Source organism: Mixophyes fleayi, chromosome 10 (assembly GCF_038048845.1).
Source record: "Mixophyes fleayi isolate aMixFle1 chromosome 10, aMixFle1.hap1, whole genome shotgun sequence".
Classification (NCBI taxonomy): Eukaryota; Metazoa; Chordata; class Amphibia; order Anura; family Limnodynastidae; genus Mixophyes; species Mixophyes fleayi.
In genome coordinates this window covers 56825259-56897347 of record NC_134411.1, presented here as the reverse complement: position 1 = coordinate 56897347, position 72089 = coordinate 56825259, and the positions used below count along the sequence as shown (strand labels likewise).

At 40.6% G+C, this 72089-nt stretch overlaps 1 protein-coding gene across 2 annotated transcripts; it reads right to left on the bottom strand.

Annotated features, from left to right (window-relative positions):
• Positions 1–25344: 25344 nt before the first annotated feature.
• On the bottom strand, positions 25345–64659 carry CTCF (CCCTC-binding factor). Of its 2 annotated transcripts, none has more exons than XM_075188808.1 (11): positions 64485–64659; positions 49055–49823; positions 44642–44812; positions 44014–44147; positions 43523–43643; positions 41383–41532; positions 39686–39846; positions 35774–35956; positions 35106–35253; positions 27074–27268; positions 25345–26877 (listed from the first exon to the last, which is right to left on the bottom strand). In XM_075188808.1, exons 2-11 carry the CDS (start codon positions 49812–49814, stop codon positions 26693–26695), a joined length of 2208 nt encoding a protein of 735 aa, XP_075044909.1. In that variant the 5' UTR covers positions 49815–49823; positions 64485–64659; the 3' UTR covers positions 25345–26692. The 2 variants fall into 2 exon arrangements, with proteins under 2 accessions (XP_075044909.1, XP_075044910.1); XM_075188809.1 differs by having other exon boundaries at positions 64600–64620.
• Between the last annotated feature and the right edge of the window lie 7430 nt (positions 64660–72089).

The following is a 72089-nucleotide window of genomic DNA, read 5'->3' as shown; positions in this document are numbered from 1 at the left end:
TGCTAAAATCAAATAATTTGGCTATTTTTTCTGTTCCTACATTATTATTAACCTCAATAACACTAATTTCAAGTCATTCCAGTCAATTATTGTCAAGTGACAAAAACACTGCTACCCCTGTTTCTGTGTGAGCAATGGCACTGAACAATGGCACTGGAGAATGGAGAGTGACTAGAGCACTGCTACCCCTGTCTCTGTGTGAGCAATTTCTTTAGATGCGGATTAAAATACTCTACAAATTATGTCTGCAGAATCTGTTTCCCTACTGCCGACTTTAAAGGGTAGATCTCTGTTGAACATTAATGGCTTTTGTCGCGCCTGAGGATCTGTCTGTACCCAGACCGGATTGTGTGTCTGGCTAGTGTCTTAGACTAGTGACTACGTACACAAAGCTGGATGGCCTGATTATGTTCCTTTGCATGTAAACGAATGGACAGGAACAGGTGGTGATAGACAGCGGAGGGGTAAGTGACAGTACCCTCCATTTTGAGGGTGGGCCCTGGACACCTCTTGGGCTTCAAAGGGAATTTTGCATGCAAGATAGGGACCAAGCGTGGAGCACATACATCAGTGGCTTTAATCCAGGGTCGTTATACTGGGCCCTAACAACTCCAATCGATAAGATACACAAGGTGACCATGACAAATCCGTGAATCAAGTATACCTTCAACTTCATACTCAACTCCTCTTTGAGTTTGAGTGCAGAATGAAACCAATTCAAGACCAAATGTTTCAACAAGGATATGTGGAAGGAATTTGTGATACATATACATGGAGGAAGTTTGAGTTTGTAAGCTACTGGATTGATGACTCGCTCTATGGGAAATTGTCCAATGTATCGAGGGGCAAACTTCATTGAAGGTAATTTAAACCTCTGGTTGTGAGTTAAAGTCAGACTCGATCTCCTGGTTTGAGACTGGGTATTGCTCGACATTTGCGATCAGCAAATGTTTTGTAATTGTAGGAAGCCTTTAGCAGGGAAAAACGCACCATATTTTTCCATATTTTAGCAAACTAAAGTATTATCAGCAGCAGGTACAATGGAATAAGGAAGAGGCTAGAACTCAGGTATTCTAGGATGAAGACCACAAACCATAAAAAAGGGTGTAGACCCAGAGGAGGAGTGATACGGATTATTCTGGGAGAATTCTGCCAAGAGTAAAAGTTTTTTCCAATTGTCTTGTGAAGATGAAACAAATATACAAATAAAAGTTTCTAAGTCCTGATTCACCCTTTCAGTTTGGCCATTTGTTTCGGGGTGATGGGCAGATGAAAATTTGAGCTTCACTTGGAGAGCTGAACACTAAGACTGCCAGAACTTGGCCACGAACTGGACCAGATGATTGGGGATTATTTCAGAAGGCAAGCCATGGAGTCTGAAAATCTCCTGAATAAACAATTGAGACAGTTTTGGAGTTGAGGGTAGTCCAGTGAGAGGCATAAAATGAACCATCTTGGAGAACCTGTCAACTGCAACCCAAATGGTGTTGGACCCATTAGAAACTTGTAGATCAGTAATGAAGTCCATAGACAGATGAGTTCAGGGTTGATGCGGAATAGACAATGGTTGAAGTTAGCTGGCAGGTGTCTGATGCAATATTTTATGCTGGGCACACATGGAACAGGAAGCAATGAATTCTTGGATGTCCTTCTTGAGAGTAGGCTACCAATAGGATCTTTGGACAAATTTGAGAGTCTTTTGAACTCCAGAATGTCTGGAGAATCAGGAGGCATGAGCCCATTGAAGCAATTTCTTGCGAACTGCTGGAGCTACAAAATATTTTTCCCAGAGGCGGGGTGGGAACAATATTGGTGGTAGAAAAGGACACATGATGGGACTTTTTTTGGTGAGGCAAAGATCCTCATTTTGAACCATGGAACGAGAAAGGGCATCGGCCTTACAATTCTGGAATCCTGGCCGGTAGGATAACCTTGAAGTCAAACCTGGAAAAGAACAAGGCCCATCTAGCTTGTCTTTGATTGAGACACTGGGCTGACTTTAGATACAGAATGTTTTTATGATCTGTGAAGACAGAGATGGGATATTTGGCACTTTCCGACAAATGTCTCTATTCCTCCAAAGCCAACTTAATGGATAATAATTCTTGAACTCCTATAACGTAGTTTTACTCTGCCAGCAGAAATTTGCGAGAAAAATAGCCATAGGGATGAAGATATCCATCCTTGAAATGATGGGATAAAATAGCACCTACACCTACTGCAGAGACATCGACTTCCAGGATAAAAGACCAGGATAAATCAGGTTGGCAAAGAACTGGAACATAAATGAAAAGTTGTTTGATGCAATGAAATGCTGCTTTATCTTTTTCAGACCAATTGGAGGGATCAGACCCCTTATTGGTAAGGGCTGTGATGGGTGCCACATGAGTGGAGAAATTTCTAATAAATTTCCTGTAGTAGTTCGCAAAGCCCAGAAAGTGTTGGACCGCCTTGAGAGTGCATGGAAGAGGCCAGTTGAGAATCGTCTTGAGCTTCTCTGGGTCCATCTGTAAGTCAGTACCAGAAATAATGTAACCTAAAAAAGAGATGGATGGTACTTCAAAGGTGTATTTCGCTAATTTACAGAAGAGCCGGTTGGTACGTAGTCATGAAAGAACCTCTTTGACATGGGCACGATGTGATTCCAGATTATTGGAGAAGATAAGAATGTCGTCCAAGTAGACAACTGGTTTGTAGAGGAGGTCACAGAAAATTTAATTGGCAAAATTAAATTCTGGAATACCTCTGGGGCATTACTCAATCCGAATGGCATGACAAGGTACTCGTAGTGCCTGTCACAAGTGTTAAAAGCGGTCTTCCATTCATCCCCTTCATGAATTCAAATGAAATTGTAAGCCCCTTTCAAATTTAGTTTGGTAAAGGTGGTGGCACCTATGACACGATCAAACTGTTTTGTGATAAGGGGCAAAGAATAACGATTTTTAATGGTAATATTGTTCAAATCTCTATAGTCAATGCAGGGGCAGAGACCGCAATCTTTTTTGTTCACAAAAAAGGAACCTGCTCCGGCAGGTGATGAAGATGGACGGATAAACCCCTTCCCAAGGTTTTTCTGGATATATTCAGACATTGACTTAGACTCAGGGAGAGAGAGCGTGTTGGTACGCCCCCAAAGAGGTGTTTTCCTTGGTATCAAATCTATAGGACAATCCCACTCCCTGTGTGGTGATAAGGAGTCAGCACCAGATTTACTGAATACATTGGAGAAGTCCCTGTAAGGTAAGGGTGGAAGCTCTTGACCAGAGGAGACTTTGGCCCAAAGTGGTATAACACACTAGAGGCAGGAGTCCTTACAAGATACACCCCAGGATGTAATCTGAGATGTAGTCCAATCAATCTGGTGGTTATTTAACCGGAGCCAAGGTAAACCTAGAACTAAGGAATGTGAAGCTTTGGGAATGATAAGTAGCTTAAGCAATTCTGAGTGTAGAACCCCAACTCTAACCTTGAGAGTCTGGTGGGTGATAATACTATCAGAGATGCGACTTCCATTGACTGCCGTGATGTAGAAAGGTCGCTGTGGGTAGTCGCAAAATCTTGACCCACTGTGGCAGTAATGCAGTTTCCAGCGGAACCAGAATTAAGATGGGCTGAGAGGTTCTTGTTTCGCTGAGCAAGTTCAAGAGTGATTGTTAGTACACAATCGGATTTTTGTGGAGAAAAATGGACTACTCCTAACCTGGGTTCTCCATCTCCGGTTACGAGCGGGAGTTTCCCAGACACTTGGGGCAGGAATCAAGTAAGTGTCCCGGAGCTGCACAATAAAGGTACAAGTTCGCCAGTCGGCATCTCTGGCGTTCCTCTTGGGTTAAGCGAGAACGGTTCACCTGCATGGGCTCATCACTTGGCGGAGAGGGCTGCCGGGGCTTAAAAAGCTTAAAACTTTCACCCCTTCCTTTCTCCAGGGCACATTCACGAAAGCGTAAATCAACTTTAGTACACAGGGAAAATAGTTCAGTAAGTGTGGAAGGCAGATCATGAGTAGATAGCTCATCCTTAATTTTATCTGACAAGCCACTCCAGAAGGCTGCATTCAGGGCCTCATCATTCCACTTCAACTCAGAAGCCAATATTTTGTCCTGAACCAGGTATTGACCCACTGGACAAGAGCTTGCCGAAGACATAGAATATCTAAGGATACTGAAGTGGTTCTGCCTGGCTCGTCAAAGATCTGACGGAAGGCTGTTATGAATCCAGAACATGAGGAAAGCAAGGGATCTGCTCTTTTCCACAATGGAGATGCCCAGGCTAATGTTTGTCCCAATAGGATGGAGATAATGTACGCAACTTATGCTCTCTCTGTAGGTAAATTGCTGGGCTGCATCTTAAAATGGATAACACATTGGTTCAGAAATTCTCTGCACAGTTTTGGATCGCCATCAAACTTGGCAGGAGTTGGCAGATGAAGATGAGAAGGTGTGGCAGGTACTTGAACAGGTGAAGCTTGTGCAGGAACAGAATAGTCACTTGAACTGAGAGTAGTTTGAATGCTATCCAGACGAGAGGACAATACTTGAAGGAACTTCATGATTTGTTACTGTGCAGTTTCCTGACTCACAAGCCGATTCACCAGGCTTTGCATTGTCCACTCTTTGGTGCAGATCACCAGCGGAATTCATTATGCCAGTGTAAACTGTCACGCCTGAGGATCTGTCTGTACCCAGACAGGGTGCTGTCTCTGGAGTTAGGCTGATGACTACGTACACAAAGCTGGGTGACCTGATAATGTTCCTTTGCATGTAAATGAAAGGACTGGTACAACGGTGATAGACTAGCAGAGGAGACTAGGCAGGAACTGGATTTCTGAACCAGACTGAAACCGGAATGCTGGAACCGGACTGGAGCCGGAATGCAGACTGCACTGTCTTAGCTGAAACAATAGAAAAGACTACAGACTGCTGGGGACCAGGTTGGTGTTTGAAAATACAATGTTGCACTGGCAACAGGTAAGGGCTCCAGGAAAGCCTTTTATACTAGTTGTTGTTTGCTGATTGGAGACTGCGTTCAGCTGGACTGAAGCAGCACTCTGAGTTGCTGAGATGGATCAGGTGACTAGATACAAGATGGCAGCTCCCAGGGACTGGTTTTGAAGGTAAACCTGGAGTGTAGACTGCTATCATTTGATTGGCTGAGAGGAATCATGTGACCGAATCCAAGATGGCAGCGCCCATACACTGATTCTGAAGGGATCTCTAGAGTGGAGACAGACTGGACAGCATCTTGCAGAGAGATCTGAAACCAGCATAGCCTGAGGGCCGCAGTTACAGCTTAGAAAGACAGCGGAGAGGTAAGTGACAGGATCTGAGAGCCTGTTGTGTGACAGTAAGCCTATAGTCGGATTTCCCAAAGTGGCCATAATAGGACTGGTATTTTATTGTAAGTACTGTTGCAAATACCTGCAGCTATTACTCCTGTACATGTTGGTTTTGTGCCTGTTGTTGTTTCATTAATAAAAGCTACCATTGGTTAAGTTGGATACCTGCCTGGGTGTGGATCTTTACCCACATACAGGGGATCTCGGTAGCTGTTCTGCCTCAGGAGACACCATTTCTTCCCAAGATCTAATTAAAAAGACACATTTTCTATTGTAAATGTATTTGGTTGGAACAAGTCTTAATGATGGCACCTCCCCTCTAAATGATACAAGATATGAAGAATTTTAAAAAGTCAATGAATAAAGGGGAGATTAGTTTCATTCATATTACATGAAACTGGTGCTGTTGTTATTCAGAAGTAGGATCCTGAAATTTGGATTTGTGCCATAGAATGAATTTCCTCTAAATCCTCTAATAAATAGAGGAAGAGTTTTGTTTTCTAGCTTGAAGTTCTTCAATCACCTTGTCAGGAACTCAGTTGCGCCTCAACTGCTATTGCTCATCTCTACACCATTAAAAAGGAGAACATTGGGGGGCATGGCCTGATGGCCATTATGGTCAGAGGTGCTTTTTCAGATGTTGGCACTACATAAAGGTCTACCCCCTTCCCAAAACATCCACAGGGCTAAAGGATTGACCTCCTACTGACCTGAATGGTCAAAGGACATCTTTATTGTACTTGTCAGCCATAGCGATTCCATAACTGTGTTCTTCTAGTAGTGGCCTCCCACACAGCTCACCTGGGCAGTGATAAGGTGGTCACCCAATCCTCATGATCACCCAGCTATTCACCTCAGGTTGAGTCGCCCTGCTGGGTGACTCACTCTTTGGAGGCAGCCTAATTGCCAGACAGACAATTGTGCAGCAGCCATGGACCCACTATCAGCTGCAGATCTCACTGGAGAGCTGTCCTGAACCACTGCAGACATAAGCCTAAGGAAGCAGTAAGTCCTGGAGCTACCTGACCACCAGAGTTTCTTAGACCTCTGCAAGCTTGCATCCTTCGTCCATATCTGTTATTATCGCTCAGCCTGGACAGAGTCACCTTCACCCTAGTATCTTTCAATCTAGAACTGTCCCATATAATAAACCTTCCTTTCTACCATCAAGGGAGACTGTATTACAGCATAACCTAAGTTACTGGTCCTGTTCATTATAATACCCCACTGTTTCTCACTATCATTTACACTGTACTATTTTCTGCAGAAGCCTCTAAATAGTACAGATTTCTATTGATAATCCTGTGATAAATATTACCATATTCTCTTTTCTTTGGCTTTGCTGCCACCTGCTGCCCATCTACATTTGTATTTACTACTTCTCCTGATCTCACTTTACATACTGTATATTCATATTCTCATCTATTTGGAGAAACCCTTTAAGTGCTTTACTTTGAAACTGCAGTCTGATCTATTCTACTGATCTCTTAGGATTCCCCTCCATCCTGTATTCTTGAACTCAGCAAGTGGTTTACACACCAAGCAATAACCCTGCATGGTCTAATCAACAAAGGAATGATGGCAGGGGAAGGAGAATAAACTAATCCAATGTCATAAAAAGTTTTCCTTGATAACTCATATAGCGGGCATTTCCTTTATGCTTTACTCACTCAACAAGCTCTGGACTAAGACACAAACTCTCAAGCGATGCTCTCTTTATTATTTCAAAATGCCAGAAATTACATGCCAAAGGCCTTTGTCTGTATTTCTCTAAGCAGGCAATCCCTGCTTCCAAGCCTGATAAAGTAGATTCCCTGCAAACTTCTGTTGGTTATACCTTTTGATGTTAATAAAGATGTTCAGCTGTGTTAATATGGAAGTTAAGCCACAATGATTTTGTAACTTAAACAGGTTGCTGTTTATTTAAAGATGATAACAACAGATAAATAAATGCAGCTACTCACAGTTGCTTGTAGTACAGCTGGTAATCAACAGTGTATGTAGTACGTATTCTTATACACTCTTAATATGTAGATATGCAAGCAGGTAATGCACTTGGTGGTACTTTTTTATATATATACATATATATATATAGAAATATATATATATATATATGTTTATATATATATATATATTTATATATATATATATATATATATATATATATATATATAGATATGTGTGTGTATATATATATATATATCTATATATAGAGAGAGAGAGAGATATCATACTTGACAACAAAGATGATGCAATATTTGCATAATTAAGCCATGCCCCCACCTATCTATTGCGGGGGCAAGATTCAGGAGGTAACTATGAGTTAAAGAAAAGCAGCTAATTAATATCTAGAGACTGAAAAGTCTTTTACATTTTTGTCTCCATTACTGAAGTCATGCTGTCTTACCTGTCAGTGTCTTGGTCTCCATGAAAATGGCCACCTCCATAGGCATCAATACATGGTGATAGGACACAATTTCTGAATCGTGTCATCATGCCACAGATGGCAAAGCCAACCACGTCTTGTACTGGCTCAGCATCAGGGAGAATGCCAAACCCCTCAGGGAGTGAGGGAGATCACCTCTATTTCAGGGAGTCTCCCTGACATTCAGAGAGAGTTGGTAAGTATGATATATGTATATATATATATACAGAGCGCAGCTAACAGCACTGCGTCCGTTATTTTTACTGGTCTGACAGCAAGTGCCCCCACTTCCTGTTTTCTCACTGGACCACAGGAGGTTGTGCTGCGGCTGCCATAGCAACACTGCAGGGGAGACCGAGCGGAAGCGCACCTATATACTAACCCCCCCCTCCCCCCTAGCAATGTCTCCTGTCACAAAGGAAAAAAAATTACCTTATCAAAAATCACATTTTTTAGTCAAGTTTATTTTTCCTGTAGCAAGAAATCAAGGGTTAGTAAACAATACACATCATCATTCCTTGGAATTATTTTGACTTTAGTCCAATGTCTTTTCTCAAGATTGATTGCATGATTCACATCATATGTGATGTCTGGTTGAGTCTCAGTACTTGCAAACATTAAGCTTCCAACAGCATTTCTGTAAAGGATTTTACTAATTTCCTCTATCTCTTCATTGCTTGTTGGTGACATTGCCCTTGTAATTTTTAAGCTTTTATCCACAAGTGTATTAGCTGTTTTTGCGTCAAACATCCCATACTTGGTAAGGATATTTTCTATGTATGCCTGTTGATCAATTGTAACAGTGCCATCATTCAAATTTTGCACGATCCTCATGCATAACAGCTTGTTTACAGGACCTAGATCTTTTAATTTGAATTTCTGTTTCAACAGGTGTTTTGTACTAGCGATACGTTTCTCTTGGCCTGCTAGCAGTAGATCATCTACGTACACAACTACAAAGAACATCTTTTCCTCTATGGTTTTGTGATACAAGCAATGATCAGTCTCTGACCTATTAAAGTCCATGTCTAACAGTACAGCATCAAGTTTAATGTACCAACATTGACCACTTTGTTTAAGACCATAAAGTGACTTCTTTAGGAGCAGACTTTACCTTCTTGGTAGACATCCTCATTGTAGTGTTCAGGTGGCTCCATGCAATTCTCCTCTAACAGTTCTCCATTCAAGAATGCAGAGCCAAAGTCAAGCTGATACAACAACAAATCATGGATAGTGGAGATGGCAATCACTAAGCTCAGAGTGCTGAATCTGGCAACAGGAGAGAAGACATCTACATAATTGATCCCAGACTTTTGTGTGTAGCCCTTGGCAACAAGGCAGGCTTTATAGCATGCGATGGTACCATCCGCATTCACTTTCTCACAAAAGACCCACTTGTTCCTGATCATTTTGTGGTTACTCAGCCTGTCAACTACAGTCCATGTATGATTGTATCTGTATAAATAGCCACTTTCCACTGTTTCCAGTTGTTGCTTGATTTTGCCTCTTCAATGTTTTCACAAAAGGCTAGATTAGCGAACTCCTCGCTATATCTCCTAGGGAGAATACCTTTGTTACTCCTCATAGAACTTCTGTTTTCAGGTTTGGTATCCGCAATTACATTTGCTGTCTCAGACACGCTTTCTGTTGCCTGAACATCCAGTGTCACAAACTTTTCTTGTAATTGCTGTTCCACTATTCCACTAGGTGGTGTGTTTTCGTGAAACACCACATCTCTGGATTTAATAAAACAATTGTTGCTCTTATCTTCCTACTCTACCTCCTATCCTCTTGATCCTATTGCCTCGCAAATTGGTAGATCCCTGTCTCCTGTGCTCATCTCACCTCTAACTAAAATCTGTAATCTCTCGCTCTCTACTGGCATCTTTCCATCACTATACAAGCATGCAGTGATTACTCTTATTCTAAAAAAACTAAATTCTGACCCAAACTCTCTCTCAAATTACCGTCCCATCTCTCAGCTCCCTTGCCCCTCCAAGCTTCTAGAGAGACTTGCCTACACTCGCCTCACACGCTTTCTTTCCGCAACCTGTTGGATCCTCTTCAGTCTGACTTTCGTTCTCAACACTCCACAGAGACTGCGTTGATTAAGGTTGTCAATGATCTGATCACTGCTAAAACTAAACGCCATTACTCTCTCCTAATTCTGCTGTATCTGTCGGCTGCATTTGACACTGTTGACCACTCTCTTCTCATTCAAACGCTGCAATCCCTAGGTCTTCAAGACACTGTTCTATCCTGGTTATCATCCTACCTCTCTAATCGCTCTTTCACTGTTAATTTCTCTGGAGCCTCCTCTGCTCCACTTCCTCTATCAGTTGGAGTACTACAAGGCTCTGTGCTAGGTCCTCTGCTGTTCTCTATCTATACTGCTTCTCTTGGAAATCTAATAAGTTCCTTTGGCTTTCATTATCATCTCTATGCAGATGATACCCAAATCTATATATCCTCTCCTGATATCTCGACATCTGTGTTGTCCCATGTAACTGACTGTCTTTCTGCCATATCATCTTGGATGTCCTCTCGCCAACTCAAACTTAATCTTTCTAAAACAGAGTTAATAATATTCCCACCCACCAACAAGAGCATACCTGACATTTCTATCTATGTTGATAACATGACCATAAATCCCACCTCACAAGCTCGCTGCCTAGGTGTAATCCTTGACTCACACCTGTCCTTTGTTCCCCACATTGACTCTATATCTAAATCATGCTACATACATCTAAAGAACATTTACAGAATTCGCACATATCTCACGCAAGACACTGCAAAAACCTTAATTCATGCACTTATCATCTCCCTGACTATTGCAATTCCCTCCGTACTGGTCTTCCCAAAAACAGACTCAAACCCCTACAATCTATTTTGCACGCTGCGGCAAGACTGATTTTCCTTGCAAATCGTTATTCCTCTGTTGAATCACTCTGTATGTCTCTACACTGGCTGCCTGTTTTCTACCGAATCCAATATAAAATACTTTTACTAACCTACAAGGCCATCAACAAAGCTGCACCAACATACATCTCCTCTCTCCTCTCAAAATATCTCCCAACTCGGCAACTCCGTTCTACACAAGATCTGCATCTCTCATCCACCCTCATTACATCCTCCCATTCCCGGTTAAAGGACTTTTTTCGGGCTGCACCCACTCTATGGAATTCTCTATCTCGCACAATAAGACTCTCCTCTGGGGGTAAATGTATTAATGTCCGGATTCTTCAACTCCGGCGAGATCGGCGTCTTCAGTGATTAAATTTAAAGCGGCGCTGCATTGTAAAGGGAAGCCCTTTACAATGCAGCGCCGCTTTAAATTTAATCACTGAAGACGCCGATCTCGCCGGAGTTGAAGAATCCGGACATTAATACATTTACCCCCTGGTCTACAAACTTTCAAGCGTTCTCTGAAAACCTACCTCTTCAGACAAGCTTATAATATTCCTCAACCACCCTCTTAACCTCACTACCTTAGCCTATTACCGCCTGTTACACAATTTCACACAAGACAACTACCCCCTGACCAACATTGTTGTGTGACAGGATCATTTAGTCTATGAGTCACTTTTACCTTTGCAGCCTGGCTGGGCCAAAATGCAAAATGTAGACTTAACCTCATGTGTCAATCTCGCATTGTCCCATAGATTGTAAGCTTGCGAGCAGGGCCTTCTCACCTCTTTGTCTGTTTTACCCAATTTGTTTATTAATTTATTATGTTTGTCCCCAATTGTAAAGCGCTACGGAATATGTTGGCACTACATAAATAAATGATGATAATGATGATGATGTCCCAAAGTCTGTATCCTTTACTCTGTTGGCAGTACACGAGCATGATACACTCCACTGACTTGGAATCTAACATCGCTTTTCTTTAGGAATATGTGCATACGCCTTACAGCCGAATACACGCCTCCAGTGGCGTTTTACCTTTCACAGCCACTGTGGGCACTCAGTTTTTAAGGTAGACTTCAGTGGACACAGCTTTCACCCAAAACCTTTTATCCAGACCTGCGTCATTCAACATAGTAAATGCTCGTTCAACAATTGTTCTGTTAGCTCATTCTGTTCTGGTGTGTAGACAATTGTTAGTTGGTGCTGTATGCCATATTTTCTTAAGAATTCTGCTAAAGTCCCGTTGTCAAATTCTCCGACTATTGTCGGATCAAAAAGCTTTTAGTTTCAGAGCCGTTTCAGTCTCTACAAGGCTCTTGTATTCCACAATTTTTCCTACAACTTCACTCTTAGCTCTTATGAAGTAGAGATGTGTCATCCTAGTTGTGTCATCAATGAGTTTCAGAAAATATCTGAAGCCACTGACTGATTTCACCTCCATCGGACCACACACATCAGTATGCACTAGAGCTAGGGGAGCTTCAGCTCTGGTTGTTGAATTCGGAAAAGGGCAACGAGTTTGCTTACCTTTTATGCAGCTCTCGCATGTCGGTCTCTCAGAATTGTTCACAGTGATGCCTGTCACCATCCCATCAGCAAGCTTCTGGATGTTGTCATATCCCAGATGACCCAATCTCCTATGCCTCAGCTCCATTGATTAACTGTTATCTGAAGCCGCCATCACATGATATTCTACGGCCTCTAGGACATAAAGCTGTTTACACCTGGTTGCTGTTGCAACTACAGTACCTTTCTGGCTTTGATCCACACATTTGCCCTCTGGGAATTTGACCTCATAACCTTTTTCTCAAGGATGCTTATGGCGATAAGCTTGGTTTCCAACTCTGGTACATACAATATGTTTTGGATATTTGTGATGATGGTTTCACCTTTTATATTCCGGCGGAATAGTGTGATAGTCCTGACTTTTGTTGCAGTAAGAACCTTTCCACCGATTCTTTTTACTGCAACTGGATTACATGGTTTCCCCAAACTGAACCAACTGAACCAACTGAACCAACTGAATCTTGATTGTAGCTAAAATTTCTCATTTCCCCCGAGTATATAGCAGTAGTCTATTTAATGACAATCTGCTACATTCAATGCTGACTCATTAGGTTTTTCACGCTCTTTCTGTTGCGTACCACTTCTAACTTTTAGCCTACATTCAGATGCCTTGTGCCCCATCTTATGACATGAAGCATTCAAATTTAGGTTACTTGGACTTTGTATTTTTTGTGAGTAGAGCGGTACTCTCAGCATTTGCCTCAACAGGAATTCTCTGTTTGAATTGCACCAGCTTAGCTCTCATGATTTCTGTTGTTAACTTGGTATCATTAGACTCCGAAACTAATACTAGGAAATCATACTCTGGTGTGAGATTCTACAGCATCGTCATTGCGACTTCCTCATCATCCACCTGTGCTCCCACAGATGCCGTTTGCTGGGATATCGACAGCATTTTGTCTATGTACTCGACCATATTCTCACAATTACTCAATTTAGTTCCATACAGTGTATGCTTGTAGTACAGCAGGTAATCAACAGTTTATGCAGTATGTATTCTTATACACTCTTTATATGTAGATATGCAGGCAGGTTGGTAATGCACTTGGTGGTTCTCTAGCTTATTGTGGGCATACAGACTCCTCCCTTATGTATATATAAGTAGTGGGGAGCCCCCGGTCACCTTCTATATATATATATATATATATATATATATATATAATATATATACACACACAAGTTAACCCGTGCATGATACTCATGCATTCTAGTCAAATCAAGATACTTAAGGTCTTAAAAAGGTTCTTGTCATGCATTTGGGCCTAGCCCAAGCCTCCTCAGGGGAAGATCGTTACTTCCCGACGCAAGCGCCCTTTTTAATGTGTGTTCATGAGGTAAAATTACCTCACGAAAATGAGTTTGACCCCTCAACTTGTAAATTTAGCCTTTACTACCCCTCCCACGGGGGGAAGGGGGGATGATGGAAGTTAACTGACTTGACTATTCTATTTTTTTTGTCAAATAAGGTCAGTATACCAAATTTCAGGTCAATTGGATGAGCCCTTTCTGAGAAAATAGTTTTTTACACACACACACACACACACACACACACACACACACACTAACGCACGCCTCTACACATGTGTGTTCATGAGGTAAAATTACCTCACAAAAATGAGTTTGAGCCCTACCAAATTTCAGCCCTTTTTGAATTTTTTTCCCCACACACACTAAGAATTTAGTAGGTCAGTGTATAACTCTGCCCAGCAGGTGGCGCTGCAACTTGGGTTTTTTTTTCCACACACAGACGCCACTAAGCATTTATATATAGATATATATATATATATGTAGGAGGTCGTGCTGCGGTTGCCATAGCAATGCAGCAGAGGAGATGGAGCGAAAGCACTCTTATATACTAACAACTTCCACGTACTCAGACTCAGATGATGACAACTCAGCCCTTAATACTGGACTTTCTGACTCTTATAGAAGAAATGAACAATCTAAAATCGATTATAAAAGTCCAAATTGCTCTTCATCCCCTTCACAATGATTTACATTTTATTGGAGACTATTCTGACCAAATTGAGAGAAGGCTAGAAGAAGTAGTAACCTCTCAAACTTAGACAGTTGACTCAAGTTCTTAGAAACAATATACACTACTGCTGGGGCTTCTCCTTCCACCTATTTCTGTGGCACCATGACTGCCATCTCTTGGCAAGGTCTCTCCAAGACCGACATCCTGCTCAGTAGGATTGGCCTAGCCTCAGGAAACCCACCTGAGCCTTCACAGCCTTCAAATAATAACCCTCCTACACTCAAAGACCACAAAGCTTCAAGAAGAGAATGCATTAACCCCCATGGATCGATCTCTTAATGGCTATTATATTTTGGCTTTGACTTTTCTGAAATAATCTCCAATGTAACATCTTTTCCTTATTCCACATAGAAGTCACAATTCCTGAAGCACAGGCTGTTATGGGCATGGTGAGGAGACTCTCTCAACATAACCTACTTAATTGTTCTCCCTTCTTCATCACCCTTGTTTATTTCAGATGAGTCCCTGCTGACCTCAACTAAAAGTGATTTTTGACCTACTGGATACACGCTGTTTTGTTCGGTTTCACTGCAACTATTATTGCACTCTGTTCTACATTATTATTTTGTACTGTTTAACATGTGAGTGGTTACAACTCCCCAGAAATCCCAGTTCAGAACCTCCACCTAGACCACTATACTGTTTATTTCCACCCCCTGTCCTCACTCATCACAAGCTTTAAGCTCATAGACCAGTGGAACCCGAACTTTCTCTGCAGCCCTAAGCCAAAATAATTTCCAAGTAGACCCCTGCTTTGCTTACTACCGGCCCTTGCCATGGCACCTCAGGGAGCTGAGGCATACAGTTTAGAAACCACTGTCATAGACTATGAACACTACAAACTAAATCCTTGTGTCTCCTCCTTCACCCTCCCCGACTAGCATACTTTAAGAGCTGATTCATAAAATGTGCTCCCCCCAAAAGCATACTAAATTTCATAAGTCCCCCAAATCTTGAAAGGTGACCTGTTTTTTCTTCAAGAAACCCATTTCACCAAACATGTCCATCCCGAGGCGTGGGTCTGCGATCCTTTTCAGCTTCCACCTCATCTTGGACCTACTTGATGCCCATCTTAATTAGCAAACGAACCAATCTTCCCTGCCTCCTTGAGAAAATATGCGCTCCAAATAATGACAAACACAAATTCTTTAAAAAGTTGGGCTCTCTACTATCCTAGGTCAGACAGGGCGATTTCATAGTGGAAGGTGATTTTAATACCATCCTAGTCACTAATTTTAACATAACAGCCCGCCTAATGGTCCTGCCCACTTTTAGGAACACTTTGAATTCTAAGGCCTTACAGGTTTTTTTTAAAAACTCCATAACCTTTATGATTCATGAAGAGTCTCTAAAACCCTTGCCTTACCACTTTGTCTACTCTCCTGTCCATAACTCCTACTCCAGAATTGACATGATTCTGCTTATTGGCCACTAAACTATGTGCTAAAATTCCAGTCTGCAATATCCTGGCTATCAGAGACCCCAATTAAGTTTTACCTAAATACCCTCAAAAAATATGATCTGAATTTCAAAAGTATTAACTAAAATTCTATAACCTTCTCCTGTCCTCATGTAGTTTAGCTCAGCACAGGCAGGCAATTACGATATATGACTTCCTGGAACAGGGGTGGCCAACCAGTCAGAGCCGAAGAGCCAAAAAATACCCATAGATACGGCAAAGAGCCAACGTTACCTTTTATATATGTGTGCATTACATATACACAGTATAAACGTGTGCATACATAATGCACACACATATATTGAAAATATAACATAATTTACAATATCTCGCTAAGTGAAAAATAAGATATTCAACATTGCCAAAATGTACATAATAATAATAATAATAATAATAATAATAATAATAATAATCAACTCAGCTCTTACCTTGCTGCTGTGTCCAGCAGAGGAGGCTTCAAAGGGTACTTACAGTCTCTCCACAGTAGCTCACACTGCTTCTGTATTGATAATCGCTGTGGAGGGAACTGTTGAAGTGGGGATAAAAAAATGACATAAATAGCCAACATGCTCCTTAGACCTCTTCACATTCCCACCAGACCTCACCACGTGCCCCATACATGCCTCTCAGCCTCCCAACGTGCCTAATATATACCATTAAGCCTGCCCACATGCCCCATATATGCCACTCAGCCTGCCCACATGCCCCATACATGCCACTCAGCCTCCCCACATGCCCCATACATGTCACTAAGCCTTTCCACATGCCCCATACATGCCAATCAGCCTCCTCACATGCCCCATACATGCCACTCAGCCTCCCCATATGTCCCATACATGTCAATCAGCCTCCTCACATATTCCATGCATGTCACTCAGCCTCCCCACATGCCATGAAATCTACCTTCATTCCTCATAGACCACATCAGACCACCCCACATGCCCCTTGTATTCCATCAGACCTCACCAGATGCCCATCAGACCACCCCACATGCCCCTTATATACCATCACACCTCACTAGATGCCCATCAGACCACCCACATGCCCCATATACACAACCAGACCTCAATAGATGCCCATCGGACCACCCGACATATGCCATAAGATCCCCAACATGCCCATCAGCCTCCCTAAATGTTATTAAGGCTAACATAACTACCCTTTACTTACCTTACACACAGCACACACCCAGTAGACGCAGCCTGGATCCCACGAAAAAAGGAAGGAGGGAGAGCACTCTCCACTGTCTTCTCCTCCTTCCCTGATTGGACTGATTACACCATGCGACCTCCCTGTGTTGTGCAGAGGTCACATGACGGGGGAGTTGCACTGGCTGGGAACCGAACTGAATCTGCCGGTATCTGGAGCAACGGAGCACTGGCAGGGGACTGATCTGCCCCTGCCAGCATCGGAGCCGCATGTGACAGCTAAAAGAGTCGCGGATTGGCCACCCCTGTTCTGGAAGTTGCTAGATGACTGCATTTAACTCCCCAAAAGGTAATGAGTAGAATGTATAAAAACTTCTTTGACAACAATCCCGATACAGATTAATTATTTTTCTGTGTCATATAAAACTTCTTATCCCATGGACAAACGGTAAATTATGATAATAATGGAACTAAGAGTCCCTCTTGAAGTATTTGTATAAACTGGTGGAATTTGACAAATAGTTCTAAATAGTTCTATGTAACAGCTTTTATATGCTAAAAGAATTATAGGTGAAATGAAATGAAGATGTCAAATACGTAGGATAAATGAAAAAGGAGAGACATTTTTTTCCTATACTTAGGTAGCGTAGGGATTTAATGAACAGTCTGGGACATTAAAGATTGGAAGTTTGAATCCCGGCTTGGAACAATGTTTTTTATGTTTCTCTATATACGCGTCTGTATTTATGTTTATTTGGAGTTAAAAGCCTTCCTGCGCTTATTTTTTTTCCAGTGAATTAAGTGAGGCAGGTTTGGATTCAGTCATTTGATTTGATTGCTGTGCCTCATAAAAATCACCCATATTACAGACATCTGATCAAGGATCTTACTATATACCTTCTATTCACGAGAGGGGAGTATAACAAGCCGCTGTCTTCTATTGCTGTAAGATCGGATGATAAGTCACCCACAAAGCTGGAAAAATGGCCGGCTGTTTCAGTGAGTACAATCTAAAATAGACAATAGACAAAATGAAGTTCATAGTGAGTGATACTCTAATGATATGGGATTAAACTATTCTTTTAGAAGTCGATAATGTGCCTGTTTGAATTGGTTTATAAGATATATTGAATTTAAAGAAGTGAATGGTTGTATACAGGTCCAAAAGTCATGCACAAACATCTGCAGGATGGTAATGGAAATTCCAGATGTCAGCGCATGTTCTCTCTCTGAGCTCTTATCATTCCAGAAATGGTTCTTGTCAAAGCTGTCCCCTCTCCATTCTAATCTTATCACTTTTTATAGAACCCCTTGAAGCTATCATCAGGGTCTGCCTGGACATATGGGGAGTGGACATGGTGGCACTGGAAAGCAAATTATCACTCTCCAGTAGCTGAGCATATCTCTCCCCAGCATGATTACGGAGAATTATGGACCATTATAGCAATTGCTCACGCTGCAAAATTAATATTTCGAAGTAAGAAGCCCTGCTACTTTACCTCCCAATTCAATTTTAGATGGCAAATGAGTCCCTCTACCAGAACTATCCAGGCCTTTTTGCAAAAAATCAAATTAGACATATTTGCTTTGCTGGGCTGGATAATTGCTGTGAAAATGAACATCTTCCGTATTATGGTACAGTTCTCTCTACTATTCAGAAATGTTTAGAAAAATTTATTTGGAACAGCAAGTCTCCTAGAATCAAATTAGCACTCTCCAAGAAATCCACGATTCAAAGGGGAGGATTTCCAGACCTAAAAGCTTACAACTGGGCTGCCCACCTTAGTCAAATTGTGTCCTCTTCTGCTCCACTGGCCTCTCTTCTACATAGCGTCCAAGTATCTTTCTTTACCTATGCTTTCATTTGTCTGCGACCTGCCATAAATCTACAGAACCACCCAAGCAAAACTCCCACCTACCCTGACCTTCTATTAAGATCTGCCTCTCCGTTTTCCATTATCCCCCTATGAAATAACCCCGACTTCCCTCCAGGCCTCTCTTATACCTTCTGTTGGTGTGAACAAACTTGTGGGTTTGGTTCACCGGGAATCTTGTAGATAGGAATCCTCACTCTTGGCAACATGCTGGAATCTGGAAACAGGAACAATAATGAGTGGGAGGGATCTGCCCCCTCCCCCCTGGAGAATTACTGGGAGATCATCAGGGCAAAGATGGCCTAACAAGAATGTTCATACACATTTGGCCAATGGATACCTTCCTTCTGGGACAAAATTATGTCTATCCATGCTTCTTCCATGCCTGATCTGAAAAGACCCAGTCATTTCTACTCTGCTGCCCGCCCAAGAGATGAAACACTTGGGAAAGCTGGCTTCTCATATCTTTGCTGCTGATTAGTTGCTAAATCTTGGAATTGGGATGAGCTTTCCCGTGTCTCCATTAAAAAACCTACATTTGGTTTAATGTGCATATGAAAGATTACTGACCACCTCCATGATAAAGATAAGTTTCACCAGATATGGGCACCCTGGCTATATATGTAGACCATTACTATTCACACCAAACTAACCACGCATTTTGGCTGAGCTACGTGTCCCTTTTTTTTTTTTTTTAAACCAATACCCGTTTTTTTGTGTGCTATATTTTTATTATAAGCAATACTTCGTATATGTGAGGCTGAATTGAAGAGAAGTGTCCTGTAGATTTATAAAAGGGAAGAATGGACTTCACTGGGTCATATGATCAGATTTTATGTAAACCTCTGCATAATTTGGTATTCTGTTACCTGCAGAACTCACTGGAGGGCAGGTCAGGAAATAGTCATTGACAAGGCTTCGGCTAGCCATCTGCTTCTTACTCTTAAAAGGACTAAAAAGGTTGTCTTAAAGTACTGCTCCATACTCCATACCATACTGCCTCCAATACAACTTTCCAGACTGATCGCTCCATTGAAGTGCTTGTGAGGAAATTTTCTTGAAACAGCTTTCCCTTTTCCTAATCATAGGATCTTTCAATGGCTTCATCATCATCATCATTTATTTATATAGCGCCAGCAAATTCTGTAGCGCTTTACAATTGGGAACAAACATTGATAAAACGATACTGGGTAATACATACAGACAGAGAGGTAAGAGAACCCTGCTCGCAAGCTTACAATCTATAGGACAGTGGGAGTTAGAAACACAAGGGCATGTGCTACATCATACTGCACAATGGACCAGCTAGAACGCAAAGGTAAAAGTATTGAGTGGGCTGTGTGTGTGTTGCAATGTTGATCAGAGAGTTGTCTTGCGTTAGCTATGTAGAGGATGGTAATAGGGTAATCTAGGAAAATTAAGATGGTGGTTGAGGACTATCATAACCTTGTCTGAAGAGGTGGGTTTTCAGTGAACGCTTGAAGACTCCCTGTGCGAGGGATGGAATTCCACAAAGTGGGTGCAGCCCGGAAAAAATCCTGTAACCAAGAATGGGAGGATGTGCTGAGAGTGGAGGAGAGACATAAATCTTGTGCAGAACGTAGGTGTCGAGTGGGGAGATATTTTGAGACCAGTGAGGAAATGTATGTCGATGCAATTTTGTTGATGGCCTTGTATGCTAGAAGAATTTTATATTGGATTCGTTGAAATACAGGCAACCAATGTAGAGACTGACAGGGGCTCAGCAGAGGAAAAACGGTTAGTAAGGAAAATCAATCTAGCGCCTGCATGCAAAATAGATTGTAGGGGTTCAAGTCTGACCTTGGGAAGACCAGTAAGTAGGGCATTGCAATAGTCGATGCAGGAGATGATGAGTGCATGAATTAATGTTTTTGCGGTGTCTTGTGTCAGGTATGTGCTTATTCTGGAAATGTTCTTTAGGTGTATGTAACATGATTTAGATATAGAGTTGATGTGGGGAATAAATGACAGTTGTGAATCAAAGATTACACCTCGGCAACGAGCTTGCGGGGTGGGATTTATAGTCATGTTATCTACAGAAATTAAAATGTCAGGCAGAAAGCTTGTTTTTGGGTGGGAATATTATTAATTCAGTTTTTGAAAGATTGAGTTTGAGTTGGCGAGAAGACATCCAAGATGAAATGGCAGAAAGACAGTCAGTAACGTGAGACAACACAGATGGTGAAAGATTTTACCCAGTTTGTTTACTATGTTTGTCCCCAATTGTAAAGCACTACGGAATATGTTGGCGCTATATAAATAAATGATGATGACGATGAGATATTACATCAGATATTTAGTATCCGGATGTAAGATATTATGTAACCTTGGTTTTAACAAAACTCACATCAATATGCGATTCCCTAAATTACTTGCTGGTTGCATTATTCATGTTGTTCATCTATCTTAACAAGACAGGATAAAAAGGTAATGACCCCTGCTCTGTATTCAGGCTAAAAAAAAAAAAAAAGTGTTGGTCACTCAGATAAAAAATAAATTTAAAAAAAAGGCTTAATCAGCATGGGATTTCCTTTCTTCAGACAGCTGCACAAACATTTCCTCTAACATGGCATCGGTACATTTGCAATGATAAAAATTGGTGCACTGCACCACTAAGTGAAATCAGTTTATAGAAGTTATTTTTAAAGTACCCAGCCACACCTCATTATTTTTAAACAGATACATGCAATCAAGTCTCTTCATAAGTTGTTCCCAGGGCCGGTGCTAGGGTTCTAGGCGCCCTAGGCAAAAATTCAATGCCCCCCCCCCTGCCCCGCCGAAAACACTAAATAAATAATTAGATTTTATTTACCTCGCTCTTTCTTCTCCTGAAGTCTCTTCAGTAGATGCAGGGGGGCTCTTCAAACCTCTTCTCTTTCTTTCGTATGGCTGCTCCTCGCCTTCTTCACACAGGAGGCGGAGCGATGCATGCTGGGAGGGGAGGGGGAAAAGAACTTTATTCACACTGTCTTGTCACTGACAGACAGTGTGATAATGCAGCACAGCACAGGCGCCGCCGGGTAAAGACATGTCACCTGATCACTATCGTCCGTGATCAGGTGAGCGATGCGCAGGGCAGCCCGGGAGCATCGAAATTAATTGCAAGTGGCGGAAGTTGAAAAAACAGCGGCGGCACCCCGCCGCCGCTGCACCTCTCTCCCACTTCCTTCCGCTGACTAGATTTTCAAATCTAGTCAGCGGCAGCGGCGCCCTGCAGGTCCCGGCGCCCTAGGCAACTGCCTAAGGTTGCCTAATGGGAGCGCCGGGCCTGGTTGTTCCCATACTCTTATTTATGACATCCTTAACAACCCCATGCACTTGGAACACTTTGACTTTATGCTAACAATTCTCAAAGAAAAAAAGAATATTTGAAAGAGGGAGGAGTTAGAGTATTATCATTCCACATAGTTCTATAAATGTTTGAGGACATTCACAAATTAAACATGGGATCAGATCTGCTTACTTTCACTCAGTCAGGACATAATGAACCCCAGGCACATCATATTTCAAATACACTTGTATCTGTGTTCTAAGTCTCTTAAGCCCTTGTTTGCATATAAACCCTCCTTAGTGACCTTTACCGCTATCATCAATCTGGAAATTAATTCTGCAAACTGTCCACTAGTCTGAGATGCATTTAGGCCGAGAAATACAGCCTGCTTAGAAAGCCCCTCCCCTATTATCAGACAAACGATGTTCCAAACAGTGAGAAGACTTGCAGGTTTGCATTTCTTCGTCGGGTATAAAAAGAATACCGAAAAGAATACAGTGGTTCTAGATAGTTTGTGAACCCTTCAGGAGAGAGGTGGTGAAACACAACCCTCAAAAGGTCATGTTTTTCAGGATTTCTGTCTGTATAAACATGTGTGATAAGTACTGACGCTGCCAAATAAATTAATTCACTTGTGCATGATTAAAGAAACCTTGAAGCCATCAACTGTTGATCGCTTTTGACTAGTTTGGACACCTCTGCTATAGGATTTTCTGCATAAATATGCCATAAAAATGAGAACACAATAAACCAAACACACAAAAGGCTATTTGTTTTCCATTCATTTATCAAAATGCTCTAACATGAGTTGTCTTTGCTGGAAAATATGTGACCCTATGATTTCAGTAACTGATGTGACCCTCCCTGAACAGCAAAGCCTTCAAATGTCTATTAATTGTTTAACAGTCCTGCACATCAGATTGGTGGCACCCTTAACAGCACAGCTTCAACTCCTGGATGATGGAATTAACACTCAGCTGTAGGTCCTACCACAGCATATTCATTGGATTAAATTCAGGGATTTGACTGTCACCCCAATAAGCAAAATTAATTCTATCTCAAACAATTTTTTTTTTTAGACGGACTTGCATGTTTAGGGCCATTTTCATGCTGCAACACCCATGAGCTGTTGAGCTTCAGTTCACAAATACACCATTTCCTTTAGAATTTGCAGGTACAAACCAGAATTCAGTTACATCAATTATGGCAAGACGTCCTGGTACTGTGGTATTAAACCAGCCCCTTAGCATGACAGAGTTTAATGTTGGCATGAGGACCTTGTGTGGAAATGCAGTGTTTGGTTTTCTCCACATACGTTCTTCATGGAAGCCAAAAAATTATATTTTAGACTCAATCACAGAACATTCTTCTAATAGCCATCTGGTTCATGCAGGTGTTCTTTAGCAAATGTTAAACAGGCAGCGATGTTGTTCCTGAAGAGTAGCAACTTCCTGATTGCTATCTTCCCATGCACACTATTAGCCATTACAAGAGGCCTGCAGATCCTTTGATATTTCCCAAATTATTATTTGGCTTACTCTTGGTAGTGACTTTTGTTGGAAGATCACTCCTGGGAGATAGCATATAAATGTAGAAAATGCAATAGCATTGTTACTCTGACAATGAATTGGTGAAGCCCAAAGTCTTTGGAAAGCATTTGGTGCCCTTTTTGAAACCGATGGTCAGCAACTCTTTCTGAGGTCCTTGGGGACCGATGATCACGTTTACATACCTGTATAGTAAAGATCAGATTTTGGTAGTGAAAAATCAGGTTTTTTTTTTGTTTTGTTTTTTTAACTCAAGCCAAGCTCACACCTGATGGTTATCCCTTTGGTTGACAATCCCAACTAATTATCCCATTGGATCAATTTGGGTAAAAAATTTTAATGAGAACCCAATAAATAAAAGTAATACACAATGATATATATTTTTTTAATTTTATGACATTGATGAAGATCTGAACACATTTAAAGTTCACAATTATTCAGAATATCAGAAATTTCTACATTGTTAATAGTTCTAATGGTACTAAACATTTTGAGAACCCTTTAGAAAGCACAGAGTATGGCGCTTAGGTTTTAGGTCTCAGGACAGTCTATTACTGCTGAACCAAATGAGAATCACTCCCCAGAGAAGGGCCAGAAGCCACACCCCCTTGTTTACCACACCACTGTACCCACTAGCGATGCTTGTGCTCACAAAAGGTGTATCACAGGGACCATTCAGAAAAGAAAAAGAAAAAGAGGTGAGCCTAGAATAGAAGACAAAGGGACTAAAAAAAACACACAACGCTAGGGGACTGAAGTCAAACTATATACCTTTTGGCAGTACTCGACTGACTAAGGAGTTAACCCATTTATTATGGCTGCCATGGAGGCAAATCAGGAAATCTTGCTTTTGGATGTAGATCCACTCATGCATCTAACACACATTTATAAGGTACATGGTACATCCACAAGGAGTCCAGTTTCTCCTATAAAATTTTGCACCCCCATCCTTTACAAGAGGCACCCAGTACAAATGGCATTAAATCAGTGGTTTAAGACCTGAATAGGGTTTTGAGTCTCCTTATCACTTTTTCTGACTCTAGTGTTTGATACATTTTAAAAAACGCATTACAGGATTTAAAACAGCATTGCCTTCAGACAATTAAAAAAAACAAAACCTACTGAACATGTGCATTTTCACTGTACTTTCAGACTTGTAAACAATATTGGAAATGCCTGTGGTTGACTTCTTAAATGATGGCTACAGCAGAGGTGAGCATCCTATGGATCAGGCCAACAGATCCATCATCCACATTTTCTTTTGTTATCCCCTGGTTGTCAGATAAGGAATACATTGTTTGTAATGCTTGTCCCAGAACAGTGGCACAATTATACTTTGAGTTCTTGCTAAAATAGAACTGAACACCGCTGCTTTAAAAGAAGAGTTTCCCCTACAGTAGCCATCACAATGGCAGCATGTCACATTTTCCAATTCATCAATAGATGGATACATCAGGTACTTCTTGTTACTTTTACAGCTTCCTTAATCACAGAAAGCACAAGAAATGTTTGCAGAATAATATGCCTTGAAAGTTTCGTTTACAACCATTACTAAAAATGTAGTTTTACATTCCTGTCAAAATTAACATTTTCATTTAGTCATCAATGTTGCTCATGACTTTTGCAGACTGTTGGAAATGGCATGGCAATAAATGACTGTTTTTTCCCCTATTCTGTCTGCTGTATTCTAGCAAACAAAAAAACCCCGAAAAACTACATGTGTTTGGTTTTGAAAGTATTACACATAATCCTACATTAATCATTTATTAGCTGTACATTCGCATTTCAAAAATCCAACTTTATGCCCATCACAATATTTTAACAATTTATGAATGTTGGCCTCTTCAAATAATGAAAAAGTTCATTCAGGAAGTGGGGAGGGAACAAAATCCACATTATTACCATATCCAAATATCTAATCTGATAACTCTTGAAAAGCAGTACACATAGTGGGAAATTATAAATCACAGGCTGACGGAATGGATGTGTGTTTTAAACATGATGCATTATAGAAATGTTCACACTGTATGAATCCTATGTGAATCTCGAGTAATAAAAGAAAAAATATATAGTTTAAGAAAAAGGTGTGTCTAAAAATAGCCTACACCACTGAATCTATGGTCAAGACTCATTAACACAAGCTGATGTATCAGGAGACGTTAAATAAAAAATAACTACGCTAACAAATTCAGTGGATTGGAGAAATATATCAGTTCAGAATTGAAAAGGTCATCATAAATCGGAGACAATATATGCATTTCCTAAATATTTAATCTTCCCATGTCAGTAATTAAAATTACTTTGACTACTACATCTTTCCACAGTTATTCAAACTTCTTGATAGAAAAAGATTAAAATATCAAAAAAAAAAAAAGTTATTTACAGAGTCATGTTTTGCACAACAAAGCAAAATATTTGAAAAAACAAAAAGTAAACTTTAAGCATGCTATATATATATATATATTGGTGGACAACAATGCTCTTTTCAGGTGTTACTCTGGGAACAATCTAGTAGTAGTATTTCAAACCTTAATTTGCATTTACAATAAAAAGGGTACGCCTTTAGTAGAATTCAATGTTCCCTAATACAAACATACGACACTTTAATGCAAAAGTAATAGGCAGCTGGTATATATACTTTTTACTGTAGTCCATTTGTAATTTTAGTTTACAATGTTTTGTTACACATGCCTACTACCAATTTAAAGGAAATGATTGGCTCAAAAGGAAAACCTTTTGCAGTCTTTAAATTAGGAAAAATGCTAACTTCAAATCTCAATGCAGAGACATAATAGAATAAGCAACAGTGAAAGTAGTTACTCCTCAAATTAAATCTCTTAAAATGCAAATAAAGCTACAGACAGCTTTAGTAAGTCCATGATTTCCTGTATCCAAACATTTAATAAGTTATCCTTTGTCAGCCAATGTGCCTTGCCAGTTTATTCCTTTCTGTGGGTATGGTAAAACAAGTCCTTAAAATTAACTGAAAGAAAAAAAAATTTTTTTTTTTTTTTTTTTAAAACGTTTTCCATAAAATAGAAGTGAGCCATTTAAACATAGCCCGAGTTAGTTCAAATCAAAACTGAATATGTCCATCATCACCGGTCCATCATGCTTAAGATCATCTCTGGAGTGAGGACTCCATTTGGAGCTTCCACTGTAGGAGGAGGTGGTGGAGCCTCTACTACCTCATCTGCTTCCATATCTGATTCTTTCTTCACATTAACTATGATGTTCTCAATGGCTCCTGTACTTTGATCCTCCACTTGAATCACAGCTGAAGCTAAAAGGCGAAATATTAAAAATGCTGCGGTTAAACTATCACGAAAAAAGGTTTTAGCTGGCTTAATGAAAACATGTATCATAGCTTTTCTTTAAACAGTATAAACAATATTCATAAGACCAATGTTTAATTTATCTGCAAAAGTTAGTTTTAAGCAGATTACATATGGTATGGAAATTATTCTAAATAAGCATACTTTGTTTTGGTTGACTGGCTTTTCCAGGGGGTCTTCCTCTGCGTTTTTTTGCAGGTGGCGGAATTGGAATTAGGTGCTGTTCAGGTTCTTGCTCATGTTCAGCTTCTATCTCAACTGGAAGCTCATCCTCTTCATCTTCATCATCATCATCTTCATCGTCGTCATCCTCTTCCAGATCTGGTTCAGCATTATCCTCTGAAAATGGGAAGGCATTTTAATCTTAACTTATTACACTTTAGTCTAACTTAATTGCTGTCAACTTTCCAGGTTCAAAACATATACATATTATAAATAAATAAAATAAATAAAAAAAAAAAAAAAAAAAAAGATAAAAAGTGTAAGCTGCAGATTTCAATCACATTGCGGGGGGGTGCGTGGAGAGTAAGATCCTATGGGGAGACAGAGCCCTATGAGAAGTGTCTTGTCACGAACGTGTTTGCTACATTAGCCCATTTGGTTGATGATTTTTTTGTGTGAAAATTCAGGATTGTATCTGCCACATCATTGCCTGCTACCATATATTTATATTTCCTGGACCATGCCCTACTGACATCCTACTCAACCCATAATTTCCAATACATCCCTTGTCACCAGATCATATCACAAAGATATTGCAATCTGAGTGAATTACATCTCAAGCAAATTGACAGTAGAAATGTGGGAGAAAATGGAGAATTATACTCACCGTTAATTTCCTATCCTTGACATACTCCATGGCAGCCCTTACAATGGGTCAATAACCTGATCAGCTAAGTGTAGACAGGATGAAATTTGCCCCACCTGGATCCCATATAAAGGCAGCTCCTCCTCTTCCGCAGTGTCTTTTGTAACTTCCCAAGCTTTCCTATAACATAACTATTAGAACAAGGGTGGGAAAATATAGGACTGCCATGGAGTATATAAAGGAAAGGAAATTAACGGCGAGTATAATTCTCAATTTTCCTTTCCAAATTTCCTTTCCTTTCCACAAACCTCAGGTAAGCCCCCTCGAACAAAACAAAAAATGCTACACTGAACTAGCCTGTCATACACTTGCTGATACAGGAAGAAAAGACACTGAGGAAGAGGAGGAGTTGCCTTATATGGGATCCAGGTGGGGCAAATTTCTTCTTGTCTACACTAAGCTCATCAGGGTATTAACTCATTGTAAGGGCTGCCATGGAATTGGGAAAGGAAATACATGTAATAATGTACTCCCTATGGTAGCTTACATGGATATTCATTACTAAGGGGCTGTTACCATATAAAAGCACAAGACTGCAGACTGCTTTTATACAACTCACAGAAATGACAGTAAACTTTTAAGATCAACAACAGTAGTGTGGATTGTTTCTTAAAACAAAAAAATTGCTAATGAACAGTGAAAGGAAGGCATCAGAACTCTATTACATTTATACAAACACCACTTGTGTATTAAAATTGTTTATGGGAATATACCACTTTTGAATGGCGATTTCCCCAAGCAAGCAAAACAAGTATTAAAAAAAATTCACACACGAATAATGTGTATTTAATAAAGATATATTTAGATAATATTTATATCTGTATATAAATATAGGATACATTTTTTTATTATTATATCAGCAACAACATTATCATTACAATTGCACCTATGAATGGATGGGATATATTAATATCCGTGTGGCTGACAAGGATCAAATTGTGGCGGCATCTCCAAAACGGCAGGTCTTGTGGTGTGTTCCCAGGATGCAATGGTTAGTTCCTACCAAAAGTGGTCCAAGGAAGTACAACAGTGAACAGGCGAGAGGGCCATGAGCACCAAAGGCACATTGATTCTTGTGGGGAGCGAAGGCTAGCCCATTCAGTCCAATCCTGCAGAAGAGATACTGTAGCATAAATTGCTGAAAAACCTAATGCTGGTTATGATAGAAGTGTCCAAACACAGTGCATAGCAGCTTGCTGCGAATGGGCTGCAAAGCCACACACCAGTTAGAGTGCCAATGTGGACCTCTGTCCACCACTGAAAGCACACGAGCGCCAGAACTGGACCATGGAGCAAAGGAAGAAGGTGGCCTGGTCTGATGAATAACAGGGTTTTTTTTGTTTGTTTTTTTACATCATGTGGACGGCTGGGTGGATGTGCGTTGTTTACCTGGGGAAGAGATGGCACCAGAATGCACTATGGGAAGAAGGCAAGCCCATATAGGCAGTGGGATGCTTTGGGCAATGCTCTGCTGGGAAACCTTGTGCCAAAGCAATCATGTGGATGTTACTTTACCATGTAACATCTACCTAAACATTGTTGTAGAACAAGAACACCCCTTCATGGAAATAGTATTCCCTGATGGCAGTGGCTTCTTTCAGCAGGGTAATGTACCATGCAAAAAAAAAAAAAGTTCAGGAATGGTTTTTGATTAACATGACAGAGTTCATGGTGTTGATTTGGCCTCCAAATTCCGCAGATCTTAATCCGATTGAGCACCTGTGGAAAAACCATTACGACCCATGTAGGACCTGGCCTTGCAACTTATAGGATCTGCTACCAACGTCTTGGTGGCAGATAGCACAGGATATCTTCAGAGGTCTTGTGGAGTCCATACCTCGACTAGTCAGAGGGGGACCTACACAATATTAGACAGGTGGTTTTAATGTTGCTGAACGAAGTATATATCTCCACATAAGATTCTGTCTTACTAAATATCTGCTCTCTCCTTTAACATTCTCAGTGTTGCAAAGTTCCAGAGAAAAGTTTATGAAAACATGTAGAGACCATGCATTTCAATGCAAAAGCAGGATTTTTGTACTTAAGTCCTTGCTAGTTCATCCACTGACTGATCATCTAAATATAACCAAACAATCAACTAGTTGATTGCTTTAATGTAGCTAAACTTCTCGTGGGCATCATATGTTAGATCCAAGACGTCACAAGTCTTCCAAAACTCAAGTCTCATAAGCCTAAATTTTCCTCTGAAGATTGGTACTGGAGCAATGCCAGGATGTCCCAATTTAAATGAAACCTAGAAACTACCTTAGGACAAAACTATCCCCCTTTTGAGGCTAAGTATCACTCTACCCTCCTGAAATAAATATCTGTGGAGATTTGTTATGCTATCAAGACCAAGTTTCAAATCCTGAGGAGCTATAGGAGGGATGTATGGAAGTTGTACATTTACAACTACCTGCAAAAAAGTCAGAATTTTTTACAGAAGGTAGTCTCATTTCACCATCCAACAAATGCAGAAAATCAGCCTGCCAATTCTCCACCCTTGGAATGAGTACCACCAACAGTGTCGGAACATTTTCTTCCGCCCAATGCGGGATCTTGTTGGTTTTAGCAATTGCAAAGGAGCCCTGATGTTCAATATATGCCACTGCCATGGCAATGTGATTAATTCTTTATGGGCTTTCTACGCAACAGAAGATGTTCTCTGACTACAGTGATTAGCACTGCCCTTTGTTGTAGCACATTTATTGGAAGCCTAGCTCTCCGCAGGAGACCAAACTACGGAAAAAGGACATTTACAGACTTAAACCGCCCAGCACCGAAGGCTGGCAACTGTGTTCATGACTGTCCAATCCAAAACGACAGAGGGATGGCTTTTGTTGAGAATGCAATCTGACCACAAAAGGAGTGCATGGCTCATCTTTGGAGACTGTTTGATGAACTGGCTGGTGAGCTGATTGTGGGACGTCTTCTGTTTCGACAAACTCAATCTGCAATGATCTTGAATGAAACTGCATGGCTTCAAAAAGGTCGAAATCATCTTCCCTAGGTTTTTAATGCCAAATGAACAGAGATCCGTTTGAGAGCTAGTAGTGGCTTTATTATTCTGCACAATGAGTATCTTGTCCTGGGGCAAGAAAATCCTTTGCTGTTGACAAGACTCTGGATAGGAACTGTATTGGATTATGGATATTTGATAATCCATCCATGGGATTCTAATGCGTGCCATCTCTTGCAAATGATCTTTACGCAATGCATGGGACCGCAAATTAATCAAGATATTGCCCAGATAAGGAATGACTGACACTCCGTTGGATTATTATTACTGTAGATTTGTAAGGCGCCAGAGCGCTCCACAGCATCGTACAGTAGGGGAATCTGGGGACATACGCGTTTGAAAAACCATCCTTTTTTTTTTCTGAGCGCAGTTAAAGATTTGAAGGCTGTAGGAAACCCTGATTGAGCATGGTAGGGAATTCTATAATTCTATAAGCACAGGATGAAGTCTTGTAGGCGGGAGAAAGAAGTGGTTACCAGAGGAGACACGAGGCACAGTTCAGCGATAGATCTAAGCAGGTGACAGTGTATTTTAATGTTTTGGTAAGTGGTGGAGCTGTGAGAGAAGACTTGCAGCAGCATTTAGGATGGATTGAAGGTTGGATACATGGGTGAAGGGAATGCCAAATAGCAGGAGGTTGCAGTAGTCAAGTCAGGAGATGACGCGAGAATGGATGAAAGTTTTGGTAGCTTATCAGGTAAGAAAAGTGTATATTCTGGAAATATTTTTAAGGTGAAGTCAACATGACTGGAAGAAAGTCTGGATGTGCGGAATAAAGCATAGGGCGGAGTCAAATATGACAACAATGAAGCAGCCTTGCAAGAGTTAGGAAATTGTGGTACTAACTGTGAGGGAGATTTGAGGGGAGGTGGTGACCCTGTGAGAAAGTAAGATGTTAAGCTCTGTTTTTGGCCATCCATGTGGAAATGGTTACACAATATAGTACAGAAGGTGAGGTCAGGGAGCATAAAGGTGGTACTGGTGGCTCAATGAGCCAATTAGTTCCCCAAGAAGATTTTGACTTTAAAGTAGGTGGAAAAATCATGGGCTGTGAGGGAGGAAGGGGGAGGAGGTGCAGATGGCAAAGAGGCGACATAGGTTAGAAGACTGGGTGGATATTAAGAGATTTGAAGCATGTTTGTTTGGCAATTGAAAGAGCAGCAAGTAAGATGAAAGGTTTAATTTATTATGGAGGAAAAATAGGTTAGGAACGAGATTTTCTCCAGTGGCTCTCTGCAGTGTGGCAGCACTTTTACAAATAACGAGACTGTTTGGTGTGTCACGGTTGGGGTTTAGATAGTCAGAGCATGTACATGGTAGTTGGAGCTGCATTGTCTTGGGATATTATTGTAGAAAGAGGCAGCCTAAATAGGGAAGACAATATATTCATAGGCGACAGTAATTTTTGTAGAACTGAAAAGTGGATTATCTTAAGGGAACATAGGTGTCACTCTGTACGTGTTTATTTGGGTGCAAGGGGGGGAGGGAACGACGCATGCAGTAAGGAGAGGCTGAAGGAAAGGAGATTGTGGTCAGAGAGTGGGAAGGCCAACTTAGAGAAACTAGATCCCAGTAAGTGGGAGATACCAAAGGAGGAGGTGAAAGTTTAGTGCAGGAGACAGTGGAATTAACAGTGGGGATGTTGAAATTGCTTAGTATGTTGGTAGGCAGGTCAAATTACAGGAAATAAGTGAGTCAGGCCACATAGTTCTCAAGGAATTGGGAAACTGGACCTGGGGAGAGATAAATGAGAGCAACATGAAGTGGAGAGAATAAACTAGACTGGTAATGTGGACTTCAAGTGAGGAGAATGGGGATCAGAGGGGATGACTTGGATGGTGCAGCCTAGAGAAAGTAGAATACTTGCACCACCACATTGTCTGTTTCTGGGTCTGGGAGAGTGGCGAAGGGATAGTCCCCCAAAAGGAGCGCGCTGCAGGGGATGAAGTCAGAGGAGATAAGCCATGATCTATCCCTGATCTATGATGCCTCTCCACACAGAAATCTGAAGTGGAACCGAGTAGCAGACAAACTGTCACAGGTAGACAATCGGTCTGCCATGGTAACTGACTGTATGAAAGCTTAGACGCAGCTTGTCTGGCTGCCCGAGCCTGCTTGTTTCTGCTGTATGTTGAGAGGAGCAGAGACTTGTCCCTTCACGGTCAGGCCCTGTGCTTTGCTTGCAGTGTGGGGAAACCAAAACCTCAAACTTGACAGGTAGAAAAGAACATAGCTTCCTTTTAAGAGTAGTGAATAAAGAGCCTTCTTATACTGCACATATGCCTCCCAAGCCTTAAGCCAGAGAGTATAGTATGCAGACCCCCTGAAGTAGAAATACAGCTCCAATGGAGCCCAGCAACCAGTGCTACATCCTTCAATATTCTGACTCCTCCCAAATGTGTTAAACTGCAGTCCAGTAGACCCAGGTCCGATTTACTGAAAGGCTCACAAAAGCTGCTCCACACCTTTTTCCAATGCCTTGTTAAACAATGCAGAGGCTAAAATGGATGTGAGAGACTCCATTCACAACATAAATGGGCTTAATATGTTGAATTTCCACTCTATGCCATCACTGTGGGCAGCAGCAATAGGAATAGCAGTGGTCTTGAACAATTGCGTTATGAGGGCACCTACTTTGGGTGGGGGATTCCTATTTATCCATGTGTAAACTTGGGAAAGGATAAAGTCTGCAATATGCACGATAGTCGAAACATACATTCAGGTTTTGCCACTGTTCCACTAGTAAGTCCTTTATGGAAAATAAGTGAACCCGCATATTGCCAGGCAAGACAGACTCCTCACAGTCATAATTACCTAATGCTTGCTGAACAGCCTGTACTAAATCATCCACACACTGACATCTAGAGGAATTATCATGGTCGAAATCCACAGCTGCCTCTCTCTCCTCCTCCTGTAAGGAATCCAATTCTGAACCCTCACAGGACTGGACTACAGCAGAACTGACATTTCGGGTCTGAACTGGAGAGGCGAAATGTAGATTCTGCTCTAAAGAGGAGGGAAACGTTAACTAGGCCAGGCGGCGGGTCTAAAATTGCTGACTGGGTTGAATGGTCACTGGGTCAAAGGACTCCGAGTTGGGAGACTTCAGGCGAACAGATTCTCTTGCTGAGGATCAGCAGAGGAGGTAGAAGAGAGGTTCTATTTACCTACCCCTCAGGGACAAGTGGCAGGCTGTGTGAGCTCAGTAATGCACTGGGCCAAAGATTTAGCTGCTTTTGACACTCTAAGGCTCCCCCTGAAAGCGCGCACTTAGTTCTCAGCCTCCAACGCTGTGCAGAAAGCAAATGTCAGATAAATCTGGAGATTGAATTTAAATTTTTAAAATTTATAAGATGAAAGAGATAAAGATGACAAATGTCACTTTCTTTTTGTTAGCGTTCTGTAACTAATACTTCCCTCAGGAGAGACAATGAGCAAGAGCTGCAAATGCCTGTCTGAGCTTTGGCAGGCTTTCCTCTGTGAGAAAAGGTTGGTAAGGACGATGTGCTAGGCTGTCTGGGATTTAGCACATCCTCAAAGGCAAAAAATTAAACAGTCACAGTTTAGAGGACAGACCCCCATTGGCAAGACTGTGCCTAATGAAAGGCTGCCATATATAGAAGCACATACATTTGCAAATGTGTGCAACTGAGACGTTTGCATTTTTATCTACAGTAGAAATAGCAGATCTGTGGCTGGCTATAGCAGTGTGCTGGGAGATCTCTCTGTGTGTTTGTTCCTTTTAGGATAACCCCCACCCTTTCACGCACCTGCTACAGCCTATAAATTGATTGAGCAACTTCCATTTCTTTACATATATAGAAGTCGCCACCTCCCTAATACTGCACGTATTGTGGGATCCCATCTACAAGCCAGTAGAAGGGAATTTCGTTTATGCACCCACAGTATGTGGTCCAGCACCAGATGGCAGTTTAGGGTCATCTAGTCACTATCTGCAGCAGCAGTTACCAGGATACCCCCAGAGGCAGTCTCATGTAAGGAACAGCAGAAAGAGGCACCGAAACTGTACTGCTTCAGCTCACTACTGGGCCAACCTGCAGCCATGAGACTGTATGGATGCAGCTGGCTGAGGCAACCCCGATTAAAAGCACCTTACTCATCCGGGCACCTACTTGTCAATATTTCATGCTTATTGCACTTAAACTGATGTTAGTCTGTGCAGTCACTTTTAAACACCCCTTATTTGTTAAACTCAGATTACTCAAGCTGTAAGGGTAGTTAATTAGCACTATTGCTCCATTAAAATAAGTGTGTATTGGTGCTCTTACCACTATCTGTTGATCCCTCTTTTTTGGAACGCATCTTTCTCTTACGGCCACGCTTCCCTTTTTTGTGTACTGCTTCTCCATCACCTCCATTTTCACCATCAGTACCATCAGGACCGGTGCAGTTATCCGCATGTCTTGACATTGTATTCTGAGGAGGTTCAGAACACAATAGGTTTAGTTTAACCCTTACACACAACAGAGGTATAGAGAAGACAAAAGGGCTGAGTAAAAGGGGTAGCCCAGTTTAAGATACTCCCAGATTTTAACACCTACAAGTACCTAGACCTGACACCTAACCATGCACAGAAGGTCTGAAACTGCAGTTTTTCTCCCCTGCCTCTTTCAATTGATTTGCTGTTTTAAAAGTGAAATCTCCAATAAGTAATACGGAATCAAGCATCACATCTACTAGGTTACCTAAAACAGACAGCAACATTAATAAATGATATATGGGAGGAAAGTACTCTGATAAATCCTATGTTGTTGTATGTAAGCAGATTTTTATTCCGAAGAGCTCGTAAATAAAAAGTTAACATTAGTACTACCTAGTGCCGAAATATTTTATTTATATCATTCCATTAAAATAACCCTTCTAAACAAAGTACTTAGAATAAGAATGGTGAATCCCAAATTCTAAGGAGGACCTAGAAACATATAATAAAACTCACCCTGCGTGTAAAGGTTTTCCCACACTTGGAACAAACAAATGCAGCAGGAACAAAGCTAGGATCATGGTATCTCTTGAAGTGCATGTCCAGCAGCTGTTTCTGGCGGAAGGTTTTATCACAATGGCTGCAAGCATACGGCTTCTCTCCGGTATGGGTTCGTTTGTGCATTATCATATGACGCTCCTGGATAATAAACAAAAGCGGGAGGTGGGGAGGAGAGATTAGCCCAATATGTCCAATTCATACAAGATTTTATAATGCTTTTTATATCATCTATTTATTTATATAGCGCCACTAATTCCGCAGTGCTGTACAGAGAACTCATTCAAATCAGTCCCTCCCCAATTGGAGCTTACAATCTAAATCCCCTAACATACACACACACACACACACACACACCGACAGAGACTAAGGGGAATTTAATAGCAGCCAATTAACCTACCAGTATGTTTTTGGAGTGTGGGAGGAAACCAGAGCACCTGGAGGGAACCCACGCAAACACAGGGAGAACATACAAACTCCACACAGTCAAGGACATGGTTGGGAATCGAACTCATGACCCCGGTGCTGTGAGGCAGAAGTGCTAATCACTAAGCCATCATGCTCAAAAATTACCAAATTTGATGTTATGTTTATGGAAATGTACACTAGTTGCACCAAGAAATAACTAGATTATCTTTGTAAGAGAATCATCTAACTTAAGATAGAAAGGCCATGTATGCTATCGACTGCATTATGGTAAACAATCGTTTGTATAGGACATACAGCTAGCATGATCACAGTTCTTGGAAAAAGCATAGTACAGTGAAACACGTTGGCGTTTCACTGAGCACCTTGGACTCATGTGGTGAACTCATTAGGCTGCCGTCCAACTATAGAAACTGTCCAAACCCCAAGATTTAGAAATCAACAGGCAGTTAGCAAATCACACCCCATCAATTAATGAATTCAGGGAACCGCATGTGTTCGAGCAGCTACAATACCTGTTAACTATTTTAGGAAGGTACTGATAATTTATATCCTCCTAACCTAGAAATTTTGACAGGGTTAATTTATGATCTCATTAGTTGGATTGCTGAATGAATGGAAACTAACGGAGTCGATAAAACAATATCAGTCTGGATCCATCTATAAATCATAAAATGTCCAATCCCAAAGTGAAGTATCAATTGAATGAAAACAGGGAAACACGCACAGCCATTTTAATTCACTGTTTCATTCACAATCACTTTTGTATGTTTTGCTGTTTTTAACAAACATAAGACTATTTTAGTTCAATTAAATAAATGTCAAGATTTATTAACAGAGGGGTATATATAATAATTATTAATTTGGTAATTGAACAAGACTGTAGTGCACCAATTTACGCTAGTTATTTTTCTCTTCTTGTTTGGCGACCAGTTCTTGCTGGGAGGAAAGGAAATATTGCAGACAAAATACATTTTAGTCAAATTTAAGTCTAACACCTTTCAGTGCCTTAGGTCTGAGAACATTTTCACACTAGCAACTTTGGAGAAAAGGATTTTTCTACTTCCATTAAATCCTTTTTACTGAATCCATTGGGGGACAGTGATCCATGGTGTATAGAGGTTCCTATTTGGCTTTGGCGTTTTAAATACTCAATGTTTTTGCTCCTCCCTCTAGATCCTTTCCTGCAGGAAAATCAGTTACTTTATAACAAAAGCTCAATAGGACATAACCAGAGAGAACGAAGCCAAAGAGAAAAACCATCATCCCCAAACAGTTTAACTTTAGTAAACGGTTAACAAGAGAAAAAGACTAATTTGGGAGGGCGCTCAGTGTCCGCTTAAAGATGCAGAGAAAAGGATTAAATGTAGATATAAAAATTAAGTTTCCCCATACATCCTTTTGAAGGACAATGCGGACACGCTCAGCCGAAGCTCAGTGCCAATAATGCCCTAGTAAAATGTATCACCACATTGTAAGGAGAAAGTTTCCTTGCCCCAATGTAAAAGTGGCAAATCACAGAGGGTGATCCATCGAACTATTGCTTGTTTTGACGCAGACCAACTTCTTATCCAGGCAACATAGAAAAACAAGAGTACCAGTTTTCGTACACTTGTCCTTTCAGAACGAGTCTTCAAAGACCTATCATCCAATGAGGAAAGAGATCCCTTTGCCTCCAGAGGAATTTCAACCTAGTGCTGGAACTTAAAAACCACTTAACTGCACTATCCTCAAATAAAAAAAAAATCAGATATAAATCTCCTCCTTGTGTTATTACCACAGCCCGGAGGGTGTAGAACTGGAGAACAGTTTTACCATGTGAGAAACCTCACCTCCACTGAATAAAATGGTTTAACACTGCATGATGAATTTCTTCCACATTTTAAAACAGACTAAACATTTTTTTCTTGCCTGTAGAGGTTCCTTTAGTTTTGAGCAATGACCATGCCATGCCAACAAAGTTCGTTCTTCTAGATTTGCATGAAGAATTGGGCCTTGGCGAAAGAGGTCTGGCCAATGAAGTAGAGGGCCATGATTGCTTCTGTTGTGATCAGAATTTAAGAATTACCATAACCCATTTTTTTTTTCAATCTTGTTAAGGGTGCAAGCAATGATAGAAAATTGAGGGAAGACATACTCCAATTTCAGGAACATCTACCCCCTCTGTTCCTGAAATTTTGTGACTAGAAAAATATATGGCCATTTTGGAGTTCTGATTTGTGGTCATTGTCTATTTGACGGAAGCCGAACGTTCTTGATAACAACTGAAGTATTTTTGATGCAGAGTACACTCTTGATGAAGCTTACTTTTGGCTGAACCTCACGATCATGTGCCTGTCTGCCACATGAAGTGCCGAGAGCGACTTCAGGGTTCTCTCTGCATAAGTCATTACTTATGCCATCATTGTCCTGCTCCCTCATTGTCGATCTATGATGGTGACAACTGTTTTCTTGAAAAAAACCTTGACACTTTCCCTGTAAGAGGATGAAAGGACTGAATTGCATTCCAAAGTTTGTGCATGCAATTTCTATTTGTTCTGTGACTATGCCACTCAACAAAAGATCAACACTGTACTGTGCAACTGTATTGTCCAACTATACTGGAGTTCCCAGGCATTACAGACTTATTTGAGATGAAGTACAGATCAACTGGAAGCAGAATTTCACCCCAAAATACTTGAAAGGGTTAATCAGGAGGTGGCTATAAATGCAGGGATAATTAGGCATTATGTGGGCAAGTGTGATCCCACTGTTTAACACAGCTCAGCAAAGTACATTTCCCAAAGCCCAGCACTGTAGGTGGTCTGCTGGCAATGTGAGAGAGAAGGCGCCAGTGACAGCCCCTCTACTGAGCAGGTCCTAATCCAGAGATACTCTAATTTAAGCAACCTACCTTGGGGCAGCCCTACACTATGGGAACCAGAGGTGGAATAGAAGTTGACCACTCTAAGAGGAATTTTCCATATCAGACAGTGCTGACTAGAGCAGTATGTGAGATGTGGTGAGCCCACTGGTACTTATATGTGATATGTGCTGTAATTGCTACAGCATGTTATACAATAAAATATTTCAATTAACAAGTTTATTGCATAGGTAATTTACTCACAGATATAGCAGGTGTGCCAGGCTGCCTCTGGGCAAACCAGCGGGCGCGGAATAACACTTAAATTTTTAACCCAGCATCATTACAATCTTTGCCCCACTAGATTTTAGACTAAATTATCTTCCACACAATACTAGGGTCCTTATTTCTAAGAAGCCGCTAAACTGAGTGTGTTTTTGGACTGTGGTAGGAATTTCACACAAAAGGAACTAAATCAGAATCAAATCCATTGCTTCGGTGCTGTGAGGCAATATAGCTAACCACTGTTCTCAGTAGCTGCAAACTGTATAACAAAACCCCTGCAGGTCACCTGATTTAATGCAAAAGGCAAGTGGCCATACCTGTCTGCAAGCATATTCACACTGGTCACATTTGAAACGCTTTTCATTTTTGTGAGACTTTTGGTGCTGAATCAGGGCATAGCGCTCATGGAATACAGTCTCACAATAGCGACACTTCTTGCCTTGCTCAATGTAGGAATGTTGCTTTCTTAGATGAACCCCTTGATCAAATGGAAAATATGTTAATGAGCATACAACATTACTTAAATCAAATTATGTATATTATAGAGCCAAGTATACCTGAAAAGTGTTTATACTAAATATGTCTACCATGCTCTGGCACACCCTCTGCAGCATGTTGACATGTTAGGAAAGAGGAACCAAATTGAACAGCACCAATTTTGGAGAGTTATTCTATAGGAATGCACTATGGGGATTGATGGATTTATACATGGGGCAGGAATAGTGATATCATAGCCATTAAAATAAACGCAGTCTCAGCTTTTTAAATTGCCTCAGATGCCACTAGGACAGTGTCCTAATATGGCAGGGGGAGTCTGCTATCTAATGGAGTAGAGAATAAATATTATTATTGCAATGTATTTTACCTTCATGGTTCATATTTAAAAATGCCATTACAGAAGTTTAGTTGTCCTTTAAAAAAAGGATTGTTGAAGCTAGTGTCACACATATGCATCACTTCCAAAGCACAATCAAGCACAGATGAAAACTCCAACTAACAAGGTTGTAAATTAAAGCAAAAACACTCCAGATTAAGATATGCTGCATCGCTGCCCCTTTATGCCATAGCTATGTAAAGCTCAATCAACTCATTCTGAATGCGCATCCGTACAAAACCAGCAATATAACACAAGGTGCCTCAAGAGTTAACACGAGATAAACATTATCCCTCCTTCGCAGTCCTGATGTATCCACCTTAGAACTAATGCTAGAAAACTGTTTTCAAAGTCACAATGGAACAAAAACTCATCCATTCTGTTATCTATTCTGTAAATTACTGCAAGCTGCTTTTATCTGGCATTCCCTTCACAATCTATACCCAATAAAAAAAAAGTCTAAAATGACCAAGCAAGTCTAATCTTTCTCTCATGCCTATCTGCTCCACAGGTCCTCCAGAACAAAAATGAAGTTACCCACCTTTACTACAAAGCATTCACCACCACCGATATCAAACCTCATCTTGAAATACTCTTGCATGTCTTCTTAGACCCACTTCTGACCTGCCACTCACTTGCTATGACGAATCACCCCACTCCCACCTACAATATTCTCTCTTCTTAACCTTTGTTTTAAAGGTCTGCATTTATTTTGTCTACCTTGTATATACCTTTTTAACGCATGCTACATTTTCCCATGTCTGGCACTGCAGAACACCATGGACCTTCAAAATAAACAATTATAATACCATAGCAAGTAGACAAAGTGTTAAGCACATGGAAAGTACTCCTCTAAATTTACAGTTGCACTCATACTCCATGTACAGCATTTAGTTTGTGTATGCTATTAACAGACAAGACATTGAAGGTGACATTCTCTTCACACATGCAAGCAGTAGCCTGTCAAATCAAAAATACTGTTTTCATAGTACAGTTTATAAAACACAAATACACAGAAGTGTTGCCAAATCAGTAATGTAAAGATTGAACATTTAGCAAAAGTGAGATTAAGATAAGGAGTGTGTACATCAATGCAAAGTTACAACTACATTTCAGGCAGAAAGAATCACTAATACTTACCCAAATCACTCTTTCTTGCAATAACCGTATCACAATGCGGACAGTGAAATTTAGCCACATTTTCAGTATGCTTCTGTAATATATGCATTTTCATAGTCCCACTCTGTGTAAAGCGAGCATGGCAAATATAGCACTCATATGGCTTTTCACCTAAGGAAAAGGAATTCAATAAAATTTCCAACAAACAAGAGAATCTCTGCAACACACAAATTAATAGATTTCTCAATTATTTAGTCTAAACATAGATTGGAGCAGGTTAGAACAAACATTTAACACTAGCATTAAGCTTGCCACATGCTGTCATTGGTGTTTCAGCACTACTGGAAGGATCACAATGGGCTTATTTATTACATCTAGACGACTACACACGCAGTTGAACGTAATAGTCTAGCACACCAGTGATTCTGTCCAGCAGACAAGCCAGATGTACGATACCAGCTCTATATCTTCAACCTAAACTACTGTCGACTAAGGCTAGGTACACACTACACTGTTTTCAGAAAATTATCGGGCCAATCAGACGATAAACAATTGATTGGCCCGATATCACGTGTACCCTGGAACGATCATTGTTCCAAAGCACAGATAATCAGTCGGTCTGATTGGTGGTGCTGCTTAAAAGATGTTTTTCAGTGATGGAACAAGGTCAGTCCAATTCCGCAGTGTGTATGCACTCTGCAGAAATGGAACGACAGATGAGGGGATGGGGACAAGCACACATACCTTAAATAACTGGAGAAGAAGTGTTTCTGCAGGCCGAGAGCATGGGGGATGGATCCATGCGGAGTGAATGTCTGACAGACAGCCAATTAGATGCATGTTCTGGCATCAGCTGAAAACTCTTCATATCCCTTTGAACTGTGCCACGGAAAGGCACACATGACAAACCAATGACTACACATCTAAATTAATTTAGCGACGAGATTCAATCCCTCTCCAGTCCCCTATAAATTAACAGCAGAAGCTGCAGCCTTTCAGCAGAAGACGCTCAAATAGAGCTGAAAGGGTTAAATACGTTCAGCCCCTTTAAGAAAAACAATGACCTGTGTGTGGGAGGAAGGGCCGTATCCTGCATGTCTAAAGGTGGGAGGATTACCATGAGTCGCTCCAGACTACAGTGCTGTGTGAGTATCCCAGATAGCTCCAGCTCGTGTTGTGCAGATCAATGCTGTCTGGAGGTGACACACCGCTTGTTTATGTAACATAAGAACTGGAGGCCAACTGATCGCACAGAGAACACAGGGAAGTGAAAAATAAATCAAGGCAGCTGCTTGGATTGAGTTCTCTGTACAGCACTTTTGACATTAGGGCGGCGACATTCAGTGACACGCTGCGTGAGAGAGGTGGATGCTGGGTCCCGGCGCCGCGCGGATTGGTAAGTTTTTGTGTAGTTTTGTTTTTGCTATGGATGGCGCGCAGCAGAGGGGGCAGAGGAGGGGGGCCTGGATGCAGAAGGGGCAGAGCGCCTGGATGCAGAAGGGGCAGAGCGCCTGGATGCAGAAGGGGCAGAGCGCCTGGATGCAGAAGGGGCAGAGCGCCTGGATGCAGAAGGGGCAGAGCGCCTGGATGCAGAAGGGGCAGAGAGCCTGGATGCAGAAGGGGCAGAGAGCCTGGATGCAGAAGGGGCATTTTTGCATACAACTAAATAAGTATTTCTGTCCTGACCTAAATACTTACAATTTTTTTTGAAAACAACTACTTCTAAAACATGACTGCTCAGTAATTATTTTGGAGGGGTGCCTTGAAAAAATTATGGAGACTCTAAGGGTGCCGCGAACTGCAAAAGTTTGGGAACCACTGCACTAGGGTGAGACAGGCTGTTTCCTTCTGAGTATTGCAATAGTTCACTGAAGTGGCAGAATCAGGAACTTTTCAGCTGATGTTTATGAATGGTGAAGAGCATAGATCTGACAGTAAATCCTGTAAAACTACAATAGTGTGTACTCCGGAATCTGCCTGCTAATTGGAACTTCAGTCGTCCAGTTCAGAAAGTCGCTAAAGATAACAAATTAGTCTAAAGATTTTGTAGTGTGTACCTAGTCTAAGTACGGCTATGTAAATACAATAAAACTCATAAAAGGTCACAATGTGTTCAGAGGCTTACAATCAGATTGGAGATCATAATATAGGGGAAGATTACCAGAGTGGGTTCTCATGTGTCTCTTCAGTTTGTAGGTGTCTCTGCTGGCATAACTGCACAAACTGCATTGAAAAGGACGCTCCCCGGTATGTGAACGGATGTGTCTCTTCAGTTTGCTTACCTACTCAAGAAATTCAATTAATGATACTGACTGCTCCCATGGTCCATATAAAAGAGCCACAAAAATTAAGCCTCGTCTTAACAAAGGCAAGTTTAGAACAAAACTTCTCATATAAATCAAACATTTCAATGGTTTTATTTACAATACTGTTTTACACTTGTTATGATTGTGAGACGAGCCTGAATGAGAATGCCTTATTGCTAAAATAGACTCACTTGCCCTAATTAGGGACACAGATGAAAGGAAATGAGGGAAACAAATCTGAATAGGAAAAAGGCATGATATCAATAAAAAAGCTTAAAAAACAAAACAACATGTATTTAGAGCGGACATATGGCTGAAACACCTTAAACTTGCTGTTACTACTTACCTCAACACTGGCATAATCACACATTGAACACTTGAAAGGTTTCTCATGTGTATGTTTGTAACGGCGATGCCTGACCAACTCGCCACTGGTCACAAAAGCCATGTCACAATCAGGACATTTATGAGGCCTAGTACCTAAGAAAAAAAATAAAATAAACACCAACATTGGAAATGCTGAACAATAAAACTGAAAGGGTAAAGAGAAATGAATCAAGTCATCTGGGTGCACATGACTAATGAATTCAAATAAATTAACAAATCCGTGAATATCCATTTGATGTCAGAAAACGGCATATAAGTGATGAAGGTTGCAACTTATATCCATGTAATACAATCAGGCACACTCTCAGGGTCCAGCATATATGATAACTAGGAAAAATACTATAGCATAGTCCAGGGGTCACGAAACGTCATATCTGCAAGCTATTTTTTTTTATGTACTGTATGGAACTGAAAGACTAGGGTAAACAATTTTTGTTCTGTTAAAGTAAATTAATGCCAGTATTAGAATATTGGTAATGAACTTTTCAATGATAGTAAGGTTAATCCTCCATATGCTGTAAAAACTAAAAATATAAAGAGAAACATTTCAACTGGAAATTTGTACCACCTACAAGTTGAACACTAACCTGTATGAGTATTGAGATGATTCCTAAGCAAGGTTACCGTTCTAAACGCTCTACCACACAGGTGGCATTTGTGAGGTCGTTCATCAGTGTGACTTTTCATGTGACGATCGAGGTTTGAACGTCTGGGACAGGTGTAACTACAAAGCTCACACTGGAAAGTCTTCTTTACACCTAAATTGAATATAAAAGTAGTTTTAGTTACAATTGTTTGTACAACTCATCCACAAATTAATTTTACTATAGCAGATTTGTAAACTATGTATGTTTCACAATTTAATGTTCCCAATAATAAGTGTGGAGAACCTTATGATAAGAAACAGAAGTGTAAGATCTGCTGGCTTCCAAATAAGCTGATAGGGTGCTTCAAATGTGTAGAAACAAGATGTCTCACATATAGCCACATACGGAATAAACAAGTTTCTTTTATATTATGTGTCCAATATTTAAACCACATAACTAGTGTTACAATTGATGAAACCCTTGATTGAATGTTGAAGTGTAAATGTAATAAACTATATCTTGGAATAACAGTTAGGTATCTGAAAACATGCTTTTTAGAACAGAATATTATTATTATTATTAATTTTTATTTATAGGGCGCCACTAGGTGTCCGTAGCGCCGTACAGGGACAAACGAGATTACAATACGAAGTGAGACAGCACAGTACAGTAAATAATAATCACAGTAACTCAGTGAGCTCAAAGCACCGCTAGAGGGGCGGAGGAGGGGAGAGGGGAAGAACCGCCAACGACGGAGTCCAAGAGGGAAGGCACGGATGACAGGGAGACCCCTAGAGGGGAGAGGAGGGAGCGAGAGGGGACGCGGCAAAGAGGGTCCTCAAGGAGGAGGGCCAAGTAGCTGGAGAGCAGAGTTAACAGTGGTGAAGACAGGAGGAGAGAATAGGAGGAGAGAATACCCTGCTCAAAGGAGCGTACAATCTAAGGGGTGGGGTAGACAGACAGACAGGGGGGAGAGAAGGAGGAACGGAGGATAAGGATAAGGGGGGAGGAAGAGGCAGAAGAAAAGGTAGGAAGTTAAGTGGGAGACTGGAAGGCTTTAAGAAAAAGGTGGGTTTTTAAAGCACGTTTGAAACTGGACAGATTAGGGGAAGTTCTGATGGAGGGAGGGAGCTTGTTTCAGTGGAGGGGGGCAGCACGGGCGAAGTCTTGGATACGCGCGTGGGAGGAGGTGATCAGGGGGGGGAGAGAGGCGACGGTCATTGGCAGAACGGAGAGGGCGGGATGGAGCATGAATAGAGAGGAGGGTGGAGATGTAGGGTGCAGTGGAGTTGGCGAGGGCCTTGTATGTAAGAGTGAGCTTGAACAGGATTCTGTAGGGGAATGGGAGCCAGTGAAGGGATTGGTAGAGGGGGGAGACAGAAGAGGAGCGGCGAGAAAGAAAGATGAGCCTAGCGGCTGCGTTAAGTACAGATCGAAGGGGAGCGAGATGAGAGTGGGGGAGGCCAGTAAGGAGGAGGTTGCAGTAGTCCAAGCGGGAGATGATCAGAGAGTGAATAAGACATTTGGTGGCATCTTGGGAGAGGAAGGGCCGGATGCGAGCGATGTTGCGCAGCTGGAAGCGGCAGGATTTAGCAAGAGAGAGAATGTGGGGGCCAAAGGAGAGCGAGGAGTCAAGGATGACACCGAGGCAGCGAAGTTGGGGGACAGGGGAGATAGAGGTGTCGTCAACAGTGATAGAGAGGTCAGAAGGGGGCGAGGTGTGAGGGGGAGGAAAGACTATGAGTTCAGTTTTGGCGAGGTTAAGTTTGAGGAATCGAGAGGACATCCAGGAGGAGATGGCAGAGAGGCAGGCGGACACCCTAGAGAGGATGGAGGGAGAGATCAGGAGAGGAGAGGTAAAGTTGAGTGTCATCAGCGTAGAGGTGGTAATTGAGGCCGTAGGAGCTGATGAGTTCACCCAGGGAAGAGGTGTATAGAGAGAAGAGTAAGGGTCCTAAAACAGAGCCCTGAGGGACCCCGACTGGAAGGGTGGACGGGGGGGGGGAGAGACCCAGAGGTGGTGACGGAGAAGGAACGGTCCGAAAGGTTAGAGGTGAACCAGGACAGGACAGGGCCGGAGAGGCCAAAGGACTGGAGGGTGTGGAGGAGAAGGGGGTGGTCCACGGTGTCGAAGGCTGCTGAGAGATCGAGGAGGATAAGAAGGGAGAAGTGGCCCCTGGCTTTAGCAGAGAGGAGATCATTGGTGACTTTAGCCAGGGCAGTTTCAGTGGAGTGAAGGGGGCGGAAACCAGACTGGAGAGGATCAAGGAGGGAGTGTTCAGAAAGGTAGGAGGAGAGACGGCTGCAGACGAGCCTCTCGAGAATTTTGGAGGCAAAGGGGAGAAGAGATATGGGGCGATAGTTAGAGGGAGAAGTGGGGTCAAGATTAGGTTTCTTTAGAATGGGGGATACGAGAGCATGTTTGAAGGAGGAGGGGAAGATGCCGGTGGAGAGGGAAAGATTAAAGAGGTGAGCGAGGTGGGAGCAGGTGGTGGGGGAAAGGGAGCGAAGAAGGTGGGAGGGGATGGGATCCAGGGGACAGGTAGAGGGGGGGGGGGGGATGAAATAAGAGTGGACTTCCTCGCCCGTGGTGGGGCGGAAGGAGTGGAGGGGAAGGTGGCTAGGGGGAGAGGACGGAAAAGTGGGGAAGGGGTGGATGAGAGAATGGAGGAGGAGATTTCAAGTCGGATGGCCTCAATTTTAGAGGAGAAAAAGGAGGCGAAGTCAAAGGAGGTCAGGGAGGAGGGGGTGGGGCCAGGAGAGTGCTGAAGGTGGCGAAGAGACGGCGGGGGTTAGAGGATTGGGAAGAGATGAGGGACTTAAAGAAAGATTGTTTAGCGAGTGAGAGGGCAGAGCTGTAGGATGCAAGGATGAATTTAAAGTGGAGGAAGTCAGCCAGGGAGCGGGATTTTCTCCAGTGGCGTTCAGCGGTACGGGAGCATTTTTGGAGGAAGCGGGTAAATTTGGAGTGCCAGGGTTGGGGTTTGGAGCAGCGAGGGTGGACGGAGTAGGCAGGGACGATCGCGTCCAGAGCGGAGGTGAGGGTGTGATTGTAGAGGGAGACCGCCTGGTTGGGGCAGGCCAGGGAGGAAAGGGGAGAAAGGAGGGTATCGAGAGAGGACAGAGATGCCGGGTTAAGGGCATCAAGGTTGCGTCTGGACAGAGTAGGTTTCGGCAGGGGGAGGGGAGGAGGAGAGAGAGGAGAGGAGATGGTGATCGGATAGAGGAAAGGGAGAGATGGAGAAGTCAGAGAGACCACATAGGTAGGAGAAGACCAGATCAAGGGAGTGACAAAGGCAGTGGGTAGAGGAGGAGGTCCATTGGGTAAGACCAAGGGAGGAAGAAAGGGCGAGTAATTTGCTGGAAGCAGGGTCGGTGGGATTGTCCATGGGGAAGTTAAAGTCGCCGAGGATGATGGAGGGGAGGTCGGAGGAGAGGTGGTGAGGAAGCCAGGCAGCAAAGTTGTCAAGGAAGAGGGACAACTATCTCGCATAGCGTGTCACAACATTTTATCAAAGCACACAAATCAAATCCACATGATCTTGAAGTTTTTGGTAATGAATTAATTAAACCCACCATACGTGGGGAGATAGATTCAATCAGCTTTGTAGCAAAGACACCTATTGGATACATTAAATACTTTGAGCCCTTATGGATTTAATGAAAACCTGAAATTGAATGTGTTAATCTAATACACACACACATATATATATATATATATATATATGTCAACACTTTTTCTGATTTGTTAGTTTAGTTCACATATAGTGATCTGTTTTTAAGTGTTCCCATCAGCACATTGGTAATGTTTGAGGTTTTGATGTCGAAGGCCGTCAGACACAGAGATCCCGGTCACTACATGTGTCAGAAGTGACCGGGGTCCCTCCAGAGGCAGTCCCAATGCTTGGGGCAGGCAGCAGGAGGCACAGATCACAGAACATTCGCTGCCCGCTTCATGCACTCGTCGCTGCTAGGGTCAAGCAAGCGTCACATAGAATAAAAAAAAATAATCTTTTGCCCAAACAACAATAAAACTAGATAAATAAACTAGCAGTTCTCCTGGCAGCTACATAAAAAAAAAAAAAGCCATGCTCCTGCAGCCCTAAAATAAACTGAATAGCAGGGAAGGAACTTGAGCTTTTGACAGCTAATTTAAAGTGCCTAAGCTCCATTTCAGTGCACTCTATATCCCACGTACTTCAGTGTCCCCCAAGGATGATTGAGAAATATAAATACCCCAAAACCCTCTAATCTGGTATAAGGCTGGTGTACACTGCCCACCATTAGGAATGTAGATCAAGTAATAAAGACCTCATGCTTAGACGTGAAAACCAATCTTGCATCAAAGGGTGATTGTTTGGACATGTAGGAGTTGACAAACATTTACAATCAACCGAGTAGTACAAAAATTACCTTTCTTTTTAATTTTTGTTGGTTTTGGAGGCTTCATGTTTCCAACCACTTTTTCTGCATTAACATCAGAAAGCAATCCTTCATGCTGCTCCTCTTCAAAGTCATATACTGACACGTCAACATCCTTTCCTTCTTCTGTGTAGCGCAGTTTACTCTTTTTTGTCTTCTTAGCCTTTTTGACAGGTGGTGCATAATCTGGATCCTTCTGCCAGGTAGATTCTTCTTGCGACTGAAGCTCTGCTTGTTCTAATGTTTCCACTTCACCATTTGCCCCTACCTTAACAACTTGGAAGCCCTCTGGAAGAGGCAGAGTGTGACAAATCATAGGCTCCCCTTCCTGAAGACCTTCTTTGGATACCTCATTTTCATAAGCTGCATGAAGTTCACCCACAGATGTGGCAGAAACAGGCACAGCTACAGGTACCTGGACAAGCTGAAGTTCTCCTAGGTTAATTGGCTGTTCCTCCATATTAACAACTTGCAAAGTTATAATCTGTGTATCATCCACAGTAGAATCTCCTTCTTGAGGAACACCTTCCATTACCTCAGTTTTCATCTGCAGGATTGTAGGATCAAGCTGCTCCATCATAACCATTTGAACATTGCTATTAACATCACTCACATCAGCCTGACTTTGCACTATAACACAGCCCTCTTCATCTGTACCACCCTCTCTACGTCTCTGATAAGTCTTGGTTTCCTTTCTTTTCATGAAGGACTCAGAATCTTCAACAATGGCTTCTGCCATTTCCCCTTCCATTTTAACCAACTGTAAGGAGAAAAAAAACAAAAAAAAAAAAACACAAGTTATAAAAAGGTACAAAAATAAACTTAAAGCCTTCACGCCATTACTTTAATAAAATAAAAGAAAAAAAGGTCCCTCAAATGGTATGCTAGCATCAATATTAATCCTTACTGATAATTCCTTTTCAGTGACTTTTCCACAACGGCACAAAGCTTAGAGATGGACCAGTTCCTATGCTAAACTATTTAATCACCTTTACCACACAGTTCAGTGTTGTCTCAAAGAGAAGCCCAGTAAAAATTGCTTCAAGAATATTTCATAGGAGGAAATTAAAGACCTACTACCAATATGTCCCTTCCCCAAAGAGGGGAAGGGGGGTCCCAAGCAGAAGGCCACATGAGAAACAATCACAAGAAATAGTCTTCTTCCAGACAGCTTTTGGCCTTTTAAAAATACTGCATTAAGAATCTTCCTACATCAAAAATTTGCTAAAAACCCAGTTATTGGACTCTCACAAAAGGACAGCAGAATACTTTCCCAGTGCCGGGTGGCATTAACAAGTATCCAGTTGGGGGCAATTGTAATACTTTGCAATAATATTAGTTACTGCCCACACCTGCCAGGACTGGTCAGACTGGTGGTCAGTGGTCTAACACTACTGGTTGCAGTGCTCATATTGTGCCTGTTATTATAATAGGAGAAACATTGGTTTATTCTATTATAAGACTGTTACAATACAAGAGCTGGGTGGCAAATAAAAACAGCTGGGTGGAGCACCCAGGAAATAGTTGCTGGAGAGAACATCGAGTGGATTACATTGCCATGGAATCTAGCAATCACTTTAAAAAGGAGAAACTACATTTGGAGATTCTTTAAAGATTAATAGTGCTGATGGCAACTAAGTGTAGAGTCCCCAAACTCATGTTTTTGGAAAGCGTTCATTACAGAGTCAAGGGTGGCTATGACGTTAAAGGTGGTCTAAAACCAAATCGGTGTATTTTGTGCACTACCACAAGGAGTGTTAAATCTGCCTCTGGTAGGCTCTGTCTCTGTGGAATATCTCCTAGATTATAAACCACTTCTGTACAAAGATTTCTGTTTAAGAAATTAATCTTCACAGAGGGCTTAATTTTGGGGTAGGAGTAAACCCAGATGGAAGGTGGAATTTCACACTTTGTCACAGCCATGTTGCACTACACAGTGGAGGCAAGTTCAAACTGTGCTGATAAATTTATAATGGGGGGGGGGGGGGGAGGAAGAGAAGAGACGCGGGACACACATACTTAGCTCTAAATTGCAGTGCAAATAGAGATTATCAGTATGTCAGTTACATGCAAGAGTTTCATGCAAGGAAATTACATTGTGCATTTGCACCCCTTGCATCACAACATGGACTGTCCACCAGGTGCAGCTTTGCACCCTTTACTTAGATTTATTTCAAACTCTAAATGAGGACAGCTATTCAACTAAAGTATAAGGGGGGTATTCAATTGTTAGCGAGATCCCCGGAAAAACGAGCGCTCAAAATATATTAGCGTTAATATGCTCGTAAATACGGTAGTTTACTCGCTGAATTTCATCTCGCAGCAATGAAATTCAGTGAGTAATTACCGTATTAACGCTAATATTTTTAGAGCGCTCGTTTTCCGGGGATCTCGCTAACAATTGAATACCCCCCTAAGTGCAAGGATAACAGGTCGACTTCTGTCCAGTGAAAAATACTTCTGTTAAAATGGAATCTCTTTCCACTGTTTATTTATGCAAGATAGATAGCGTTACCATTTTGTCCAAATGGATTTTTTTTTATATTGTTCTTCTAACAGTCACTGGTACCGCAACATACTATACTCTATTTAAAACCAAATGGGACTGTGAAAAGAGTTCTATTTATTTATTCCACAGTTCAGACCCATTCTGTACCCTTTATGAAGATGGAATGAGCACAAAAATGTTGAATAAATAAAACTATTTTTCCCTGTTTTCCAATACAGCCACCTTGAGTGTTGTATTGTGGTTTATAAGTCTAATTTGGCATAAGTGAGCACTTGGGCAAAACGTACGTAGTGTTCACAATAACGCCTGTACAAATGCCTGATTCTTTACAAATGATAGGATCCCTTCAAAATCAGTATCACATGTGTGCAAGAGACAAACCACCAGATGCATTTCAATAGCTCTCCTGTCTGAGCTTGGAAACATCCTAAGCTGGGTACAAACTATAGAATTTTCCACCAACTTTTTATGCCGTTCGATTTTACATGCAATCGATGGTCCGATCGCTCTGTCCTTGGACTGCATACACACTAGCCTTTTTTTAGACGATAAAGGGAAGAGCAGCTGTCCCGTTAGCGACTTTTTACAGCCATGTTGTCGTGAGCAACGACTGTAGTTTCGTACTCACTGTTGTGGATCGGGCGGAAGTTTATACACACTACACAATGGAAACTAGATTGGAATGAAAATATTTAACGGTACGACCAACCAAATGAGGCGACAATCGTCCATTTGGGCAGACTTTTGACCATCGTGTCACTACACACACTGACCCGACTTTTGAACGAGCGGTCGTATGTCGGCTGATTGAGCCGATTATTGGACGAAAACCGTGTAGTGTGTACCTAGCTTAAGGCATTCATATGAAAACAATAAAAATACACACAATTGCAAAGTACTTCACTAGCAATCCCACCTGAGTCATAAGTTGTGTCCAACCAAAGAAGTGAGGGCAACTTGAGTGTTCATGGGTAGGCATTTGATTTTATTAGTATTTTAGGGATTTACCCCATCTCAACTGGCAAATGATACCTTGTATGCAGAAATTCATAGATTAAAATTGTATCACTTTACACTGAATTAGGGGCCTAACAGATGTCCAGGAGCTACCAGGCATTTTCAGGCACGCAAGCTTAAATTGAAAGATCGACCAACAGCTCCCTCCCAGCCAGGAGACATCTCTGGTCTACCAAGGCTACAAAATATTTTGCTCCAAGAGCCAGAGTTCCCTACCCATCACCACAGGTCCGTCAGCAAACAGGCTGGGAGCATGCCAAATGAAGCAGAGAAGAGAAGCTCCCAGTTTTGCAGAAAAGTGAAGGCGGACCACTTACGTATTGCCATCTCCTGAGAATCACCAGCAGTGAGGCTTGGAGCCATTGTACTAGTTTCAACAAGGGACACTGAAGTGAAAGGTCGGAAGGACTCTCTGGAGCACCCCAAGGCCAGCAAGCACAAGGGTTTTCCTTTCAGCAGACAAACACCTAATACTGCCATATAGACCCTATATACAAGAGCTCCTAGGACGTGACATAGGAAAAGTTGATTGAGGCAAAAGGAGCGTTATTCCTGGAACTAGTGTCACTAAGCTTCTCACATTTTTGCACATATATTTGGCAGTGTGATTTATCAGTTCATCTCCAAACAAAACACTGCCCTACACTAGCTGCAATCCTTCAATTTTATATTCTGGGCGGTGCCCCAAACATAGAGGAGGGCTGTGGTAGATGGCATCGCCACTATTTGACACCTGCTGGCATCTAAACAGAGGGAAGATTTAACGGTGACTGACTGATCATTAGGGAAGGACAGGGAGCAGAATATAATCTGACTGGACCTGAAACAAAGCAAAGGGCTGTGGTAGAAGGCACCAGTAAATAAATATCTGGGCGACACGTACATTTATGCTGTTAAGGAAGAGCACACTGCCTTGGCGGAAGAAAACTCCACTTCTGACTGTTGTCACAGTCACTCTAGTAGAGTCTCAACTAAATAAGGGTCATCTACATTTTCATAATCTATATAGTACCACTAATTCCACAGCGCTGTACCGAAAACACACTCACATCAGTCCCTGCCCCATAATGTTAGGGAATGTAAGCTCTTTACACACATACAGAGACTAGGGTCAATTTGATAGCAGCCAATTAACCTACCAGTATGTTTTGGGAGTTTGGGAGGAAACTGGAGCACCCGGATGAAACCCATATAAACATGGGAAGAAATACAAACGCCCCACAGATAAGGCCATGGTCGGGAATCACACTAATGACCCCAGTGCTGTGAGACAGAAGTGCTAACCACTAAGCCAACGTGCATTTTTTTTTTTAAAGTATTTTTGAAGAGCATCATGCATCCATTTCGTAAACGGCTATCCTATTTTTTTTGCTTATCTTGGTGTTTATTTTTTAACAGACTCCGTCCTTAGTAAAGAGAGATAGCTTCTTTGAGCATTTTAAAAGCAGCATGGCCCACTCCAGTGGAAACAGCAAGGAGACAGAACATGGTGGCACTGGTACTACATTACAGGATAGTGGTGAACTTGAGCCAAAACATGAAGAATAAGTTACTTTGGCTTGAGACAACAAAGGCTGTAGCCAAAGTTTTGATTTCCAAGCAGCAGTTGTATTCTGGAAAAATACAAGGCACTGGTTGAGCATGTAAGTTAATTAGAAATTGCTGATGTTTGAGTGATTGTTCAACATCCTTATTAAACTGTTCTTGAGTTACACTTCCACCATTACTGCTCACAGCCTTGCATAACTGAATGCATCATGGAGTTAAAGTTTACTTATGTTCTCAAATATAAAAACATGTAAGGCGTATATCAACTTAAATGGTAAATTGTTGATGTTTAAAATTCATTATTTAAGCAGGAGATAATTTGTAAGTTATAGTAATGCTCCCCTGCAAGTTTTGATCATCTTAGTTCCCATTAAGTTGTATTTCCTATAATAGACTCTTTTTTGGACAGAATACTTCTTAAACACATTTATAGCAGGTTTACTCTGTAGCACAGCACATGATTGTATATAATTATATAGAACAAAATGTTCCCAGGTGGTTTAACATCACTGCAGTAAAGGAAATTCTATTTTGATAAAGTACAAATTGGACAAACACCCTACAGCATGGTTCCAAACTTTTCATGTGTTGCAACATTGTGGAAATGAGCCACATGATTAGTTTGTTTTGCAACACATTTACATTAGAATATATTATAGGCCAACAGACTTATCGGTATGCAGCTCTTGGAGCTGAATAGCCAATATCTAGGTATAATTCTTCTAGTAGTGACCAGAAATATTGTCAGTCAACTTAGAGTGTGCTACCACAGTAACAGCCACATAAAAACACATTTACAAGGCATAGAGCTGCATGGTGGACAAAAGCAAGAACCAATAAGCCCACTGACATCTCAGTAAACTGCAAGAGCTTGTGAGGCTTCACCTCTGGCTTTCAACTCTTCCAGCCAGGGTCAGTAATGCCGTTTTGAATGTATTACTACTATTATAGGCTTTATTTATATTTCATAGTACGCGATGCATAGCTGGGCAGCACGGTGGCTAAGTGGTTAGCACTTCTGCCTTACAGCAATGGGGTCATGAGTTCAATTCCTGACCATGGCCTTATCTGTGAGGAGTTTGTATGTTCTGCCCGTGTTCGCGTGGGTTTCCTCCAGGTACTCTGGTTTCCGCCCACACTCCAAAAACATACTGGTAGGTTAACAGGCTGCTAACAAATTGACCGTAGTGTGTGTTTTAGGGAATTTAGACTAAGCCCCAATGGGGCAGGGACTGATGTGAGCAAGTTCTCTGTACAGCGCTGTGGAATAAATGGTGATGATGATGAGGTGTATTCATTACTGACTGACATATTGTAAAAGATCCACAGGTAGCATAATTATTTCCCTTGTCACCTGGAAAACATGCACTGTTAGGGGTCCCAAGGACTGGGTTTGAATAACACTGGTTTAGATGTACTTTGATTTTATCATATCATAATCCTGTTTATTTTCCCCTAGCTGTCCATTGAATCATTCATAGTATATATTAAATAAATTATCCCAGTGGATCCAAACTTTCTCAGTTCATTGCACCCTTAAGGTCTCCATAATTTTTTCAAGGCACCCCTACAACAAAATAATTACCAAGTAGTCCCCAGCCTTGCTTACCACCGGCTCTGGCTGCGGCACCGCTGTGAGATCGTCGCTGCACACAGTTCGGAAACAACTGTATTAGCCAATACCAAAGTGTGACAATGTATGATTGTATTTGATTTAGCGAATACTTTTTAACAAATTAGTGGTTTTTAGTATGTTGGTAATTCTACTATAGACAACCCTGTCTCTCTCAATTCACCTCATCTTACATTAATGTGATGTAATGGACTTTTCAGACCGCCTCTGTCCGCTTAAAAGGAAGCAGTATTCGGTTGGTACTTGTATATTTGATCACTATGCTGATCTAATGGTTCGTTCCCAGAATTACTACGGCATAAAAAGTAGTTTTGATTCTGGTTCTCTAAACATCATAAAAAGCAGAATATTTAACCACTATTTTAAATTCAGGCAAACAGCAATTGCTGTCTGTTTCTCATTCAAACGGTCACTTCTTTTACCCATTAGTTTTTTGGCTGCCATCTCTGTTCATTGATTAGTTAAACTTTGTGTATCCTCTTGATAGTATATTAATCTATACAGTACTTTTACTTCTGATTACAAGTTAGTTGACAGATATGATGATTAACAGAACACCAGTTTATAGTTGGTAGCACTCTGTGAAAATTGCTTGAATAGGGATAGCGATTTAAGTTCTCATTTGTGTGAGCACGCTATTAACACTATATTCAGAGTGTCTCCAACACGAGCATAAAGGTGTGAATATTTGCTGATCTCTACAATTCACATCACTTTTGATACGATCTTATGGGATTATCAGAACTCCTGTCTGTCTCAGTTTTAAAGGCAGCAGTATCCAAATTACACTTATGTATTTGTTTCAATGCTGATCTAGCAATCCATTACCAGACTGATTGCAGTATATGAAATGGATTTAGGGCCCGATTCATTAAGGATCTTAACTTGAGAAACTTATTTCAGTCTCCTGGACAATGTCTCCATGTTACAATGCAAGGTGTGAAAATTAGTATTCTGTTTTGCACATAAGGTAAATACTGCCTGTTTTTTCATGTAGCACACAAATATCAACTTTAAATTTCAGTGTACAAATAAGCTATCAAGTATTTGTGTGTTACATGAAAAAACAGGCAGTATTTAAGTTATGTGCAAAACAGAATACTAATTTTCACCCCTTGCATTGTAACATGGTTTTGTCCAGGAGACTGAAATAAGAAGTTTCTCAAGTTAAGATCTTTAATGAATGAGGCCCTTAGTTCTGAATCACTTAACCTTTACTTGTATAAAATTAGTGACCACTACTCTAGTTTAATCAAAAAGCAATTATTGTATACTCACATGTTATGCCTATTAGTGTGTTGGCTGCTCTCTGTTTCACTAGTTAATTTAACTAGGTGTATCCTGTTCGTTGTAAAATAGTTTATGTAACATTACTTCTGATCATGACCACAAAATAGTGATAAATATGCATGACTAACGGAACCCCAGTTTCTAGTTACTATTAAAGTATGAAACTTGCTTCCATTGGGATAGCGATTTTGTTTTACTTTGCAATCGCACGCTATTGATTTGGTCTATTTTAAGAGTATCTCCAACATGAGCCTTCATATATAACTAAATGCTGCTGCCTAAGTGTTGTTTAATCGATCTTCATAGAATGCTATTAAATAGAGTGATTGTTATTACTTAATTATAAATTGAATAAGAATAATTTTGTGACAGTATTTGGATATTCACATTTGTTATATTATGTTTTTGTAGTAGTATTTATTTCCTCACTACATTTGAGACTATTTTCCTATTTTAACAGATTTACTGGCTGGCATCTCAGGACGCTAACAACGTACATTTCGCTACTGCTTCATCTGGGTATCAACTAGTCTGTTACACCAATGGTGTTTTAAAACCATCGCAACCAATCTCTTCTTGATTTCATGACTGACATATTGGCCTACCTATCTGGTTCTCTCAATATCGTTTTACATTGAGAGTACACCTCCTTTGAAAAAGCCCTATTAATTAGAATAAGGTTATTACCATCTATATTTATAGTTGGTGTCTAATTATTGATATATTTATCATCTTAATATATTACATTAGTATAATAACTGATGGTTAGAACTTCATTATCTACATTTGATATTATATATTCTCATTATTGCTTGATATTTCCAACTGTAAATTATATAAGGGTATATATTTAAAAGAAAAAATTTGACATATCTAAAAAATATAAAAAATTGTGATGTAGTTTAAAATACTTTATGATTTAAGCCAACATCCCATGTGCTGTGTATACCAGTCTATTTAAATATCTTCGCACTCATTGAAACATTCAACATTATGGGGGGTATTCAATTGTTTCTTTTAACGCGCTAAAACAAAAAAAAACGAGCGCTCTAAAAATATTACCGTTAATACGGTAATTACTCGCTAAATTTCATCTCGCAGCTCCCTGAGCAGCGAGCTGAAATTCAGCCAGCTGGCAGCGAGTAAGTACCGTATTAACTGTTTACACGCGCAAAATTACCGTATAATATGAAGGGTTTTTTTCGAGCGCTCGTTTTTTTTTGTTTTAGCGCGTTAAAAGAAACAATTGAATACCCCCCTATGATTACTATGTTACCCTGTGTGATTACAGTCCATTTAGATGATATAGTGATCCTATTCATGTAGATAAACATGAATTGAATAAATAGGTGTGATGGTGATATAAACTTCTGTGGTGTTCATTATTATAATGTGATCATAATTCATCTCATCTGGTATGGACCATTAGTGCTCAAAATACTAGAGTACAAAAATATTAATTAAAACAAATTAATGCTACATTTTAATATCTATGTATTTCACAACATATTGATTTTATATTTGCATGTAGACTTATGACATGTATATTATATATGCAAAATATGCAATTTTTAAAAATAAAATTACACACAAGTTTTTTGTTTTTTTTAAAAAATTGTGTGATGGAATAACCAACAGGGACAGGTATCAGAGCTCTAAATATATATTATACAGCTTTATCACAATCATCATACTAGACCCAAATAAGGCTTGTACCATTCTTTATATCCAGTAGAGGGAATGTATTAAGACAGTCACACAAGAATAAAATTTGTAAAAATGTCACTTATGAACATTGCAAACCATAAATACAGCATTTGTCCAACAGTAATTCTGCTGCGAGTGTTACTCCTTAGTGATAAAGCCCACCTCTCTTCAGGCCAACACGTAGGAGGTGCACAAAATGATTTCTTGTGAAAATTCCAATCAAGGTTATTTTGTTGTAATGCTCAGTTGTCTACCACCTCCCCAGAGCACCTGTCAGGAACATGATATTTAACTTTCCTAGATACAGCATTCATTATTCCTGCCCCCAGATATATACACTCCCTCATAGGAAACCCAGTCAAGAGGTTTTACAAGAAACACAGAAGTGCAGCTCTTGTCAAAGTAACATATGTAATGCACAGTGTATGGGAGAACTACAAAAATACCAAACACTGCATGCTAAGATAGTTTGTGCACTATATAATTTGATCATCAGGAAGTGCAAACATCTCTATATAAAAAAAAATTAACCTTTAGCAGTATACAATAGACTAGAGTATTCAGATCTGTGTTAAAAACATACCAAGGAGGAAAGACATCTGTAATAATCCCACAGAAGCAATTGTTTCTGTTCAGTATGGAAAAGGTATAAAGATTATTTACAAACAAATCCAACATCAAACAGTGAAAGACAGATATAAACAAGCTGGTTCTACAAACTCATTCATGAGGTATACTTTTAAACAAATCACTACATGTTGGGTCAGAGGTTGTTTCATTAATGACAAAACAAAATTTGTTACGCGAGATTAGAATTATTAAATGTTAGGACATTATAGGACTACATGATTGTTAATTATAGATTGTAAGCTTACGAGCAGGACCCTCTTACCCGTATTTATGTATTACCCAGTATTGTTTTATTACTGTTTGTTACCAATTGTAAAGCGCTACAGAATTTGCTGGCGCTACATAACTAAATGTTGATGATAATTATATCTGGATATGTAAACATGGATTTCAAACTGGGTAAACTGACTCACGTGATTGTATATAAACAGACATGAACTAAAATTACCACCAGAAGTTAGGGGTATATTTTCGGAGCATTGGCTGCCTGGTATTTATTCATACCTCAAATAGCCTTTATAGATGGACAAAAGTCAAGATTTCAGAAAATATGTACGAAGGCCCTTAAGTTTGAAGTGGATGGGGACAGAACAACATGTAACCAATGAAGTGGAATGTTTATAGCAGAAGAAAATGAATGTGTGATTTTAGCAAGTACAGGGCTGCATGTTACAGCATCATGACGTGAAGAAATAGGAACAAGCAGGTAGCCATAGACAGGGATAGATAACGAAAGAAAGGCTCTTACAAAACTTGTGCAGGAAAACTAGTCTCAAATACACCTTTATATAAAAGGGACACAATTACAATTGTGTATAACATTTATGACAATTTTATTGCTGGAAAATGGTTATCTCCCAAAACTAATTCAAACTGTGCTCTTAGGTCCAATATAAATACTCGAGATATAGAGAGCAGAACATAAGCTGGAAAAGGTCCCAATAAAACAATTGTTTATTAACTCACAATGTATCCTATAACAAACCATATAAAATATGTAATCTTATTCAGTAAAACATTCTTTAAAAACGTAAAAAGATATTTGAACGTTTGTGTTATTGTTTGTCACTTTTTTTGGATTGTTTGTTTATTGGCAGTTCTGACTGATTTATTGGATCTACATTATGCACTATATTTGCAGTAACTGCTATGTTTGTTACATATTCTCTTACTAAAAACCTTTTCAGTTTAAAAAAAAAACCCAAAAAAAAAACGTGAAAAGAATATTTCTACCCGAAGCAGAGAAGTGAACTCTGCAGAGAGTTTAAAAATATTCTGTCACCAGAGGATTGGATTATTGCTGTGTGGTTACCATCACAGATTGTGGGTAAAGGCTAAGCATCTGAAAGGATAATGTGATATGGAGCCATGATTATACTTCTTATTAATGCTGTATGCGATTGCTGTTTCAAAATTTCAACAACAAAGTAAGCAGTTGACATTATTGCAGACAGAAAAGGTGATACGGAATCTGCGTTATAAGTGCCTGTTTTAATCTCAGCAATGAGAAACAATTAAGCAGCTGATCCTATTAGATACAGATACTATGATTTTAATATATCTAATTTATGATATACTCCAAGACTTATAAAGTGACTGATTGGGGAGACTGATTACGTTATCTGGATTGAGAAAAGCTAATATTTATGGAGGGATAGCCCTGTTTGTTGTTAATTTGTTTCTAACCCATTAGATTTAATATGGGGTTAAAACATACATTAAGAATTTATATGTATTGAGGCTTCTATGTGAATTCTTTTAAAGAATGTTTTACTGCATAAGATTGATATGTCTAGATTTTAAATGATTTATGTTATTAGATACCTTATGAGTTAACAATTGTTTTATTGTGAACTTTTGCAGCTTCTGTGTTTTGCCCTCTATCTCCAGTATTTATATTGGACCTAATAGAGCGCTGTTTGAATTTGTTTTGGAAAGTTTACATGTTTAAAGGGATTCATTAGCAATCTCCTGTTTTACAGCAGTCTTAGTCTAATGCTAACAATTATAGTGAATTTTTGCAGGATTGTGTTCCTGTATTTATTCATATCAACACTCTGCCCATTCTGCACCTGAGTGAACGTGTTTTGTTGGAAAATGGTTCTGGTTTGTTGAGCTTCAATACTCTTTCAAATACTCTCCCTAATATCCAAAAAAGGTAATTTACAATTATTTATTTTTTACTAGTTTCAGGGCCATTTATGTCTTAAACTGGTGAAATTGAGTGGCCAATGTGATATTGTCACTTGTGTATCTTCAACTATTACATAACATTGCTCCAAATGTGCCTACAAAATGTTACCCATTGAATGCATAGGCAAAGGACAAGTTTCCAACTTTTATTGGGATACCAGTGCTCTGAAGCCCTCCATGGAACATGCCATCTCCATCCCTTGAATCTCATTTAAAATTACTTAGTTCTGTAAAATAAAGTCATGGAGCCGTATTACTAGGCGCACTCAAAGAAATAATTTGAGCCACACACCACCTCACAGCAAATGATGCAAAATGTTACATCCACCCATACAAAAGTGTGCACTTATACAAAAGTGGGTGTGTGTGTGTGTGTGTGTGTGTGTGTTAATCTACCATTTATGACTTTTTAATTTTTTATTATGGGGCAAAATGGCTTGAAACACTATTGTCAACACAGATTGCAAATTTTATAGTTTTGAACTAAATAAAAGGCAACATTTATGTTTACACTGGCTGGATGCCATTTTGACATCTCTACCCGAAATATGACTAAGTGAACGAACACTGCAAACTTATCACTCAATCTGCACATATCTACCGTACAACTGTAATTCAGTCATCTAAAAGATCCAGTGATGAGTGGTTGTGCCAAACGATGGGATTAGTGTGAGAAGCATATTGCTACTTAGCGGACTGCCTTCTCTATAGCCTAGGTATGCTAGGTGGCCTATACACACTTATATTTTATCAGCCAATTAACACACGTGCACAAAATTACTGCCAATCACAATCATAATAAGAACATTTGTTTGTCATTCAGAACTGCTGAAAAATACAGCTGGTTGAGCTCTCACTGTGTATGCACTTACTGTCCAATAGGTTGTGCCCTATGAAGTGGGGCCAAACATAAAACAGCTGTATCTCTCAATTTGGCCACTTACACAAGGAGACAAATGGGACAGAAATATAATTGATCAAGAAGCTCAGCCATATCTCCCATATTCTGGGCACCTTAAGCCCAGCCAGTTGAGAAAGAGAAACAATTAAGAGGGAGGCGTATGCACATAGGCAACATACAGTAAGGGCGTGCCAAGCTTGAGCCCACTCACATTTGTTCTATTCAAGCTTTGGGCATCTCTCGGGTACATGATTTTCAGCCAAATCACTTACACCAGCTACAGGGCAGGTTTAAGTGCCGACTGATAGTGATGACTGTTGCATATGCATTGCAGACCATGTGTTTGCAATTAAGAGCAAGTGTAAAAATTAATTTTATGTACAATTGTCATTAACATCCCGTAAAATGCACTTCATGTATTAAATAAAATGTAAGTGTACTTTTATTAATGATATTAACAGGTGTTAATGTATCTAACATTTTATATCTGTCCACTCTGATGGAACTTTATAATACAGAAATGCATTAGCATTGTGCGTATCCTGTAATGTGTTGGGTCTGTCTGCATATGACAAGTGCCATACAGCAGAGTGTACTTGTACTCTTATTCAACTAGAAACGTTTCTTGAGATCCTCTTGAACACGGGCATACATACATGCAAATTCCATCTAATTTAAATTGTGTTCCACGATGAATCAGGATATATATATTGTTTCCATTATTTTACTCTTTCAAAGTGCTTTTTCCCCCATCTATCAGAAACATTAAGCAATTTGGGCATAATATATATATATATATATATATATATATATATATATATATATATATATATATATATATATATATATATATAACCCTCCCCCACTAAATCACTAAACTTTGTAACCTGGTTTCAAGTCTTTAATGTCAGAGAGACAATCTTGGGTTTCTTCTCACAATGATCTTATACCTTGAAGGCCGCAGTAAAACTTTGTGGAAAGACATACATTACAGAATAGTGTGACAGTGTGTGCATGCCTCTATAGTATAAACCTGTCTGTTATTTAGATATTTTGAATTGGGGAACACAGCCTGATTACAGAGGGAGCTCTTCCAAGCTATTCTATCCCTTCTGAGAGTCTTCCCTCTGCCTATCTGGAAGTAGAGGCTTCCTTTGCGCTGGGCTGCTTTCCGAAAGGATACAATTCGTTTTGGACTATGGAAGACAGATCGCATGAGGATAACTATGCAGTCGCAGTGGATACAAGGATAAAAGTCTACACATAGAGAATAATTAGTCATGGCTCACGAGGAGATATGCCGACAAATCGTTTCACTAAAACCCGTGTGCAATACTCGGCTAAACAAACATCCAATACAACGCCGTCAAAAACAGTTTGCTATTCACTAATAAGGAGCCGCGCACAATTTCCCGCAGCCGCGAAGCCCAGCAGACCTGGCCTTAACATACAAGTGGCAGAGGTAGTTGTATACGTTATACATGGCCTTTATTAAAAGCATCCATGTTCGGAGGGCAAAGCGTAGTCTTTCTTAGTGATGGCTATTCAGACACTAATGAACCGAATCTAGTCTACAGCGATTTGTAAATATGCTGGAATATAGCCTGGTAAGTGCAAAGCATATTACACCTCTACCAGGCTGGGGAACATAAATAAAACATGCATCTGCCGAAAATCTAGTCCGTGATGGACGGAGAGAGCGGATACAAGCAGCAATTGAAGAGAAAATGGAGGACAGGCCTAGAACCGCGGCCGATTCTGGAATATCCCGCCCACTGTATCCCGCTCCCATAGCCATCGCGGCTGCAGCTACAATCACGCAATTACAGAGAGGTACTCTAAGGCCCTTGCTACAGACATTTTTTTTTTTTGCAAATTACAATAACGATAGAGGGAGACAAACACCCCCGTCAGCCGCCCGAACCGGAGCCCCATCGTGACACCTAGAGGCCGGAGAAAGCTCCTGCAAAACCGCCTTTTTAACTCTCCTTACCTCCCCAGGGCAGCTTTTTCTCTGTTTTTTTCTGCTTTTCAGACAGATTCGAGTGATCCAGAACAGACTACCACTGAGAAACGTGAGCGGAGACGCCTGATGATAACCTGCTCACCGTTTAATCACTCCAAACCCCTGCTTCACAAAATGGCGGAATAAGCAAGCAAGGGGCATGCGTGGTTAGGGCGGAGACAAGGGGTTGCCGGGAGTTGTAGTTTGCCGCCACCACAGCTCAAAACTACACGGTTACATCTGCTGTAAGGGAGAAACGTTTCTTGACTGGACTTGGGTGTTTTTTTTTTGTTTTGTTTTTTTTTTTTTTTTTAAATTATGGAGCGTCATTGCTGTTCGAGCGCCAAATTTGAAAGGCGACGTCGTGACGTTGGTATTTTGCGATTTTACCGCGGGAAGCTGAAGTCGACATAACGACTTTTGCAATTCGCATATGTAGTTATATTGTAGTATTGCTCTTGTTTTTAAAATCATGTTTCTGTACCTTCAGGACAATTAACTGGAGTAAATAAAGAAAGCTGTAACCGCATCAAACCTAAATGCAAGTCGTACTACGTAATCTGCTACGTTCACAAATATATATGCAAATATTGCAGGAGCTTCTCATAATTAACTTTATTCTGCATTCAGCAGACTTCCTTCAGCTTAAAGAATAGCAAACAGCTTTTAACAAGGTTTTGTAGCAAATGACAGACAAGAGAATAGCTGGTATTCAACTGCACAACACATATAATTGTAGTGAGTCCTTTGTGAACAGCAAAGAGATTAGACCCACAATGTTTTGTGTGGTCAAGAGCACCTGCTTCTATGCAAAGCACATTTGGGGTAGTTTCAATTTAGCACGAGAGGATGCAATGTGACTCCAAAAACCAACTGCTTATTGTGTGTTGCACCACATAGAGAAGCAAGGGAAAATGAGGAAAGATTTCTTAACCATATTAGCCTGCATGGCACGCAGCCGAACATGGAGGTTATGTCCGGCTGCAGCTAAGCTAACACCTAATTGAATCTGCCCCTTAAAGTTACAGTCCACTTCACAAACCTTGTTATGACACCTAGCCAACACTGGTGAAGATTACACCGTGCGAAGGACATAACATAAAAGCTCACCCTACTAAAATTTTATTTAAACTTCAATTTTCTCTTAAAATGCTTGTTCTAGACTTATTAATGTCTTAATCATGAGATTGAGGAGACATTCGGAATCTGTTTATTGCACATGGCACTTTTGTGTGCTTTTAGTATCTTACATTTCTTCCCAATATTTAAAAGTGCAACATTGGGACAAAATAGAAACCACTAATTTGGCCCATATAGACATTGGCGCGATGCATGTCGAATCTGCTAAGGACAGGAAACTGAGGCGACTGGGCATAGGCTCACCAAATATGGACAGTTGAAGATTGGAAAAATGTTGCTTAGTCTGACAAGTCTCAATTTCTGCTGTGACAAGCAGATGGTAAAGTCAGAATTTGTTGCAAACAACATGGATCCATCCTCCCTTGTGTCAACAGTGCAGGCTGGTGGGGAAGGTATTCATGGCACTCATTAGGCCCCTTAATACCAATTGAGCATCATTTAAATACTACAGCCTACCTGGGTATTGTTGGTGACAATGTGCTCCCTCCTTTCCCTCACACCTTGTTCCATCTGCAATCATTATCTTTTCCACATGTATTTATGTGAAATAGTTTATAGGATCTTGATGTTATACTAGGAATATTTAGGCTGCATTAATCCAAGAATGCCAAAGGAGAGTTATTATATTTCTTGTTAAGATCATTAAACAGGTGAAAAATAAATGTGACATCCAATACCCTTTCACATTATAATGGTCTGGACCCCAACCAGACTCACTATGTTGGATGATCCCCTCTGTAGTAGAAGGTATGGTGTACATGAGCGATAACATTAAATTCTAAGGCTTCATTGAAAAACGGTGGGTGCTAGGTAATCTAGCTCTGCATAGGGCTTTACTTTAGCACAACCTATTGCATCTATCTCCTCCCCTAGCAGTATTAGCTATTTATTTGACACCTATCACTTGTAAATCTGCTGGGTTCTATTAAAGTAATTCTATCGTTTTCAAATAAGCATTGCCCAAGCGATTGTATTGTGTTTCTAACGCACAAAGTGATTTATTTTAGTAGAGGCAAAGTTTAACAGTTCAATACATGATTATATTATGATACAGTACAGTACAGCCAATACCAAAAGATACATACATACCGCTGCGCTACTATGGGCCCCAGTGAACAGTATATCTGTTTAGAATACTGTGGTCAGAGTAGACTGAGGCTAGTGGGGGTGCAGCTATGATTATATATGCAGTCAGTGTTACAGAGTGAACAATAAAGATGACGTGGCTTGCTTCTATAGGTCCAGACTTCAGATGGGTCCAGGGTAAACAGGTCATAGGCTGGTTCAATCTAAGGAATACAAAGGTGGGGGTCATCTCTCCAGGGGATGAGCTCTGTTCTTCCCGCCTGAATCTCCAGTTACAATTAGTCTATTAGCATTTTATGGTCAGTATCATATTAAAGGTTTATTCGCTAACATCAATAACTAGAGTATGCAATGTGCGATCTCTTCGCCGAATGCACCGGACAGCTGCTGATGTAAAGGGGATTAATAGGATATCAGATATGACATATGAACTAATAAACTAAATACTATCTGCTCATAAATGACTGTGTAACGGAACCAATATGAATATGAATTACATAAATAACTAAATGTTGTAATGCGATTGTGTACATGCGTATTTTACCATTGCGATCGCCGTATGCCACGTGTAGCGTGGCATACTGAGTGCAATCGACGAATAAAACAATATTAACCAATATACTTTAGTTCATCTAATTATACGACTTCGACAGTTCCACCCTTTGATAGTATAATAAACTACCACCTTAAAGATGTTATATGCAGGATCTCAGTACCACGTTTCATTGCTATGTAATGCAAGTCCCCCTTGGTGTATGAAAACAAGTTATCATAAGAGAGAGTCTTAATCCTCAAAATGATTTCTTCTTTTACTATAGACCGTACACTTCTGGAGCTTGGAGATAACCTTTTGTATGCCCTTCAAGGGTGCAATAAAACACGTAATACATTATTTGGAAGGGTACAGAATACAATAGAACATGTATCAGTTATCCAGTATACTCTACTACAGTTCTTCATGTCTAACAGGTTCATCTGTCCACCGCATGTCTTTAAGCTCAGAATACATTTAAACACTTCATGTTCATCAATAGCATCATCCTATGTCTATCAATAATGCCATATACAATCTCCTTCAACTTGCATTAATATACACACTTCTAATAATGTCATCAGTTCTTTTCATCAACACTTGTGGGCGGGCTATTGTCTGTTCATTCTTCCCAGTCTCCCAATACTCAGGTTTCTTTGTACATAAAACAGTGATCGGCTTGTAAACTATTGGGTGACTCCAGACTAAGGGACCTAGGTGTTGTACTTTTCCCCTAGTGACCTCCCACCCATAATTCGGGTACCTCAAGAATATTTAGTGGAAAGAGAACTAGTCCTACTTGATATAATCACTGAGGCACGTGAGGTCATGCCCAGCGCTATGTTTGGTCTAAACCCTTACCCACCCAAGAATGATAATCATTCTCAAGGATGCCTGCTCAAGTCTGAATATTACTGGACTGGCATCGCTGGGTGTACTTCTTTTTAACTATGGGGTCACCATACTTACGGTTGTAAAGCTACTCAGACAATAGCCCCTCGCACTTGCTCCAAGCTCCAAGGTTTCCAAATTTTCCTTTACCCCTGAATTGAATAGAGTAATTGCCTGGACCGATTATGCTACTAACTTCTCCTTCATCCCCAATACCTCATTATCATTACCTGAACCAGTCTCTGTCACCTGCTAATAATTAAAAGAATTGACCGTCCTGAGAAGAGAATGAAATGAAAAACATAGAACAGGAAAACTACAACTTCATGATGGAACACTGTCTTAGCCCTTGGCTCAGGTGCTATTAACTGCATTTGAGGCCTTCCAGAACAGATTCATGAGTGCCCTTGGACCCTTCTCTGAGTGTTGGCTCCTCTGCAGTGGATGGAATGGGCACCAGTGTGTCTCTGCTACCCTTAAAGCCATGATGCTGGTAGCCTACACCTGGTACCTGCCTGTCAAATAACCTGAACCTAAGAAATTTCTGTTCCACAACTTACTCTCCTGATCCAACATCCTGACAGTTAGCGCGACTTTTTAGGAAACAGTGTTTTGGACGTTCTCGGTTGCTGTCTCACTATTTACCTTCCCTCTCAAAGTCTAAACTAGTCTCTCAGTTACAATCTCATCTCAAGAGGGGTCAAGAACATCTTAAAAATCGACAGGTTAAGAGGCTGCCCAGGAGGGATCTTTTGGTGGCTGGGAAGGACTAGTGGCCGAAGCTATCAGTCACTTCACTCAAGTTCCAACTCTTATTCTATTCAGTTCATTCTACCGAGTACTGTTACTTTATGTTCACATTGGTCTTCGGCTAATCGAAAGTATGTGATTTGTTAGCACTACTCATACATTATACATCTATTATCAATAACATGAATACCCCTATCACCTATTTATAACTCTAGGGCTATCACATTGAATAACACAAGCTTTGAGTATGACACAGTAATACATAAGACACATTTCAATACACCTTTACCCAGACATATTTCATTGGTACACCAGTGTATACTTGAGAATCCTGCATGGTGATAATTAGATGACGTGGATTTGTTTTACCTGGAGAAAACCCCATCTGCAGGAGGGATATGGGATGGCTCTATTGGTATCATTTTCCTGACATTCTCTTAATCAAGATAGGACGTTGCCATCCTACTAGCTTGAGAAGAAATGTCTGGTGCACCCCGATGTACTCTTACCAGCTTGCACATACCTTCTGTACCCAGCTGAGCCAGACCATGTGCTGCCTCCGCTGGGTCTGGAAGATACACTCTGGGAGCTACTGGTCTACCTTGTCCATCTCTCCAGAGTCCACCAGACTCCTCACCACATCTCTTCACCTTCCATACAGTTAATTCTTCAGGTAACACAACTCTTCATATATTAACCAATATGTGTATGCGTGAATGTGTGTGTGTGTGTGTTCACATTTTAAAACTAAAACAATACAACGAAAAACAAAACAAAACATAGATTTGTTAGCTGTCACATAAAACTCTGCTGTCTATTTGACAGCTATGTTCGCCCTGGTGTGACAGCCATGTATGGTCATGTGTGTAAGTGTGGACTTTACTAGCAGCTACTTCAGTTGGTAACTGTGTCACTATATAAAGTCCTCTATGTAGTGTCCTACTCATGTGCTGGTATTGCTATAAAAGATTTTTCAGTCAACTCAACATCGCCCCCTAGACTAGAAAAATGCTGAAGGCCAATGTATATCAATCGATTTTCCCTCTGCCAACTCACATACCATTCTCAGTACCTCACATTCAGCTACTTGACTAAGTGAGAAAGACAAAGGGGTCTATTTCTATAACACTTTCTTCAAATATAACAGTACCCAGTACATGTCTATCTAACAGTGAAAAAATATAAAACACGAAAATTCTACATTTTCTAGGGTTTCACATTATGTCGTATCTTGTGGCCAAAATCCTACTCCAATGTTCTACACAGAGATGCATATCTGTATGCTTAACCTCTAGCAATCTCCTGTCCTCCCCACCCTTTGTGCATCCACATAAAGGCACTATTTTTGTACAGGAGGCACGAACCACAAAAAACAAAACAGATATGCACTCTATAAAACATGAATCGTATTTCCACAACAGAACCTTTCTGCTTAAAATCAGCAGCTTCTATACACATGAAAACAAAACCCCTGACTTTCTGTAACTGAAGTCGATCTAGTGTTTGTATCCCTGAATTTGTCTTATGTAAAAAAAATATGTCTTAGCCCCATTTATGAGACTGTGTCTGGCTTTATTTTTTTTTATCTCTACCAGAGCAGAGAGAGAGAGAGATACTAGCATAGATGTAAAGAATGAGAAATAAGAAAGCAATGAATAACAGGAATACAAAGGTTTGAAAACAAACATACATGCAGAAAGGGAGATTTTACAGCAAAAATGACAGCTGGATTGGACTCTATTGGGAAAATGGCTGTATTCATTTCACTAATCCCCTTAGCTATTTGCTTAACTATGACCCCTCCCCATACTTGACTAGGAGGTCTTACGTCAACCGTGCCATCCAGTGTCGTCCGTCATTTGTTCATTAAGAACTCGGTATCACATTAACTACATACCTTTTCAACGGACTTTCTGACTTATGACAGAGAAATGTAAAAATTAAATCTTGATGACTCATCTGAGATACATAAATCGATATTTTGGAGCAAAGTATGTACATACTTCATTTTTGGATAATGATTCTCAGCCAAACAAATTATCATGAGTTACTGCAGTCTAAAACAAAGAGTGTTCCAATGATCCATTGTTAATTAGTCTTTCAAGAGTAATTCTTCTATTTCTCTATCCCACCCCTTTAAACACTAAGTCTATATTTCTTTTGTGTACCCTTTATCTGTGAGAAGAAAAACAAGATAGTTATCTTAAAACAGCAAACAAAACAAACATTTCCATTCTTTTCCCTCGGCCAACGATTAGGAAAACAAGCATTTGACAACATAAAACAAACAAGCAAAATCAACAAAGATTACCTTTTAAATCAGTTTTTTTCTCTAACCTTGCATATTAATACTTACCACAGATTATTATTTGCCTTGCCTGGTCCTAATTTCCTAGCTTTTGCCCTAATATTTTCTTTACAATCTTTCCTCAAATGTCCCTTCTTAAGACAGTTAAAACACTTCAAAGATTTCTGTTTCTTTCGTCCCTTATAGTGGTTTTTATAATTCTGAGGTTGTGAATGTAATTTTTCTAATGCCTGGATACCCAACATCATTAACCTATCACTCTGCGCTTTTTCCTTTTTACATATATTTTTATCATGTTCTACAGCATTTTCTCTAATTTCATTTACCGTGAGGCCTCTCCAATTAGGAAAAGAGGTTTGTATCCAGGTCCTTAGATCCTCCCGTAGGCCGTCCATTAGTACTGCAACAGCTACCTCCCTATGATGTGATTTTTCCCTTATATCTGATATCCCTGTGTACTTAATCATGGCCGCTAGAGCCCTAGAAAAATAAATCAGTTGTAATTTCATCACCTTTTTGTTTGATGGTGAATATTTTGCCCCATTCCATTGTCACTGGAAAATATATGGCCAACTCTGTGATTATATGTCTAATATTATCCTGATTGTCATCCTCAGTTAAGGGTTAATCCTTCTTCAACCTACAATCCTTAATGAACTTTTGTATATCAGTATCGAGAGGAAGACAAGCTCTAAACAACACTCGCCAATCTTTATTAGTAGGCTCATGTGCATTACCTAAATGTCTAATAAATTACTGACACTTGGCCAAATCTTTTCTAGGATCAGGGAAATCAGACATAATTGTAAATAGTTCCGTCTTAGTCCATGGAAAATACATTGCTACCTGTTTCATGGGAACTACACCATCTCTGTCCGCTTTCCCA

What these genes read in the sequence shown, in the direction of transcription:
- CTCF (XM_075188808.1), bottom strand. Translation starts at nt 49,814, where the DNA reads ATGGAAGGGGAAATGGCAGAAGCCATTGTTGAAGATTCTGAGTCCTTC. An exon ending in TCATCTCAATACTCATACAG is followed by an intron (nt 44,148 to 44,641) that starts GTTAGTGTTCAA and finishes TTTTTTTCTTAG; the next exon opens with GTACTAGGCCTCATAAATGT. An exon ending in AGAGGGATCAACAGATAGTG is followed by an intron (nt 27,269 to 35,105) that starts GTAAGAGCACCA and finishes TCCCATTTTCAG; the next exon opens with AGGATAATGCTGAACCAGAT.